The 72,089-nt window shown below is 41.6% G+C and overlaps 1 protein-coding gene and 4 long non-coding RNA genes across 5 annotated transcripts; 4 read left to right on the top strand and 1 right to left on the bottom strand.

The window, feature by feature from the left end:
• Positions 1 to 39,366: 39,366 nt before the first annotated feature.
• Positions 39,367 to 47,723, bottom strand: LOC122130172 (fatty acyl-CoA hydrolase precursor, medium chain-like). The gene is made up of 13 exons (XM_042704804.1): positions 47,640 to 47,723; positions 47,077 to 47,266; positions 45,780 to 45,918; positions 44,998 to 45,131; positions 44,425 to 44,578; positions 43,958 to 44,062; positions 43,698 to 43,796; positions 43,335 to 43,478; positions 43,084 to 43,161; positions 42,839 to 42,986; positions 40,381 to 40,530; positions 40,024 to 40,096; positions 39,367 to 39,606 (listed from the first exon to the last, which is right to left on the bottom strand). Exons 1-13 carry the CDS (start codon positions 47,707 to 47,709, stop codon positions 39,426 to 39,428), a joined length of 1,665 nt encoding a protein of 554 aa, XP_042560738.1. The 5' UTR covers positions 47,710 to 47,723; the 3' UTR covers positions 39,367 to 39,425.
• A 4,653-nt stretch (positions 47,724 to 52,376) lies between these two features.
• Positions 52,377 to 52,765, top strand: LOC116219372. The gene is made up of 3 exons (XR_006151836.1): positions 52,377 to 52,391; positions 52,513 to 52,638; positions 52,721 to 52,765. It is a non-coding gene; the product is annotated as an uncharacterized LOC116219372 (long non-coding RNA).
• Positions 52,766 to 53,184: 419 nt separating this feature from the next.
• On the top strand, positions 53,185 to 56,829 carry LOC122130171. Its single transcript, XR_006151837.1, has 3 exons — positions 53,185 to 53,196; positions 56,578 to 56,703; positions 56,786 to 56,829. It is a non-coding gene; the product is annotated as an uncharacterized LOC122130171 (long non-coding RNA).
• A 20-nt stretch (positions 56,830 to 56,849) lies between these two features.
• LOC122130169 lies at positions 56,850 to 60,500 on the top strand. Its single transcript, XR_006151834.1, has 3 exons — positions 56,850 to 56,861; positions 60,247 to 60,372; positions 60,456 to 60,500. It is a non-coding gene; the product is annotated as an uncharacterized LOC122130169 (long non-coding RNA).
• Positions 60,501 to 60,919: 419 nt separating this feature from the next.
• LOC122130170 lies at positions 60,920 to 64,527 on the top strand. Its single transcript, XR_006151835.1, has 3 exons — positions 60,920 to 60,931; positions 64,275 to 64,400; positions 64,483 to 64,527. It is a non-coding gene; the product is annotated as an uncharacterized LOC122130170 (long non-coding RNA).
• Positions 64,528 to 72,089: the final 7,562 nt, after the last annotated feature.

Raw genomic sequence — 72,089 nt, 5'->3', positions numbered from 1 at the left:
ACATTGGATTGGATTACAATACAGTACAGTAATGTGTCAGTGCTGATAGGACGCAATCAGTTGTGGAAATGTATATGACTTACTTGCAGTCATAGCATAATTGTTTGACTGTCGGAGTTTCTGTCAAAAGGCACCCTGTACACCTGCTTCATTCTCAAGGTGTTCCGCCTTAGAACATGGTCCACTGTGGCTAGGCTCACTGTATTGATGTTTAGGAATATGTCTTGGTCATCAATGGTTGCACTTTGTATTTGTTTAATTTTACAAATACAGTACAATGTAAAATACTCTAAATACAAGAATACTATGCTCTTGATAAGGCATTCAAACTAGTGTTTTCCTGTCATAGTAGTGTTTCTTACCTATTCTCTCTCCTGAATGTCTGAGAAGCAGCTTATATTTGGGTTGAACCCTCTAGCCAGCCTCCTGCATGGTCAAACCATGGTTGACCACATGGTTGACCACAGTGGCCCAAATCTCATCAGAGATAAAGGCTCTCCTTCTTGCTCTTCATCCTCTTCATCATCTTCATCATCGGCATCTTACCCTCACTCCTCTGCCTCTCTGATCTCTTCTACCTTCCATGTTGCCATCCATTGTTCTCCAAAACCAGGAGCTCACCTGTGGCCCTTATATTGCTAAAGCTTTGATTTCAAATTGCACAACAGCCTTGGAAATGGAAGTTTTGCCATTTGAATAGCAGTGTGTTCTATCTGAAAACAAGGAGGTTTTGGCATTGATGAAGTGTGCAAAGTAGCGAAGATTGTGTGTTGTGTTTTGAAGAAAGTGTGGTTTACAATTGAAATCTGTGTTTAAAGCAGATAATTGTGTGTTGTGTTTATAGCTAACAATTGAAATCTGTGTCTAAAGCCGAAACTTGTGCTTATAGTTTAGCAGATTTGGTTTAGGGAGTTGGCACATGAGTTACAGATTGTGGTCATTGTGTCAAGTTCCAGTTTTTGTGTGTAAACAATCGAGAAAAACTGTAGTAAATCTGACTCTGAAAGAGTCAGTGCCTCACCAGCTACGAACCTCACCGCACGTCACTGATATGCAGGTATATAACCACCATAATCTTACTCAGTAATGTATTGTTAATATTGCTAGCACAGAAATTACATCAAAATCTCACAATGTCATTGCTTTTAGACATTGCGCTTCCTAAATAACTCGGGCAGCTATACTGAGCGTCACCTGACATGTTCATGGGGGCAACAATTGAGTTAGTTTGCAAATCTGAAAATCTGGTCACTGAGTAAATAGTCTCTTTCACAAATGAAATTCGTAGCAATGTCAGATTAAAAACAATCCGTAATCGACAAAGAAATGCCATTCACATTTACCAAAGAAACAGCAAAGTTCCGCGTGTCTTCATTCCTACATGAAAAAGCATTTTACGAAATAGTAAAAGCGAACCTCCGCGAGATGAGAGACAGGCAACACATGCCAGCCAAGATTTTTAGTATAGTGACTAAAATAGACCAATAATTCATGGCATAGTCAGAGTATGCTTTTAGCATTAAAGTTCAAATCAGAGTCTCGTCGTTTCGGATAACCTACAATAAATAATGACTTATCCCATACACATTAAAACGATAAGAACACTTCCTTAAGCGTCATTGCCGACAGATGCCAAACAGTCTTTGACTGAAAATGAAGCCGAATTGATGGTGATAAACAGCTGCTTTGAAAGATAATAAGCGAAACCATGCCCTCATTAGGCTATAGATGCTTCGCTGTTGTGCAGAGACAACAGGCTCTCTCGCTAAACGATGCACACCTGTAACTCACGTGACCCTGATTATTATTGAAACGAGAACGAGGGCGTTGTGCCTTTATAAGACAGCGTTAATGGCGTTAATCTTTCCGTGGAGTTTTCCCTTCCGTTGTTGTTTATTGACTGTTAAACATGGCCTTCATTTGCAAAGGTGGTTGTGTGTGTCCTCATTGCTTGTGTCTGTATGGTAAGTTTTCCCCTCGTTTCTGTTAGTTGCGTTTTATCTTGAAATTCTGTCTGACATAGTCACTCGTTTTGTCTTCCTTTGAACAGCATTCTGTTTTCCGAAGAGAGATGTGAACTTTAAGGCCTCTGCAGTTGACCGCCAAAGTGATGATGTGGTTGTCACCACAACACCCGTTCCCCACAACCAGACCACATCTGCCCATACTGAAGCTGGTGGTGAGGTTTCCTTTTAACGATATTTATGGGTTCTGTTGAGTCTTGATTGTGTTGGTTAAATGTTGACTCTTGTATGTTTATCCTAAGGTGGTGCAAGTGAAGATGCTGTGGCTACTTCCCCAGCACCTAATCCACACAACCAGACAACTTCTGCACAAACTGAAGTTACTGGTAGGGTGTTTCTTTTTAGTTTTTGTGTGATTTCCTGCAAGTTTGGTTTTTGTATCCAAATGTGTAAGAGTCTCTTGGCTTCTCTCTGCCCCCCTCACTCATGTGGAATCCCAAGATGGAGCCAGTGAAGATGCTGTGGACCGCCAAAGTGATGATGTGGTTGTGGCCACAACACCCGATCCCCACAACCAGACCACATCTGCCCATACTGAAGCTGGTGAGGTTTACTTTTGCGAAATGTATGGGTTCTGTTGTCTTGTGTTGGCTAAATGTTGACTCTTGTATCTTTATCCTAAGGTGGTGCAAGTGAAGATGCTGTGGCTACTTCCCCAGCACCTAATCCACACAACCAGACAACTTCTGCACAAACTGAAGTTACTGGTAGGGTGTTTCTTTTTAGTTTTTGTGTGGTTTTCTGCAAGTTTGGTTTTTGTATACAATGTGTAAGTTTCCCTTGGCTTCTCTGGCCCCCTCACTCATGTGGAATCCCAAGATGGAGCCAGTGAAGATGCTGTGGACCGCCAAAGTGATGATGTGGTTGTGGCCACAACACCCGATCCCCACAACCAGACCACATCTGCCCATACTGAAGCTGGTGGTGAGGTTTCCTTTTAACGATATTTATGGGTTCTGTTGAGTCTTGATTGTGTTGGTTAAATGTTCACTTTTGTATGGTTATCCTAAGATGGAGCAAGTGAAGATGCTGTGGCTACCACCCCAACACCAAATCCCCCAACTACATCTGACCACACTGCAGCTACCGGTAAGGACATCAGTGACTGTCTGTTTTGATGGAACACTTTGAATGTTTGCGCCCCCTTTTGACAGTGTCGCTTTCTGTTTGTGTGTAATCGCAAGATGATGCAAGTGAGGGTGCTGTGGCTGCCCAAACTGGAACTACTGGTAAGAGTTATGATATTACAAGGAACCACTTGGATGGTTCAAACTGTTTGCTCTTAATGTATTAACAAGGAATCTGATGCAGTGCAAGGGTCTAGGAACTTTGAGTGTTGTGGTTCGGCGTGGTCACTCGTTAATGTTTGAAAATGCAGCCTGGCAGGTCTCTAACAAATCTATACCTGTAGTCACAAATGTTTGTTTGAAGTTGAACAGCTCTGTCTGGAGCAGTGGCATACTGTAGGCTTTCACCCAATAAATGTGCAATTAAAAAGGTTTTTGTTTCTTCTCCCTGTAGTATCGCATACGACTGAAGTCTGATTCGACTGCTCCTCTGGTCACAATGACCTGAGTCACTGTCTGGACTTTTTGCCTCTACATGTTGACTGCAATAAAGGACAGATTTGTTTTTTTTAATCAAATGTTGTCTTGCCTTTTTCAAATTGAGGCCTAGTCCTGTTTTGGTGGTGGAGATGACTGGCGCCTCTTTCCTAGCGTATTTCCTGTAGTGGTTTTACTATATGCTTCATGCAACAAGGCCTTTAACGACTCTACAATTTAAAAGCATCTAGTTGTGTCTGAATTTGTAAAATGGTTGAACTGGTAGTGATGCACTATAATGGTGAACTGCTTGTGGCATTTCAATAATCTACACCACACAAGTGGTTGTGATCACTTTGAACCCAAGACTGCTTTTTATTGGTGAGCTGATTTTGAGAAATTAAACTTAAATTGCAGCTAAAAGTTGTGTTTCCTGGTTGCTATGGTTATCCAGTTGCTACGCTAGCGAATTAGCTAGCTAAGGAAACTAAATAACCTTAAACGATTTAATTGGAAGAGTTCAATTTGCATGAAATGATAGCTGGTTATCTAGCTGATGTTAGTCTCCTCAATTTTAACTCTTAAAATTATAATGGGAAAAGGTAGTCAGTAGTTCGTATGAAAGAGTTCATATTCAGGAGTGCATATTAACACGAGTGAAAAACAACCAGTAGTCAATGTGCAAGCTGCCAATTGAATGGTGATTTTTAAGATACTCTATTGGGTTTATGTATTAGTTTTTCTCAATTGCTTACACAAATTTTTTGACATTTCTAAGCATCGATTGAACACTGATGTGCTCAATGGAAAACACTAATATGAAGGCCTTATCAGGAGCATTATGCCTGTTCATGTTCAGTGTTACTCTACGCTTACTCTTGTAGTAAAATATAACTATATAATGTTTTTGCTCAAATATAAAACACAAATATACAGTAACAATACAATTATTTCTTTATTTTTTCCAAAAGTGCTGTAGCCTATACATCGCAGCAAACACAACTGAATGTGTAAATGACTTGCACAGAACAAACAATAGGATATAGGCCGGTACAGTCAACAAAAAAAAGAAAAATGTAAAATAAAAAAGGACAAAAAAACTAGGCTGCATCCTGTTCTAGCTCAAGAACTCTGAAACAAACATGACAATATTGTATCAGAAATAGACCTACACAGTGTTGAAACACTTGAAAATAACATTGGATTGGATTACAATACAGTACAGTAATGTGTCAGTGCTGATAGGACGCAATCAGTTGTGGAAATGTATATGACTTACTATAGGACATAATTGTTTAACTGTCGGAGTTTCTGTCAAAAGGCACCCTGTACACCTGCTTCATTCTCAAGGTGTTCCGCCTTAGAACATGGTCCACTGTGGCTAGGCTCACTGTATTGATGTTTAGGAATATGTCTTGGTCATCAATGGTTGCACTTTGTATTTGTTTAATTTTACAAATACAGTACAATGTAAAATACTCTAAATACAAGAATACTATGCTCTTGATAAGGCATTCAAACTAGTGTTTTCCTGTCATAGTAGTGTTTCTTACCTATTCTCTCTCCTGAATGTCTGAGAAGCAGCTTATATTTGGTTGAACCCTCTAGCCAGCCTCCTGCATGGTCAAACCATGGTTGACCACATGGTTGACCACAGTGGCCCAAATCTCATCAGAGATAAAGGCTCTCCTTCTTGCTCTTCATCCTCTTCATCATCTTCATCATCGGCATCTTACCCTCACTCCTCTGCCTCTCTGATCTCTTCTACCTTCCATGTTGCCATCCATTGTTCTCCAAACCAGGAGCTCACCTGTGGCCCTTATATTGCTAAAGCTTTGATTTCAAATTGCACAACAGCCTTGGAAATGGAAGTTTTGCCATTTGAATAGCAGTGTGTTCTATCTGAAAACAAGGAGGTTTTGGCATTGATGAAGTGTGCAAAGTAGCGAAGATTGTGTGTTGTGTTTTGAAGAAAGTGTGGTTTACAATTGAAATCTGTGTTTAAAGCAGATAATTGTGTGTTGTGTTTATAGCTAACAATTGAAATCTGTGTCTAAAGCCGAAACTTGTGCTTATAGTTTAGCAGATTTGGTTTAGGGAGTTGGCACATGAGTTACAGATTGTGGTCATTGTGTCAAGTTCCAGTTTTTGTGTGTAAACAATCGAGAAAAACTGTAGTAAATCTGACTCTGAAAGAGTCAGTGCCTCACCAGCTACGAACCTCACCGCACGTCACTGATATGCAGGTATATAACCACCATAATCTTACTCAGTAATGTATTGTTAATATTGCTAGCACAGAAATTACATCAAAATCTCACAATGTCATTGCTTTTAGACATTGCGCTTCCTAAATAACTCGGGCAGCTATACTGAGCGTCACCTGACATGTTCATGGGGGCAACAATTGAGTTAGTTTGCAAATCTGAAAATCTGGTCACTGAGTAAATAGTCTCTTTCACAAATGAAATTCGTAGCAATGTCAGATTAAAAACAATCCGTAATCGACAAAGAAATGCCATTCACATTTACCAAAGAAACAGCAAAGTTCCGCGTGTCTTCATTCCTACATGAAAAAGCATTTTACGAAATAGTAAAAGCGAACCTCCGCGAGATGAGAGACAGGCAACACATGCCAGCCAAGATTTTTAGTATAGTGACTAAAATAGACCAATAATTCATGGCATAGTCAGAGTATGCTTTTAGCATTAAAGTTCAAATCAGAGTCTCGTCGTTTCGGATAACCTACAATAAATAATGACTTATCCCATACACATTAACGATAAGACACTTCTTAAGCGTCATTGCCGACAGATGCCAAACAGTCTTTGACTGAAAATGAAGCCGAATTGATGGTGATAAACAGCTGCTTTGAAAGATAATAAGCGAAACCATGCCCTCATTAGGCTATAGATGCTTCGCTGTTGTGCAGAGACAACAGGCTCTCTCGCTAAACGATGCACACCTGTAACTCACGTGACCCTGATTATTATTGAAACGAGAACGAGGGCGTTGTGCCTTTATAAGACAGCGTTAATGGCGTTAATCTTTCCGTGGAGTTTTCCCTTCCGTTGTTGTTTATTGACTGTTAAACATGGCTTCATTTGCAAAGGTGGTTGTGTGTGTCCTCATTGCTTGTGTCTGTAATGGTAAGTTTTCCCCTCGTTTCTGTTAGTTGCGTTTTATCTTGAAATTCTGTCTGACATAGTCACTCGTTTTGTCTTCCTTTGAACAGCATTCTGTTTTCCGAAGAGAGATGTGAACTTTAAGGCCTCTGCAGTTGACCGCCAAAGTGATGATGTGGTTGTCACCACAACACCCGTTCCCCACAACCAGACCACATCTGCCCATACTGAAGCTGGTGGTGAGGTTTCCTTTTAACGATATTTATGGGTTCTGTTGAGTCTTGATTGTGTTGGTTAAATGTTGACTCTTGTATGTTTATCCTAAGGTGGTGCAAGTGAAGATGCTGTGGCTACTTCCCCAGCACCTAATCCACACAACCAGACAACTTCTGCACAAACTGAAGTTACTGGTAGGGTGTTTCTTTTTAGTTTTTGTGTGATTTCCTGCAAGTTTGGTTTTTGTATCAAATGTGTAAGAGTCTCTTGGCTTCTCTCTGCCCCCTCACTCATGTGGAATCCCAAGATGGAGCCAGTGAAGATGCTGTGGACCGCCAAAGTGATGATGTGGTTGTGGCCACAACACCCGATCCCCACAACCAGACCACATCTGCCCATACTGAAGCTGGTGAGGTTTACTTTTGCGAAATGTATGGGTTCTGTTGTCTTGTGTTGGCTAAATGTTGACTCTTGTATCTTTATCCTAAGGTGGTGCAAGTGAAGATGCTGTGGCTACTTCCCCAGCACCTAATCCACACAACCAGACAACTTCTGCACAAACTGAAGTTACTGGTAGGGTGTTTCTTTTTAGTTTTTGTGTGATTTCCTGCAAGTTTGGTTTTTGTATCAAATGTGTAAGAGTCTCTTGGCTTCTCTCTGCCCCCCTCACTCATGTGGAATCCCAAGATGGAGCCAGTGAAGATGCTGTGGACCGCCAAAGTGATGATGTGGTTGTGGCCACAACACCCGATCCCCACAACCAGACCACATCTGCCCATACTGAAGCTGGTGAGGTTTACTTTTGCGAAATGTATGGGTTCTGTTGTCTTGTGTTGGCTAAATGTTGACTCTTGTATCTTTATCCTAAGGTGGTGCAAGTGAAGATGCTGTGGCTACTTCCCCAGCACCTAATCCACACAACCAGACAACTTCTGCACAAACTGAAGTTACTGGTAGGGTGTTTCTTTTTAGTTTTTGTGTGGTTTTCTGCAAGTTTGGTTTTTGTATACAATGTGTAAGTTTCCCTTGGCTTCTCTGGCCCCCTCACTCATGTGGAATCCCAAGATGGAGCCAGTGAAGATGCTGTGGACCGCCAAAGTGATGATGTGGTTGTCACCACAACACCCGATCCCCACAACCAGACCACATCTGCCCATACTGAAGCTGGTGGTGAGGTTTCCTTTTAACGATATTTATGGGTTCTGTTGAGTCTTGATTGTGTTGGTTAAATGTTCACTTTTGTATGGTTATCCTAAGATGGAGCAAGTGAAGATGCTGTGGCTACCACCCCAACACCAAATCCCCCAACTACATCTGACCACACTGCAGCTACCGGTAAGGACATCAGTGACTGTCTGTTTTGATGGAACACTTTGAATGTTTGCGCCCCCTTTTGACAGTGTCGCTTTCTGTTTGTGTGTAATCGCAAGATGATGCAAGTGAGGGTGCTGTGGCTGCCCAAACTGGAACTACTGGTAAGAGTTATGATATTACAAGGAACCACTTGGATGGTTCAAACTGTTTGCTCTTAATGTATTAACAAGGAATCTGATGCAGTGCAAGGGTCTAGGAACTTTGAGTGTTGTGGTTCGGCGTGGTCACTCGTTAATGTTTGAAAATGCAGCCTGGCAGGTCTCTAACAAATCTATACCTGTAGTCACAAATGTTTGTTTGAAGTTGAACAGCTCTGTCTGGAGCAGTGGCATACTGTAGGCTTTCACCCAATAAATGTGCAATTAAAAAGGTTTTTGTTTCTTCTCCCTGTAGTATCGCATACGACTGAAGTCTGATTCGACTGCTCCTCTGGTCACAATGACCTGAGTCACTGTCTGGACTTTTTGCCTCTACATGTTGACTGCAATAAAGGACAGATTTGTTTTTTTTAATCAAATGTTGTCTTGCCTTTTTCAAATTGAGGCCTAGTCCTGTTTTGGTGGTGGAGATGACTGGCGCCTCTTTCCTAGCGTATTTCCTGTAGTGGTTTTACTATATGCTTCATGCAACAAGGCCTTTAACGACTCTACAATTTAAAAGCATCTAGTTGTGTCTGAATTTGTAAAATGGTTGAACTGGTAGTGATGCACTATAATGGTGAACTGCTTGTGGCATTTCAATAATCTACACCACACAAGTGGTTGTGATCACTTTGAACCCAAGACTGCTTTTTATTGGTGAGCTGATTTTGAGAAATTAAACTTAAATTGCAGCTAAAAGTTGTGTTTCCTGGTTGCTATGGTTATCCAGTTGCTACGCTAGCGAATTAGCTAGCTAAGGAAACTAAATAACCTTAAACGATTTAATTGGAAGAGTTCAATTTGCATGAAATGATAGCTGGTTATCTAGCTGATGTTAGTCTCCTCAATTTTAACTCTTAAAATTATAATGGGAAAAGGTAGTCAGTAGTTCGTATGAAAGAGTTCATATTCAGGAGTGCATATTAACACGAGTGAAAAACAACCAGTAGTCAATGTGCAAGCTGCCAATTGAATGGTGATTTTTAAGATACTCTATTGGGTTTATGTATTAGTTTTTCTCAATTGCTTACACAAATTTTTTGACATTTCTAAGCATCGATTGAACACTGATGTGCTCAATGGAAAACACTAATATGAAGGCCTTATCAGGAGCATTATGCCTGTTCATGTTCAGTGTTACTCTACGCTTACTCTTGTAGTAAAATATAACTATATAATGTTTTTGCTCAAATATAAAACACAAATATACAGTAACAATACAATTATTTCTTTATTTTTTCCAAAAGTGCTGTAGCCTATACATCGCAGCAAACACAACTGAATGTGTAAATGACTTGCACAGAACAAACAATAGGATATAGGCCGGTACAGTCAACAAAAAAAAAGAAAAATGTAAAATAAAAAAGGACAAAAAAACTAGGCTGCATCCTGTTCTAGCTCAAGAACTCTCTGAAACAAACATGACAATATTGTATCAGAAATAGACCTACACAGTGTTGAAACACTTGAAAATAACATTGGATTGGATTACAATACAGTACAGTAATGTGTCAGTGCTGATAGGACGCAATCAGTTGTGGAAATGTATATGACTTACTTGCAGTCATAGCATAATTGTTTGACTGTCGGAGTTTCTGTCAAAAGGCACCCTGTACACCTGCTTCATTCTCAAGGTGTTCCGCCTTAGAACATGGTCCACTGTGGCTAGGCTCACTGTATTGATGTTTAGGAATATGTCTTGGTCATCAATGGTTGCACTTTGTATTTGTTTAATTTTACAAATACAGTACAATGGTAAATACTCTAAATACAAGAATACTATGCTCTTGATAAGGCATTCAAACTAGTGTTTTCCTGTCATAGTAGTGTTTCTTACCTATTCTCTCTCCTGAATGTCTGAGAAGCAGCTTATATTTGGTTGAACCCTCTAGCCAGCCTCCTGCATGGTCAAACCATGGTTGACCACATGGTTGACCACAGTGGCCCAAATCTCATCAGAGATAAAGGCTCTCCTTCTTGCTCTTCATCCTCTTCATCATCTTCATCATCGGCATCTTACCCTCACTCCTCTGCCTCTCTGATCTCTTCTACCTTCCATGTTGCCATCCATTGTTCTCCAAACCAGGAGCTCACCTGTGGCTCTTATATTGCTAAAGCTTTGATTTCAAATTGCACAACAGCCTTGGAAATGGAAGTTTTGCCATTTGAATAGCAGTGTGTTCTATCTGAAAACAAGGAGGTTTTGGCATTGATGAAGTGTGCAAAGTAGCGAAGATTGTGTGTTGTGTTTTGAAGAAAGTGTGGTTTACAATTGAAATCTGTGTTTAAAGCAGATAATTGTGTGTTGTGTTTATAGCTAACAATTGAAATCTGTGTCTAAAGCCGAAACTTGTGCTTATAGTTTAGCAGATTTGGTTTAGGGAGTTGGCACATGAGTTACAGATTGTGGTCATTGTGTCAAGTTCCAGTTTTTGTGTGTAAACAATCGAGAAAAACTGTAGTAAATCTGACTCTGAAAGAGTCAGTGCCTCACCAGCTACGAACCTCACCGCACGTCACTGATATGCAGGTATATAACCACCATAATCTTACTCAGTAATGTATTGTTAATATTGCTAGCACAGAAATTACATCAAAATCTCACAATGTCATTGCTTTTAGACATTGCGCTTCCTAAATAACTCGGGCAGCTATACTGAGCGTCACCTGACATGTTCATGGGGGCAACAATTGAGTTAGTTTGCAAATCTGAAAATCTGGTCACTGAGTAAATAGTCTCTTTCACAAATGAAATTCGTAGCAATGTCAGATTAAAAACAATCCGTAATCGACAAAGAAATGCCATTCACATTTACCAAAGAAACAGCAAAGTTCCGCGTGTCTTCATTCCTACATGAAAAAGCATTTTACGAAATAGTAAAAGCGAACCTCCGCGAGATGAGAGACAGGCAACACATGCCAGCCAAGATTTTTAGTATAGTGACTAAAATAGACCAATAATTCATGGCATAGTCAGAGTATGCTTTTAGCATTAAAGTTCAAATCAGAGTCTCGTCGTTTCGGATAACCTACAATAAATAATGACTTATCCCATACACATTAACGATAAGACACTTCTTAAGCGTCATTGCCGACAGATGCCAAACAGTCTTTGACTGAAAATGAAGCCGAATTGATGGTGATAAACAGCTGCTTTGAAAGATAATAAGCGAAACCATGCCCTCATTAGGCTATAGATGCTTCGCTGTTGTGCAGAGACAACAGGCTCTCTCGCTAAACGATGCACACCTGTAACTCACGTGACCCTGATTATTATTGAAACGAGAACGAGGGCGTTGTGCCTTTATAAGACAGCGTTAATGGCGTTAATCTTTCCGTGGAGTTTTCCCTTCCGTTGTTGTTTATTGACTGTTAAACATGGCTTCATTTGCAAAGGTGGTTGTGTGTGTCCTCATTGCTTGTGTCTGTAATGGTAAGTTTTCCCCTCGTTTCTGTTAGTTGCGTTTTATCTTGAAATTCTGTCTGACATAGTCACTCGTTTTGTCTTCCTTTGAAACAGCATTCTGTTTTCCGAAGAGAGATGTGAACTTTAAGGCCTCTGCAGTTGACCGCCAAAGTGATGATGTGGTTGTCACCACAACACCCGTTCCCCACAACCAGACCACATCTGCCCATACTGAAGCTGGTGGTGAGGTTCCTTTTAACGATATTTATGGGTTCTGTTGAGTCTTGATTGTGTTGGTTAAATGTTGACTCTTGTATGTTTATCCTAAGGTGGTGCAAGTGAAGATGCTGTGGCTACTTCCCCAGCACCTAATCCACACAACCAGACAACTTCTGCACAAACTGAAGTTACTGGTAGGGTGTTTCTTTTTAGTTTTTGTGTGATTTCCTGCAAGTTTGGTTTTTGTATCAAATGTGTAAGAGTCTCTTGGCTTCTCTCTGCCCCCCTCACTCATGTGGAATCCCAAGATGGAGCCAGTGAAGATGCTGTGGACCGCCAAAGTGATGATGTGGTTGTGGCCACAACACCCGATCCCCACAACCAGACCACATCTGCCCATACTGAAGCTGGTGAGGTTTACTTTTGCGAAATGTATGGGTTCTGTTGTCTTGTGTTGGCTAAATGTTGACTCTTGTATCTTTATCCTAAGGTGGTGCAAGTGAAGATGCTGTGGCTACTTCCCCAGCACCTAATCCACACAACCAGACAACTTCTGCACAAACTGAAGTTACTGGTAGGGTGTTTCTTTTTAGTTTTTGTGTGATTTCCTGCAAGTTTGGTTTTTGTATCAAATGTGTAAGAGTCTCTTGGCTTCTCTCTGCCCCCCTCACTCATGTGGAATCCCAAGATGGAGCCAGTGAAGATGCTGTGGACCGCCAAAGTGATGATGTGGTTGTGGCCACAACACCCGATCCCCACAACCAGACCACATCTGCCCATACTGAAGCTGGTGAGGTTTACTTTTGCGAAATGTATGGGTTCTGTTGTCTTGTGTTGGCTAAATGTTGACTCTTGTATCTTTATCCTAAGGTGGTGCAAGTGAAGATGCTGTGGCTACTTCCCCAGCACCTAATCCACACAACCAGACAACTTCTGCACAAACTGAAGTTACTGGTAGGGTGTTTCTTTTTAGTTTTTGTGTGGTTTTCTGCAAGTTTGGTTTTTGTATACAATGTGTAAGTTTCCCTTGGCTTCTCTGGCCCCCTCACTCATGTGGAATCCCAAGATGGAGCCAGTGAAGATGCTGTGGACCGCCAAAGTGATGATGTGGTTGTCACCACAACACCCGATCCCCACAACCAGACCACATCTGCCCATACTGAAGCTGGTGGTGAGGTTTCCTTTTAACGATATTTATGGGTTCTGTTGAGTCTTGATTGTGTTGGTTAAATGTTCACTTTTGTATGGTTATCCTAAGATGGAGCAAGTGAAGATGCTGTGGCTACCACCCCAACACCAAATCCCCCAACTACATCTGACCCACACTGCAGCTACCGGTAAGGACATCAGTGACTGTCTGTTTTGATGGAACACTTTGAATGTTTGCGCCCCCTTTTGACAGTGTCGCTTTCTGTTTGTGTGTAATCGCAAGATGATGCAAGTGAGGGTGCTGTGGCTGCCCAAACTGGAACTACTGGTAAGAGTTATGATATTACAAGGAACCACTTGGATGGTTCAAACTGTTTGCTCTTAATGTATTAACAAGGAATCTGATGCAGTGCAAGGGTCTAGGAACTTTGAGTGTTGTGGTTCGGCGTGGTCACTCGTTAATGTTTGAAAATGCAGCCTGGCAGGTCTCTAACAAATCTATACCTGTAGTCACAAATGTTTGTTTGAAGTTGAACAGCTCTGTCTGGAGCAGTGGCATACTGTAGGCTTTCACCCAATAAATGTGCAATTAAAAAGGTTTTTGTTTCTTCTCCCTGTAGTATCGCATACGACTGAAGTCTGATTCGACTGCTCCTCTGGTCACAATGACCTGAGTCACTGTCTGGACTTTTTGCCTCTACATGTTGACTGCAATTAAAGGACAGATTTGTTTTTTTTAATCAAATGTTGTCTTGCCTTTTTCAAATTGAGGCCTAGTCCTGTTTTGGTGGTGGAGATGACTGGCGCCTCTTTCCTAGCGTATTTCCTGTAGTGGTTTTACTATATGCTTCATGCAACAAGGCCTTTAACGACTCTACAATTTAAAAGCATCTAGTTGTGTCTGAATTTGTAAAATGGTTGAACTGGTAGTGATGCACTATAATGGTGAACTGCTTGTGGCATTTCAATAATCTACACCAACACAAGTGGTTGTGATCACTTTGAACCCAAGACTGCTTTTATTGGTGAGCTGATTTTGAGAAATTAAACTTAAATTGCAGCTAAAAGTTGTGTTTCCTGGTTGCTATGGTTATCCAGTTGCTACGCTAGCGAATTAGCTAGCTAAGGAAACTAAATAACCTTAAACGATTTAATTGGAAGAGTTCAATTTGCATGAAATGATAGCTGGTTATCTAGCTGATGTTAGTCTCCTCAATTTTAACTCTTAAAATTATAATGGGAAAAGGTAGTCAGTAGTTCGTATGAAAGAGTTCATATTCAGGAGTGCATATTAACACGAGTGAAAAACAACCAGTAGTCAATGTGCAAGCTGCCAATTGAATGGTGATTTTTTAAGATACTCTATTGGGTTTATGTATTAGTTTTTCTCAATTGCTTACACAAATTTTTTGACATTTCTAAGCATCGATTGAACACTGATGTGCTCAATGGAAAAACACTAATATGAAGGCCTTATCAGGAGCATTATGCCTGTTCATGTTCAGTGTTACTCTACGCTTACTCTTGTAGTAAAATATAACTATATAATGTTTTTGCTCAAATATAAAACACAAATATACAGTAACAATACAATTATTTCTTTATTTTTTCCAAAAGTGCTGTAGCCTATACATCGCAGCAAACACAACTGAATGTGTAAATGACTTGCACAGAACAAACAATAGGATATAGGCCGGTACAGTCAACAAAAAAAAAGAAAAATGTAAAATAAAAAAGGACAAAAAAACTAGGCTGCATCCTGTTCTAGCTCAAGAACTCTCTGAAACAAACATGACAATATTGTATCAGAAATAGACCTACACAGTGTTGAAACACTTGAAAATAACATTGGATTGGATTACAATACAGTACAGTAATGTGTCAGTGCTGATAGGACGCAATCAGTTGTGGAAATGTATATGACTTACTTGCAGTCATAGCATAATTGTTTGACTGTCGGAGTTTCTGTCAAAAGGCACCCTGTACACCTGCTTCATTCTCAAGGTGTTCCGCCTTAGAACATGGTCCACTGTGGCTAGGCTCACTGTATTGATGTTTAGGAATATGTCTTGGTCATCAATGGTTGCACTTTGTATTTGTTTAATTTTACAAATACAGTACAATGTAAAATACTCTAAATACAAGAATACTATGCTCTTGATAAGGCATTCAAACTAGTGTTTTCCCTGTCATAGTAGTGTTTCTTACCTATTCTCTCTCCTGAATGTCTGAGAAGCAGCTTATATTTGGTTGAACCCTCTAGCCAGCCTCCTGCATGGTCAAACCATGGTTGACCACATGGTTGACCACAGTGGCCCAAATCTCATCAGAGATAAAGGCTCTCCTTCTTGCTCTTCCTCATCTTCATCATCGGCATCTTACCCTCACTCCTCTGCCTCTCTGATCTCTTCTACCTTCCATGTTGCCATCCATTGTTCTCCAAACCAGGAGCTCACCTGTGGCCCTTATATTGCTAAAGCTTTGATTTCAAATTGCACAACAGCCTTGGAAATGGAAGTTTTGCCATTTGAATAGCAGTGTGTTCTATCTGAAAACAAGGAGGTTTTGGCATTGATGAAGTGTGCAAAGTAGCGAAGATTGTGTGTTGTGTTTTGAAGAAAGTGTGGTTTACAATTGAAATCTGTGTTTAAAGCAGATAATTGTGTGTTGTGTTTATAGCTAACAATTGAAATCTGTGTCTAAAGCCGAAACTTGTGCTTATAGTTTAGCAGATTTGGTTTAGGGAGTTGGCACATGAGTTACAGATTGTGGTCATTGTGTCAAGTTCCAGTTTTTGTGTGTAAACAATCGAGAAAAACTGTAGTAAATCTGACTCTGAAAGAGTCAGTGCCTCACCAGCTACGAACCTCACCGCACGTCACTGATATGCAGGTATATAACCACCATAATCTTACTCAGTAATGTATTGTTAATATTGCTAGCACAGAAATTACATCAAAATCTCACAATGTCATTGCTTTTAGACATTGCGCTTCCTAAATAACTCGGGCAGCTATACTGAGCGTCACCTGACATGTTCATGGGGGCAACAATTGAGTTAGTTTGCAAATCTGAAAATCTGGTCACTGAGTAAATAGTCTCTTTCACAAATGAAATTCGTAGCAATGTCAGATTAAAAACAATCCGTAATCGACAAAGAAATGCCATTCACATTTACCAAAGAAACAGCAAAGTTCCGCGTGTCTTCATTCCTACATGAAAAAGCATTTTACGAAATAGTAAAAGCGAACCTCCGCGAGATGAGAGACAGGCAACACATGCCAGCCAAGATTTTTAGTATAGTGACTAAAATAGACCAATAATTCATGGCATAGTCAGAGTATGCTTTTAGCATTAAAGTTCAAATCAGAGTCTCGTCGTTTCGGATAACCTACAATAAATAATGACTTATCCCATACACATTAACGATAAGACACTTCTTAAGCGTCATTGCCGACAGATGCCAAACAGTCTTTGACTGAAAATGAAGCCGAATTGATGGTGATAAACAGCTGCTTTGAAAGATAATAAGCGAAACCATGCCCTCATTAGGCTATAGATGCTTCGCTGTTGTGCAGAGACAACAGGCTCTCTCGCTAAACGATGCACACCTGTAACTCACGTGACCCTGATTATTATTGAAACGAGAACGAGGGCGTTGTGCCTTTATAAGACAGCGTTAATGGCGTTAATCTTTCCGTGGAGTTTTCCCTTCCGTTGTTGTTTATTGACTGTTAAACATGGCTTCATTTGCAAAGGTGGTTGTGTGTGTCCTCATTGCTTGTGTCTGTAATGGTAAGTTTTCCCCTCGTTTCTGTTAGTTGCGTTTTATCTTGAAATTCTGTCTGACATAGTCACTCGTTTTGTCTTCCTTTGAACAGCATTCTGTTTTCCGAAGAGAGATGTGAACTTTAAGGCCTCTGCAGTTGACCGCCAAAGTGATGATGTGGTTGTCACCACAACACCCGTTCCCCACAACCAGACCACATCTGCCCATACTGAAGCTGGTGGTGAGGTTTCCTTTTAACGATATTTATGGGTTCTGTTGAGTCTTGATTGTGTTGGTTAAATGTTGACTCTTGTATGTTTATCCTAAGGTGGTGCAAGTGAAGATGCTGTGGCTACTTCCCCCAGCACCTAATCCACACAACCAGACAACTTCTGCACAAACTGAAGTTACTGGTAGGGTGTTTCTTTTTAGTTTTTGTGTGATTTCCTGCAAGTTTGGTTTTTGTATCAAATGTGTAAGAGTCTCTTGGCTTCTCTCTGCCCCCCTCACTCATGTGGAATCCCAAGATGGAGCCAGTGAAGATGCTGTGGACCGCCAAAGTGATGATGTGGTTGTGGCCACAACACCCGATCCCCACAACCAGACCACATCTGCCCATACTGAAGCTGGTGAGGTTTACTTTTGCGAAATGTATGGGTTCTGTTGTCTTGTGTTGGCTAAATGTTGACTCTTGTATCTTTATCCTAAGGTGGTGCAAGTGAAGATGCTGTGGCTACTTCCCCAGCACCTAATCCACACAACCAGACAACTTCTGCACAAACTGAAGTTACTGGTAGGGTGTTTCTTTTTAGTTTTTGTGTGGTTTTCTGCAAGTTTGGTTTTTGTATACAATGTGTAAGTTTCCCTTGGCTTCTCTGGCCCCCTCACTCATGTGGAATCCCAAGATGGAGCCAGTGAAGATGCTGTGGACCGCCAAAGTGATGATGTGGTTGTCACCACAACACCCGATCCCCACAACCAGACCACATCTGCCCATACTGAAGCTGGTGGTGAGGTTTCCTTTTAACGATATTTATGGGTTCTGTTGAGTCTTGATTGTGTTGGTTAAATGTTCACTTTTGTATGGTTATCCTAAGATGGAGCAAGTGAAGATGCTGTGGCTACCACCCCAACACCAAATCCCCCAACTACATCTGACCACACTGCAGCTACCGGTAAGGACATCAGTGACTGTCTGTTTTGATGGAACACTTTGAATGTTTGCGCCCCCTTTTGACAGTGTCGCTTTCTGTTTGTGTGTAATCGCAAGATGATGCAAGTGAGGGTGCTGTGGCTGCCCAAACTGGAACTACTGGTAAGAGTTATGATATTACAAGGAACCACTTGGATGGTTCAAACTGTTTGCTCTTAATGTATTAACAAGGAATCTGATGCAGTGCAAGGGTCTAGGAACTTTGAGTGTTGTGGTTCGGCGTGGTCACTCGTTAATGTTTGAAAATGCAGCCTGGCAGGTCTCTAACAAATCTATACCTGTAGTCACAAATGTTTGTTTGAAGTTGAACAGCTCTGTCTGGAGCAGTGGCATACTGTAGGCTTTCACCCAATAAATGTGCAATTAAAAAGGTTTTTGTTTCTTCTCCCTGTAGTATCGCATACGACTGAAGTCTGATTCGACTGCTCCTCTGGTCACAATGACCTGAGTCACTGTCTGGACTTTTTGCCTCTACATGTTGACTGCAATAAAGGACAGATTTGTTTTTTTTAATCAAATGTTGTCTTGCCTTTTTCAAATTGAGGCCTAGTCCTGTTTTGGTGGTGGAGATGACTGGCGCCTCTTTCCTAGCGTATTTCCTGTAGTGGTTTTACTATATGCTTCATGCAACAAGGCCTTTAACGACTCTACAATTTAAAAGCATCTAGTTGTGTCTGAATTTGTAAAATGGTTGAACTGGTAGTGATGCACTATAATGGTGAACTGCTTGTGGCATTTCAATAATCTACACCACACAAGTGGTTGTGATCACTTTGAACCCAAGACTGCTTTTTATTGGTGAGCTGATTTTGAGAAATTAAACTTAAATTGCAGCTAAAAGTTGTGTTTCCTGGTTGCTATGGTTATCCAGTTGCTACGCTAGCGAATTAGCTAGCTAAGGAAACTAAATAACCTTAAACGATTTAATTGGAAGAGTTCAATTTGCATGAAATGATAGCTGGTTATCTAGCTGATGTTAGTCTCCTCAATTTTAACTCTTAAAATTATAATGGGAAAAGGTAGTCAGTAGTTCGTATGAAAGAGTTCATATTCAGGAGTGCATATTAACACGAGTGAAAAACAACCAGTAGTCAATGTGCAAGCTGCCAATTGAATGGTGATTTTTAAGATACTCTATTGGGTTTATGTATTAGTTTTTCTCAATTGCTTACACAAATTTTTTGACATTTCTAAGCATCGATTGAACACTGATGTGCTCAATGGAAAACACTAATATGAAGGCCTTATCAGGAGCATTATGCCTGTTCATGTTCAGTGTTACTCTACGCTTACTCTTGTAGTAAAATATAACTATATAATGTTTTTGCTCAAATATAAAACACAAATATACAGTAACAATACAATTATTTCTTTATTTTTTCCAAAAGTGCTGTAGCCTATACATCGCAGCAAACACAACTGAATGTGTAAATGACTTGCACAGAACAAACAATAGGATATAGGCCGGTACAGTCAACAAAAAAAAAGAAAAATGTAAAATAAAAAAGGACAAAAAAACTAGGCTGCATCCTGTTCTAGCTCAAGAACTCTCTGAAACAAACATGACAATATTGTATCAGAAATAGACCTACACAGTGTTGAAACACTTGAAAATAACATTGGATTGGATTACAATACAGTACAGTAATGTGTCAGTGCTGATAGGACGCAATCAGTTGTGGAAATGTATATGACTTACTTGCACAGTCATAGCATAATTGTTTGACTGTCGGAGTTTCTGTCAAAAGGCACCCTGTACACCTGCTTCATTCTCAAGGTGTTCCGCCTTAGAACATGGTCCACTGTGGCTAGGCTCACTGTATTGATGTTTAGGAATATGTCTTGGTCATCAATGGTTGCACTTTGTATTTGTTTAATTTTACAAATACAGTACAATGTAAAATACTCTAAATACAAGAATACTATGCTCTTGATAAGGCATTCAAACTAGTGTTTTCCTGTCATAGTAGTGTTTCTTACCTATTCTCTCTCCTGAATGTCTGAGAAGCAGCTTATATTTGGTTGAACCCTCTAGCCAGCCTCCTGCATGGTCAAACCATGGTTGACCACATGGTTGACCACAGTGGCCCAAATCTCATCAGAGATAAAGGCTCTCCTTCTTGCTCTTCCTCATCTTCATCATCGGCATCTTACCCTCACTCCTCTGCCTCTCTGATCTCTTCTACCTTCCATGTTGCCATCCATTGTTCTCCAAACCAGGAGCTCACCTGTGGCCCTTATATTGCTAAAGCTTTGATTTCAAATTGCACAACAGCCTTGGAAATGGAAGTTTTGCCATTTGAATAGCAGTGTGTTCTATCTGAAAACAAGGAGGTTTTGGCATTGATGAAGTGTGCAAAGTAGCGAAGATTGTGTGTTGTGTTTTGAAGAAAGTGTGGTTTACAATTGAAATCTGTGTTTAAAGCAGATAATTGTGTGTTGTGTTTATAGCTAACAATTGAAATCTGTGTCTAAAGCCGAAACTTGTGCTTATAGTTTAGCAGATTTGGTTTAGGGAGTTGGCACATGAGTTACAGATTGTGGTCATTGTGTCAAGTTCCAGTTTTTGTGTGTAAACAATCGAGAAAAACTGTAGTAAATCTGACTCTGAAAGAGTCAGTGCCTCACCAGCTACGAACCTCACCGCACGTCACTGATATGCAGGTATATAACCACCATAATCTTACTCAGTAATGTATTGTTAATATTGCTAGCACAGAAATTACATCAAAATCTCACAATGTCATTGCTTTTAGACATTGCGCTTCCTAAATAACTCGGGCAGCTATACTGAGCGTCACCTGACATGTTCATGGGGGCAACAATTGAGTTAGTTTGCAAATCTGAAAATCTGGTCACTGAGTAAATAGTCTCTTTCACAAATGAAATTCGTAGCAATGTCAGATTAAAAACAATCCGTAATCGACAAAGAAATGCCATTCACATTTACCAAAGAAACAGCAAAGTTCCGCGTGTCTTCATTCCTACATGAAAAAGCATTTTACGAAATAGTAAAAGCGAACCTCCGCGAGATGAGAGACAGGCAACACATGCCAGCCAAGATTTTTAGTATAGTGACTAAAATAGACCAATAATTCATGGCATAGTCAGAGTATGCTTTTAGCATTAAAGTTCAAGTCAGAGTCTCGTCGTTTCAGATAACCTACAATAAATAATGACTTATCCCATACACATTAACGATAAGACACTTCTTAAGCGTCATTGCCGACAGATGCCAAACAGTCTTTGACTGAAAATGAAGCCGAATTGATGGTGATAAACAGCTGCTTTGAAAGATAATAAGCGAAACCATGCCCTCATTAGGCTATAGATGCTTCGCTGTTGTGCAGAGACAACAGGCTGCCTCGCTAAACGATGCACACCTGTAACTCACGTGACCCTGATTATTATTGAAACGAGAACGAGGGCGTTGTGCCTTTATAAGACAGCGTTAATGGCGTTAATCTTTCCGTGGAGTTTTCCCTTCCGTTGTTGTTTATTGACTGTTAAACATGGCTTCATTTGCAAAGGTGGTTGTGTGTGTCCTCATTGCTTGTGTCTGTAATGGTAAGTTTTCCCCTCGTTTCTGTTAGTTGCGTTTTATCTTGAAATTCTGTCTGACATAGTCACTCGTTTTGTCTTCCTTTGAACAGCATTCTGTTTTCCGAAGAGAGATGTGAACTTTAAGGCCTCTGCAGTTGACCGCCAAAGTGATGATGTGGTTGTCACCACAACACCCGTTCCCCACAACCAGACCACATCTGCCCATACTGAAGCTGGTGGTGAGGTTTCCTTTTAACGATATTTATGGGTTCTGTTGAGTCTTGATTGTGTTGGTTAAATGTTGACTCTTGTATGTTTATCCTAAGGTGGTGCAAGTGAAGATGCTGTGGCTACTTCCCCAGCACCTAATCCACACAACCAGACAACTTCTGCACAAACTGAAGTTACTGGTAGGGTGTTTCTTTTTAGTTTTTGTGTGATTTCCTGCAAGTTTGGTTTTTGTATCAAATGTGTAAGAGTCTCTTGGCTTCTCTCTGCCCCCCTCACTCATGTGGAATCCCAAGATGGAGCCAGTGAAGATGCTCTGGACCGCCAAAGTGATGATGTGGTTGTGGCCACAACACCCGATCCCCACAACCAGACCACATCTGCCCATACTGAAGCTGGTGGTGAGGTTTCCTTTTAACGATATTTATGGGTTCTGTTGAGTCTTGATTGTGTTGGTTAAATGTTGACTTGTATGTTTATCCTAAGGTGGTGCAAGTGAAGATGCTGTGGCTACCACCCCAACACCAAATCCCCCAACTACATCTGACCACACTGCAGCTACCGGTAAGGACATCAGTGCATGTCTGTTTTGATGGAACACTTTGAATGTTTGCGCCCCCTTTTGACAGTGTCGCTTTCTATTTGTGTGTAATCGCAAGATGATGCAAGTGAGGTTGCTGTGGCTGCCCAAACTGGAACTACTGGTAAGAGTTATGATATTACAAGGAACCACTTGGATGGTTCAAACGGTTTGCTCTTAATGTATTAACAAGGAATCTGATGCAGTGCAAGGGTCTAGGAACTTTGAGTGTTGTGGTTTGGCATGGTCACTCGTTAATGTTTAAAAATGCAGCCTGGCAGGTGTAACACATCTATACCTGTAGTCACAAATGTTTGTTTGGTTGAAGTTGAACAGCTCTGCCTGGAGCAGTGGCATACCGTAGGATTTCAGCCAATAAATGTGCAATTAAAAAGGTTTTTGTTTCTTCTCCCTGTAGTATCCCATACGACTGAAGTCTGATTCGACTGCTCCTCTGGTCACAATGACCCGAGTCACTGTCTGGACTTTTTGCCTCTACATGTTGACTGCAATAAACGACAGATTTGTTTTTTAATCAAATGTTGTCTTGCCTTTTTCAAATTGAGGCCTTGTCCTGTTTTGGTGGTGGAGATGACTATGACGCCTCTTTCCTAAAGTATTTCCTGTAGTGGTTTTACTACATGTTTCATGCAACAAGGCCTTTAACGACTCTACAATTTAAAAGCATCTAGTTGTGTCTGAATTTGTTAAATGGTTGAACTGGTAGTGATGCAGTTCACCATTATAGTGCTTGTGGCATTTCAATAATCTCTACTGCACTGATTGACATGCACAGCTCAAGTGAATTTGCGTGGTAATTGGTAAACCGGTGTCCGTCCGTACTAAGGGAGTACTGGCCTTAGTAGGCTAACCCCCTGAAAGGCATTCAAACACTAACAGCCTAGTTGTGGCTGAGGGAACCTTGCCATTCTGTTAACTGGTGTCTCTTGGCAATACAGTTAGTTAAGACAGAATCAGAATTATTTTTAATGGCCAAGTATATTTACCCATACAAGGAAATTAACTTGGTGGTTGGTGCCTAGGACATACAACACAACATACCAACGAAATAGCAAAAACAAGACTAAGAGACAAATGTTTTAAAAGATAGCATATTTGGGCACGTGGCATGTCCTGTTCAAATAGACGGGAGAAAACAAGGGACGTGCGGTCAGGAGAGGCACCACATATTGTCTATGGGAGACAGGGGAGGCAGTGCCTCACCTAGGATTGCGCAATCGCGCCAAACTGGGTTTTGCGCATGCGTAGAACCTTTAAGCTGAGCTCAAAACGCATTGAAAAATCATGTAGGTGAGGCACACAGTACCTCTGCCCCAAAGAAGGGGACGTGCGAGAGTGCACCTGTCGGGGTTATGCTGGGGAACGTTGCTCTTGTTCTACACTTCTACTTGACCTTGACTGCGAAAATGGAAGATTGTATTGCTTAGCTGAAGCAGTTCTCAAAACTGGACTTTCAAACGTGAAATGATTAATAATGGGAGACCAAGGCCGGAGCTAAAAGGTATGCTTCAAGCGACGGGACAGAAGATAACTCGATCGACTTCTCACATTCAAAGCCAAATTGCTTTGAACATGTTTGGAACCTCAATAATAAATTTGGTTTTGAACTTACAGCGGCAGCTCCGTTGATTTCGCATTATTTCTCTTGGGATTGTTTTATGTCTATGTGAAGCCATTTAACATCACACAAGTGGTTGTGATCACTTTGAACCCAAGACTGCTTTTTATTGGTGAGCTGATTTTGAGAAATTAAACTTAAATTGTAGATAAGTTGTGTTTCCTGGTTGCAATGGTTATCCTGTTGCTACGTTAGCTAATTAGCTAGCTAAGGACACTTAATAACCTTACGAGTTAATCGGAAGAGTTCAATTTGCATGAAATGATAGCTGGTTATCTGGCTGATGTTATAGTCTCCTCGATTTAACTCTTAAAATTATAATGGGAAAAGGTAGAAACCCTCAGGGTGCTTGTGCAACTTCGTAAGAAAGAGTTCATATTCACGAGTTCATATTCATGAGTGCATAATATTTACACGAGTTCATCACAAGCTAGCAGCTGCCTACTGTATGCACCTTACGCAGGGTTGCCAGGTCTGTGTGACAAAACCAGCCCAATGGCCAATCAAAACCAGCCCAAAACCAGCCCAATGGCCAATCAAAACCAGCCCAAAAACCAGCCCAATATCAGAACTCAAAATATGCCCCTGCCAAACCATATACACTGCTTTTAAAGCCCAACAGCATTGCTATCATTGCCAAATGTATTGTAATATCTACAAAGTAACACCAAATGTTTAGTATGCCAGCATTAAAAGCAGTTTTCCCTAAACAGTTATTTCACCTGGGTCCTAAAATGGCCTTGTGTAATTAGATTGGGTTGGGTAGAGTTGGGATCGAGTGGCGGGAGACAGAGCATTTTAGGTGCGTGTGTGTATGTGGGCGTGTATCCATGTCCATGTGTGTACGTGCTGATCTGAAGTCAGTTTGGTAGGATTTGGGTATAAATGAATTATTTCATTTAAAATATGGATTTTTATTTAAAGATATTTATGTAATTTGCATGCAAAATAGGTCTACTCGAACCAGCGGACAAAAAATGCAACCCGCGGCAACACTTCAAAAGTAGCCCAATTCCGCGGGAAAACCGCGGACCTGGCAACACTGACCTTACCTATGTGTGTGTAAAGAATGCTGATATGAAAAACAACCAGTAGTCAATGTGAAAGCTGCCAATTGAATGGTGATCTTAGATACTCTATTGGGTTTATGTATTTGTAAATTTGACTCTGAAAGAGTCAGTGCCTCACCAGCCACTAACCTCACCGCACGTCACTGTAGCGTTATGTTATGCATGATTGATATGCAGGTATATAACCACCATAATCTTACTCAGTAATGTATTGTTAATATTGCTAGCACAGAAATTACATCAAAATCTCACAATGTCATTGCTTTTAGACATTGCGCTTCCTAAATAACTCGGGCAGCTATACTGGGTGTCACCTGACATGTTCATGGGGGCAACAATTGAGTTAGTTTGTAAATCTGAAAATCTGGTCACTGAGTAAATAGTCGCTTTCACAAAGGAAATCCGTAACAATGTCAGATTAAAAACAATCCGTAATCGATAAAGAAATGCCATTCACATTTGGCAAAGTCACAGCAAAGTTCCGCGTGTCTTCATTCCTACATGAAAAAGCATTTTACGAAATAGTAAAAGCGAACCTCCGCGAGATGAGAGACAGGCAACACATGCCAGCCAAGATTTTTAGTATAGTGACTAAAATAGACCAATAATTCACGGCATGGTCAGAGTAGGCTAAGTGAATGCTTTTAGCATTAAAGTTCAAATCAGAGTCTCGTCGTTTCGGATAACCTACAATAAATAATGACTTATCCCATACACATTTCAGGCAACAACGATGAGAAACCTCTTAAGCGTCATTGCCGACAGATGCCAAACAGTCTTTGACTGAAAATGAAGCCGAATTGATGGTGATAAACAGCTGATTTGAAAGATAATAAGCGACACCATGCCCACATTAGGCTATAGATGCTTAGCTTTTGTGCAGAGACAACAGGCTGCCTCGCTAAACGATGCACACCTGTAACTCACGTGACCCTGATTATTATTGAAACGAGAACGAGGGCGTTGTGCCTTTATAAGACTGCGTTATTGTTTCCGTGGAGTTATCCCTTCCGTTGTTGTTTATTGATTGTTAAACATGGCTTCATTTGCAAAGGTGGTTGTGTGTGTCCTCATTGCTTGTGTCTGTAATGGTAAGTTTTCCCCTCGTTTCTGTTAGTTGCGTTTTATCTTGAAATTCTGTCTGAAATAGTCACTCGTTTTGTCTTCCTTTGAACAGCATTCTGTTTTCCGAAGAGAGATGTGAACTTTAAGGCCTCTGCAGTTGACCGCCAAAGTGATGATGTGGTTGTCACCACAACACCTGATCCCCACAACCAGACCACATCTGCCCATACTGAAGCTGGTGGTGAGGTTTCCTTTTAACGATATTTATGGGTTCTGTTGAGTCTTGATTTGTGTTGGTTAAATGTTGACTTGTATGTTTATCCTAAGGTGGTGCAAGTGAAGATGCTGTGGCTACTTCCCCAGCACCTAATCCACACAACCAGACAACTTCTGCACAAACTGAAGTTACTGGTAGGGTGTTTCTTTTTAGTTTTTGTGTGGTTTCCTGCAAGTTTGGTTTTTGTATCAAATGTGTAAGAGTCTCTTGGCTTCTCTCTGCCCCCCTCACTCATGTGGAATGCCAAGATGGAGCCAATGAAGATGCTGTGGACCGCCAAAGTGATGATGTGGTTGTCACCACAACACCCGATCCCCACAACCAGACCACATCTGCCCATACTGAAGCTGGTGAGGTTTACTTTTGCGAAATGTATGGGTTCTGTTGAGTCTTGATTGTGTTGGTTAAATGTTCACTTTTGTATGGTTATCCTAAGATGGAGCAAGTGAAGATGCTGTGGCTACCACCCCAACACCAAATCCCCCAACTACATCTGACCACACTGCAGCTACCGGTAAGGACATCAGTGACTGTCTGTTTTGATGGAACACTTTGAATGTTTGCGCCCCCCTTTTGACAGTGTCCCTTTCTGTTTGTGTGTAATCGCAAGATGATGCAAGTGAGGGTGCTGTGGCTGCCCAAACTGGAACTACTGGTAAGGGAGTTATGATTATACAAGGAACCACTTGGATGGTTCAAACTGTTTGCTCTTAATGTATTAACAAGGAATCTGATGCAGTGCAAGGGTCTAGGAACTTTGAGTGTTGTGGTTTGGCATGGTCACTCGTTAATGTTTGAAAATGCAGCCTGGCAGGTCTCTAACAAATCTATACCTGTAGTCACAAATGTTTGTTTGAAGTTGAACAGCTCTGTCTGGAGCAGTGGCATACTGTAGGATTTCACCCAATAAATGTGCAATTAAAAAGGTTTTTGTTTCTTCTCCCTGTAGTATCCCATACGACTGTCTGATTCGACTGCTCCTCTGGTCACAATGACCTGAGTCACTGTCTGGACTTTTTGCCTCTACATGTTGACTGCAATAAACGACAGATTTGTTTTTTTTTAATCAAATGTTGTCTTGCCTTTTTCAAATTGAGGCCATGTCCTGTTTTGGTGGTGGAGATGACTGGCGCCTCTTTCCTAGCGTATTTCCTGTAGGGGTTTTACTATATGCTTCATGCAACAAGGCCTTTAACGACTCTACAATTTAAAAGCATCTAGTTGTGTCTGAATTTGTTAAATGGTTGAACTGCTAGTGATGCAGTTCACCATTACAGTGCGTGTGGCATTTCAATAATCTCTACTGCACTGATTGACATGTACAGCTCAAGTGAATTTGCGTGGTAATTGGTAAACCGGTGTCCGTCCGTACTAAGGGAGTACTGGCCTTAGTAGGCTAACCCCCTGAAAGGCATTCAAACACTAACAGCCTAGTTGTGGCTGAGGGAACCTTGCCATTGTGTTAACTGGTGTCTCTTGGCAATACAGTTAGTTAAGACAGAATCAGAATTATTTTTAATGGCCAAGTATATTTACCCATAGAAGGAAATTAACTTGGTGGTTGGTGCATAGGACATACAACACAACATACCAACGAAATAGCAAAAACAAGACTAAGAGACAAATGTTTTAAAAGATGGCATATTTGGGCACGTGGCATGTCCTGTTCAAATAGACGGGAGAAAACAAGGGACGTGCGGTCAGGAGAGGCACCACATATTGTCTATGGGAGACAGGGGAGGCAGTGCCTCACCTAGGATTGCGCAATCGCGCCAAACTGGGTTTTGCGCATGCGTAGAACCTTTAAGCTGAGCTCAAAACGCATTGAAAAATCATGTAGGTGAGACACACAGTACCTCTGCCCCAAAGAAGGGGACGTGCGAGAGCGCACCTGTCGGGGTTATGCTGGGGAACGTTGCTCTTGTTCTACACTTCTACTTGACCTTGACGGCGAAAATGGAAGATTTTATTGCTTAGCTGAAGCAGTTCTCAAAACTGGACTTTCAAACGTGAAATGATTAATAATGGGAGACCAATGCCGGAGCTATGCTTCAAGCAACGGGACAGAAGATAACTCGATCGACTTCTCACATTCAAAGCCAAATTGCTTTGAACATGTTTGGAACCTCAAGAATAAATTTGGTTTTGAACTTACAGCGGCAGCTCCGTTGATTTCGCATTATTTCTCTTGGGATTGTTTTATGTCTATGTGAAGCCATTTAACATCACACAAGTGGTTGTGATCACTTTGAACCCAAGACTGCTTTTTATTGGTGAGCTGATTTTGAGAAATTAAACTTAAATTGTAGATAAGTTGTGTTTCCTGGTTGCAATGGTTATCCTGTTGCTACGTTAGCTAATTAGCTAGCTAAGGACACTTAATAACCTTACGAGTTAATCGGAAGAGTTCAATTTGCATGAAATGATAGCTGGTTATCTGGCTGATGTTATAGTCTCCTCGATTTAACTCTTAAAATTATAATGGGAAAAGGTAGAAACCCTCAGGGTGCTTGTGCAACTTCGTAAGAAAGAGTTCATATTCATGAGTGCATAATATTTACACGAGTTCATCACAAGCTAGCAGCTGCCTACTGTATGCACCTTATCTATGTGTGTGTAAAGAATGCTGATATGAAAAACAACCAGTAGTCAATGTGAAAGCTGCCAATTGAATGGTGATCTTAGATACTCTATTGGGTTTATGTATTTGTAAATTTGACTCTGAAAGAGTCAGTGCCTCACCAGCCACTAACCTCACCGCACGTCACTGTAGCGTTATGTTATGCATGATTGATATGCAGGTATATAACCACCATAATCTTACTCAGTAATGTATTGTTAATATTGCTAGCACAGAAATTACATCAAAATCTCACAATGTCATTGCTTTTAGACATTGCGCTTCCTAAATAACTCGGGCAGCTATACTGGGCGTCACCTGACATGTTCATGGGGGCAACAATTGAGTTAGTTTGTAAATCTGAAAATCTGGTCACTGAGTAAATAGTCGCTTTCACAAAGGAAATCCGTAACAATGTCAGATTAAAAACAATCCGTAATCGATAAAGAAATGCCATTCACATTTGGCAAAGTCACAGCAAAGTTCCGCGTGTCTTCATTCCTACATGAAAAAGCATTTTACGAAATAGTAAAAGCGAACCTCCGCGAGATGAGAGACAGGCAACACATGCCAGCCAAGATTTTTAGTATAGTGACTAAAATAGACCAATAATTCATGGCATGGTCATAGTCAGAGTAGGCTAAGTGAATGCTTTTAGCATTAAAGTTCAAATCAGAGTCTCGTCGTTTCGGATAACCTACAATAAATAATGACTTATCCCATACACATTTCAGGCAACAACGATGAGAAACCTCTTAAGCGTCATTGCCGACAGATGCCAAACAGTCTTTGACTGAAAATGAAGCCGAATTGATGGTGATAAACAGCTGATTTGAAAGATAATAAGCGACACCATGCCCACATTAGGCTATAGATGCTTAGCTTTTGTGCAGAGACAACAGGCTGCCTCGCTAAACGAGGCACACCTGTAACTCACGTGACCCTGATTATTATTGAAACGAGAACGAGGGCGTTGTGCCTTTATAAGACAGCGTTAATGGCATTAATCTTTCTGTGGAGTTTTCCCTTCCGTTGTTGTTTATTGATAATTAAACATGGCTTCATTTGCAAAGGTGGTTGTGTGTGTCCTGATCGCTTGTGTCTGTAATGGTAAGTTTTCCCCTTGTTTCTGTTAGTTGCTTTTTATCTTGAAATTCTGTCTGAAATAGTCACTCGTTTTGTCTTCCTTTGAACAGCATTCTGTTTTCCGAAGAGAGATGTGAACTTTAAGGCCTCTGCAGTTGACCGCCAAAGTGATGATGTGGTTGTCACCACAACACCCGTTCCCCACAACCAGACCACATCTGCCCATACTGAAGCTGGTGGTGAGGTTTCCTTTTAACGATATTTATGGGTTCTGTTGAGTCTTGATTGTGTTGGTTAAATGTTGACTCGTATGTTTATCCTAAGGTGGTGCAAGTGAAGATGCTGTGGCTACTACCCCACCACCTAATCCACACAACCAGACAACTTCTGCACAAACTGAAGTTACAGGTAGGGTGCTTCTTTTTAGTTCTTGTGTGGTTTTCTGCAAGTTTGGTTTTTGTATCAAATGTGTAAGTGTGTCCCTTGGCTTCTCTCTGCCCCCCTCACTCATGTGGAATCCCAAGATGGAGCCAGTGAAGATGCTGTGGACCGCCAAAGTGATGATGTGGTTGTGGCCACAACACCCGATCCCCACAACCAGACCACATCTGCCCATACTGAAGCTGGTGAGGTTTACTTTTGCGAAATGTATGGGTTCTGTTGTCTTGTGTTGGCTAAATGTTGACTCTTGTATGTTTATCCTAAGGCGGTGCAAGTGAAGATGCTGTCGCTACTACCCCAGCACCTAATCCACACAACCAGACAACTTCTGCACAAACTGAAGTTACTGGTAGGGTGTTTCTTTTTAGTTTTTGTGTGATTTCCTGCAAGTTTGGTTTTTGTATCAAATGTGTAAGAGTCTCTTGGCTTCTCTCTGCCCCCCTCACTCATGTGGAATCCCAAGATGGAGCCAGTGAAGATGCTGTGGACCGCCAAAGTGATGATGTGGTTGTCACCACAACACCCGATCCCCACAACCAGACCACATCTGCCCATACTGAAGCTGGTGGTGAGGTTTCCTTTTAACTATATTTATGGGTTCTGTTGAGTCTTGATTGTGTTGGTTAAATGTTCACTTTTGTATGGTTATCCTAAGATGGAGCAAGTGAAGATGCTGTGGCTACCACCCCAACACCAAATCCCCCAACTACATCTGACCACACTGCAGCTACCGGTAAGGACATCAGTGACTGTCTGTTTTGATGGAACACTTTGAATGTTTGCGCCCCCTTTTGACAGTGTCGCTTTCTGTTTGTGTGTAATCGCAAGATGATGCAAGTGAGGGTGCTGTGGCTGCCCAAACTGGAACTACTGGTAAGAGTTATGATATTACAAGGAACCACTTGGATGGTTCAAACTGTTTGCTCTTAATGTATTAACAAGGAATCTGATGCAGTGCAAGGGTCTAGGAACTTTGAGTGTTGTGGTTCGGCGTGGTCACTCGTTAATGTTTGAAAATGCAGCCTGGCAGGTCTCTAACAAATCTATACCTGTAGTCACAAATGTTTGTTTGAAGTTGAACAGCTCTGTCTGGAGCAGTGGCATACTGTAGGATTTCACCCAATAAATGTGCAATTAAAAAGGTTTTTGTTTCTTCTCCCTGTAGTATCCCATACGACTGTCTGATTCGACTGCTCCTCTGGTCACAATGACCTGAGTCACTGTCTGGACTTTTTGCCTCTACATGTTGACTGCAATAAAGGACAGATTTGTTTTTTTTTAATCAAATGTTGTCTTGCCTTTTTCAAATTGAGGCCTAGTCCTGTTTTGGTGGTGGAGATGACTGGCGCCTCTTTCCTAGCGTATTTCCTGTAGTGGTTTTACTATATGCTTCATGCAACAAGGCCTTTAACGACTCTACAATTTAAAAGCATCTAGTTGTGTCTGAATTTGTAAAATGGTTGAACTGGTAGTGATGCACTATAATGGCGAACTGCTTGTGGCATTTCAAAAATCTCTACTGTACTGTTTGACATGAAGGAGGGGGAACAGTGTGATGGAGGGCGAACAGTGTGATGGAGGGGGACCAGGGAGATTTGGCTCGTTTGGTCTATATTTCACACTCAGCAGCATCCATCTGGTCACTCAGCGAGACATTGAAAACGTACAGCTCACTGGAGCAAGTGACCTGGGGGGTATTCGTCGTAGCTCGCTAAGCGGTTTAGCGAGCTAATTTTCAGGCTAAGATAAAACGTCCCTCTTTTTGGTTCGTGGAAGCAACTTTCGATAAATCACCATAGTAACATATCAATTAGCACTAACCTGCTCGAGCGCAGGCTAACTTAAGTGTAGCTGGATAAGCTTGCCACAACCCCGAAAAAAGGAGGCATCCCATTGACCAAGGAGCCATATTAGATAGTTAGATTAGCGTAGGGAGAGACTACTTTGCGATCTCCAAGATCCATTATTCCATCATGAGTTCTTGTATGAGCGCTACCGATTCAGCCGACAAGGAATAATTAATTTGCAAGACCTTCTCGAGTAATTTATTGCAAACACCACAGTCGAACATTGACTGTCTTGCGCTTTTTTGCGAGTGGTACATCTTTGTAGTGTCGGCGATGCGGAGAACAAAGCACTCATAATTATATGACGGTGTTATTAGTACACCATAGCATATCATTATTGTAGAAAATGATTAAGGTGGACTCATGTTAAGAATAGAGAGAAATGCACACAATTTATTCATACTGCTTCAATTTATTGCATTTGTTATTAATACATTTACATTGTCATTTAACAGACGCTTTTATTCAAAGCGACTTACAAGGAAATGTAAAACTACACCAAGGTGGGAGGACTCGAACTAGCAATCTTGTAGTTAATAATCGAAAGCGGTATCCTCTGTACCAGTCCATCTTGCTGTCATGTTTTCATACATAGATACCATCCTATAAACCTCCCAACACACCCGCCTCTTGTCTTGCTCTCACAGCGGTGGCGGTGTTGAATTTTCTCATGATTATGGTCTTGTATTCTTCATAAGCTTTCATGTTCATCTCCTGCTCGCCAGCGGAGAAAAAAAGAGCCCTTTTCTTTGAGTTTAGAACCATTATACCGTTAGAAAATCATTGTTTTGGTGATCAACCTTTCCTAACTTTTGAAGTAGGACGTGCACGCGCAATTGCCCCGATAAGTTTAGCCTGGTTGAAATTAACCACATGATTTGGAGGTGGATGAGCTGTTGACGAACCGATATTTGCTGTTCTCAATCAGCTCGTTAATGTTAACGGGCTAAAAGGACAATTGATTAACTTAGCTTCAGCCCTTACGATGAACGGGGCGCAGGCTGCCTCGCTAAACGATGCACACCTGTAACTCACGTGACCCTGATTATTATTGAAACGAGAACGAGGGCGTCTTGCCTTTATAAAACTGCGTTAATGTTTCCGTGGAGTTATCCCTTCCCTTGTTGTTTATTGATTGTTAAACATGGCTTCATTTACAAAGGTGGTTGTGTGTGTCCTCATTGCTTGTGTCTGTAATGGTAAGTTTTCCCCTTGTTTCTGTTAGTTGCTTTTTATCTTGAAATTCTGTCTGAAATAGTCACTCGTTTTGTCTTCCTTTGAACAGCATTCTGTTTTCCGAAGAGAGATGTGAACTTTAAGGCCTCTGCAGTTGACCGCCAAAGTGATGATGTGGTTGTCACCACAACACCCGTTCCCCACAACCAGACCACATCTGCCCATACTGAAGCTGGTGGTGAGGTTTTCTTTTGCGAAATGTATGGGTTCTGTTGAGTCTTGTGTTGGTTAAAATGTTGACTCTTGTATGTTTATCCTAAGGTGGTGCAAGTGAAGATGCTGTGGCTACTACCCCAGCACCTAATCCACACAACCTGACAACTTCTGCACAAACTGAAGTTACAGGTAGGGTGCTTCTTTTTAGTTTTTGTGTGGTTTTCTGCAAGTTTGGTTTTTGTATCAAATGTGTAAGTGTGTCCCTTGGCTTCTCTCTGCCCCCCTCACTCATGTGGAATCCCAAGATGGAGCCAGTGAAGATGCTGTGGACCGCCAAAGTGATGATGTGGTTGTGGCCACAACACCCGATCCCCACAACCAGACCACATCTGCCCATACTGAAGCTGGTGAGGTTTACTTTTGCGAAATGTATGGGTTCTGTTGTCTTGTGTTGGCTAAATGTTGACTCTTGTATGTTTATCCTAAGGTGGTGCAAGTGAAGATGCTGTGGCTACTTCCCCAGCACCTAATCCACACAACCAGACAACTTCTGCACAAACTGAAGTTACAGGTAGGGTGCTTCTTTTTAGTTTTTGTGTGGTTTTCTGCAAGTTTGTTTTTTGTATTAAGTGTGTCCCTTGGCTTCTCTCTGCCCCCCTCACTCATGTGGAATCCCAAGATGGAGCCAGTGAAGATGCTGTGGACCGCCAAAGTGATGATGTGGTTGTGGCCACAACACCCGATCCCCACAACCAGACCACATCTGCCCATACTGAAGCTGGTGGTGAGGTTTCCTTTTAACGATATTTATGGGTTCTGTTGAGTCTTGATTGTGTTGGTTAAATGTTCACTTTTGTATGGTTATGCTAAGATGGAGCAAGTGAAGATGCTGTGGCTACCACCCCAACACCAAATCCCCCAACTACATCTGACCACACTGCAGCTACCGGTAAGGACATCAGTGCCTGTCTGTTTTGATGGAACACTTTGAATGTTTGCGCCCCCCTTTTGACAGTGTCGCTTTCTGTTTGTGTGTAATCGCAAGATGATGCAAGTGAGGGTGCTGTGGCTGCCCAAACTGGAACTACTGGTAAGAGTTATGATATTACAAGGAACCACTTGGATGGTTCAAACGGTTTGCTCTTAATGTATTAACAAGGAATCTGATGCAGTGCAAGGGTCTAGGAACTTTGAGTGTTGTGGTTTGGCATGGTCACTCGTTAATGTTTGAAAATGCAGCCTGGCAGGTCTCTAACAAATCTATACCTGTTGTCACAAATGTTTGTTTGAAGTTGAACAGCTCTGTCTGGAGCAGTGGCATACTGTAGGATTTCACCCAATAAATGTGCAATTAAAAAGGTTTTTGTTTCTTCTCCCTGTAGTATCCCATACGACTGAAGTCTGATTCGACTGCTCCTCTGGTCACAATGACCTGAGTCACTGTCTGGACTTTTTGCCTCTACATGTTGACTGCAATAAAGGACAGATTTATTTTTTTAATCAAATGTTGTCTTGCCTTTTTCAAATTGAGGCCTAGTCCTGTTTTGGTGGTGGAGATGACTGGCGCCTCTTTCCTAGCGTATTTCCTGTAGTGGTTTTACTATATGCTTCATGCAACAAGGCCTTTAACGACTCTACAATTTAAAAGCATCTAGTTGTGTCTGAATTTGTAAAATGGTTAAACTGGTAGTGTTGAAGTTCACCATTATAGTGCTTGTGGCATTTCAATAATCTCTACTGTACGGTTTGACATGTACATCTCAAGTGAATTTGCGTGGTAATTGGTAAACCGATATCCGTCCCTACTAAGGGAGTACTGGCCTTAGTAGGCTAACCCCCTGAAAGGCATTCAAACACTAACAGCCTAGTTGTGGCTGAGGGAACCTTGCCATTGTGTTAACTGGTGTCTCTTGGCAATACAGTTAGTTAAAACAGAATCAGATTTTTTTTTTTTGGCCAAGTATATTTACACACAAGGAAATTAACTTGGTGGTTGGTGCATAGGACATAAAACACACCAACAAAATAGCATATTTGGGCACGCGCAGGGCTAAGATGCAGTGATTTGGAATTAGCAAACCCAGAGTCCGTGTGATGCGGGGGTCTTGTTTGTGAGCCCCACTACCGTGGGGAAAAACTGTTCAGGTGGCGTGAGATTTTGGTCTTTATAGCCCGGAACCTTCTGCCGGAAGGGAGTCTCTAAATAGGTGGTGACCGGGATGGGAAGGATCAGCGATGATCTTGCATGCTCTCATGCTGGACCTGGAGTGGAACAGGTCTAGGAGAGACGGCAGGTCACAGCCGTTACATGTTGCATTATGTGCTTCACCCATAGTTAAGACAGCCGTTACATGTTAACATTATGTGCTTCACCCATAGTTAAGACGGCCGTTACATGTTAACATTATGTGCTTCACCCATAGTTAAGACGGCCGTTACATGTTAACATTATGTGCTTCACCCATAGTTAAGATGGCCGTTACATGTTAACATTATGTGCTTCACCCATAGTTAAGATGGCCGTTACATGTTAACATTATGTGCTTCACCCATAGTTAAGATGGCCGTTACATGTTACATTATTAGTGGTCTCATTTGGGGGCACTTTCATCGTGTGTGTTCCACTGTGGCAGCAACATAGAGTGCACCTTCACTATTCGATTTACCTCAGGGGGTATATGTTTACATTTTTTTTTCTATTACATGCTGATAGATTTGTGTAAATGACTCAAATGCATCATATGATCAATGTTCCACTGAAGAGAATATTCCAGTCCTTCTTGTGTTCATCCACCATGTCTTTTGCCCTTTTTTTCAGGTCAGAGCAATGTCCTTGTCCCTGCACTTCAGGAAGCTTGTTGTTTTCTATGTTCTGTGAAAAAGTTGATAAAAGTTGTACAATCATTATCAGAATACAACGTGTTATATTTAAATTATTTCATCAAATATTGGGAGAGGTCGGCTGGAGACAATTGTAACATGCATTACAACCGTTTAGCTAGCGAGTGAAATGACTGTAGAAACAATAATTGTCTACAGTTTATTTACAGTTACTAAGGTAAACAAGCACAGATCTATCTCTGTAAAGATCCTTTCCGTGTTGTCGGACACTTATAATAACATTATAAGCCTGCCAGTGGTGAAAACCATTTTCACCAAGTCTTATTCAGGTACTAAACCTGCGGATTACATACAACACATTTCATATTTTAACATGATCTCGAAAAAACACAAAAAGAGTGCAAATTTTAATTCAGTTCAGAAAACTTCTATATATATATCAGTCAGCTTTGTATGGGCAGACTCAATGTCAGCAAAAGGGGAACCACATTTTTTTTAAATTTAATTTCTAATAACCAACCATATAAATTGTGACCTTATTAGCATGAAGATGTTGCAAATCAAGGTTTAATGAATATAGACAGTAGTCTAAGCAATGAATGACCTTGGATGTTTTACCCCTATCAATACACACTCTTTTACTCAAGGTCACATTAAAATGATGCAAGAAAGATTGTTAAAGCAGACTGTGTAATATAATGATCTTATCATTAAATGATGTTGTGCCAGGAACAACAAAAACCCAAGGGGATCAGAAAGTGTAATGAACAACACTGTTCCACCCATAGCCCTAAGTGATTCTCATGTTGTGAATGAATGAAAGCACAAATGCAAAGTGAAAAGCATTGAGTCATGATGAGTCACAGGTAGGCCTATTCTCTTTTTAAATAATAATAATAAAAAAGTAGGCTACATCCACATCAGGAACACATTATTGACAGAAATAATTGTGAATCACTGTTATCAAAGAATGTATTAATCAATGACTTTGTATTAATTAATACCTTTGTACGAATCATATGCCTCTGTGCACTGGAACAAGGCTTTTCTTGTGTTCCTAGGTGCAACCTAGATTCTTGAGTGCTGGCGCCTCTTAGTCTGTACAAGTGTGTAAAACAACTTGCACAAAGAAAGGGACCTTCAATGCATGCGCATGTGTGGATAGGGCCGGAGGTGATGTCAAGGGTCAAACGGCCCCTCTCTTGCCATACCTGGCTTACGTGTGTGCATGACAGAATGCCCCACAGAGACGACACAGAGAGGCCTCTGACCTCCAACCTAATAGTCAGATAAAACGTAACCCTGTGCAATGTTTGTGAAATTGCTTCACTCTCATCCTCGAGTATGAGTCAGCCCGACAACTGTTGTTGAATAAATATAAATAATATAAACTCCGGAGTCCTGAGGTAATTTGAGTGAATTTTCACCTAACAATTATGACAACAAACAGAAGCACATGATACAAAACACTGAACTTACTGTACTGATGGCAACTAAAATTCAATATACATAAAATATTACAATGAAAAAAAAGAAGTGTAAGGAGAAAAGTCTGTCACATGTTGAGTGACAGAAATGATGGTCAACGTATTTATCACTTCTTTATTTTCAGTCCATTTCAAACTTTTGTGACATGTCAAGTCTGTCTTTTAAAAAATGAACACAAGTGAGGCGTGCAGTTGGAAAATCATTTGTGATGTATAAAACTTTTACCACATGAAATAAAATGAAAAATTAGATGTATCCCACAGACTGACATGTAGCCTATTTTTATGAAAACAAATAACAACAAAAGGTTTGCCTATTCTTATGAAAACAAATAACAATAAAAGGTTTGGCACATTTTACTTGGCTTGAGGAGGTGACATCTCAAAACAGAAAAGATGATCACCCATTGAAGTATTCACAGTTTGTTCAATACCTTAATAACTGTCACTGGTTTTGCAGGGCTAAGTTGAACCCAATCGCTGCACAACTATGCATCTACAGTACTATTCTTATTGTTGGGGGTTTGAATAAGCACAATTTGTGGAATTGTGTCACTTGGTTAACTTTTTAGTTACTTAGTTTACTTATTTTAACCTCTTCAAATAGGGCTGAACGATTAATTGCATTTGCGATTTAATCGCGATATGATAGAACGCGATTTTGTAACCGCAACGTTAACGATTAAAGAACGTGGTATAAAAAAAAAAAATTTAAAAATTTTTTTTTTTTTTAAGATGGTACATTTTGCACACAGTGTTTAAAAAGTGCATGCCTAGTGTTTATACTTAAAATTACTTTTTTTAAATTACTTAAATGCACAGTGGCAAAGTCACCAATTTGTTGTTCTTGTTTCTGTAATGAGCAGTTAAATAAAAATGTAAAATGTGGGAAAGAATATTTGACACTAAATGTATCTAATATTGTGTTGGTCATATTTAAATCATTCATTACGTTTTGTTGGGGAAAAAAAGAGGATACAAAAAAAAAATCGCATATTAAATCGCAATCGCAATATTTTGGTAAAAAATCGCAATTAGATTATTTTCCCAAATCGTTCAGCCCTATCTTCAAACAATAAAAATGGTTTCACTGATGAATTATCACACTACATCATTTATGAATCAGCCGTCTACAGCTCATCACTGCGCTGCTGCTTCTTCTCCTGGATCTTCTTGGGAAGAGTCTCTGTCCAGAAGGTGAAGCGGTCGGCCCTTAGATGGTTTCCCACCTGCTGCTTTAGCCCAATCTCCAAGAACTCTCCCCCAGCACCGTACATAGGCCAGTGGGTTAACCCAGCACCATTGGGAGATCTGAAATAATGACACACACACACACACACACACACCAGAATGAGCAAAACACCCGCACACACACATACACACCTAGGATGCAACCTTCAGCTTGACAAGCGATCATACAGTGTGCTCAGTGAGATCAGGGAAATGTCCTGGCAGCACCAGACGAGGATAAGGAAGACAGCTTCTCCGTTATGGATGCTGTGAGTAATATATCAGTCAGAGCTCTAAGAGGGCTTAACTATGTTATTGCTACTGTTAAATGTTCTGATGTTTTGTGTTCTGTCCTTTAATGTGCCTTCCTTATTTTCTGTTTTTTTGTCTTCTGATGTACACCAAAATCTTCTCATCACTTGGTCATCAAGTGTTATTCCTTCTTAATACACATTTGATTAAAAATAAAAGTGCACTGTTCACAATAATGTAAATTACCCAGTGCGAGCGAAGTTGCCCCAGTATGACATCACTGTTCTACAAAGCTCGTCTTCCTCCTCTGTGACGGTTCCTGATAGAGAACAAAGAGATAGGCTGTGTGTTAGAATATCAGTCTTAGAATAAAACCACCAACCATGTAGCTAAAGCAGTCGACGAAGCTAGAATGTGAATGCAGTTTTTTAAATGTAAAAGTAGTGTAGAATACTGTATGTGACTATAATTTTTATCTCAAATGTATTTGAGGAAGAGTGAAAAGTATTCTGCATTAAATGTATTCCTATGAGTACAATTCATTATTATTAAGTACATGTACAAGTAAACAAGTGTGACTACCCACCTCTGCATAAACCTTACCATTTATATTGACATGGCCTTTCGTGAAGCAGTCTCCAAACACAAATAGAAGTTCGTCTCCGTGATCTGCCTTCACAAAGCTTGGGCGCTTGGGCAAGAGTATGCTTGGAGGATGCTGGAACTCATACATGTAAACAGGTGCACCAGAATCTGTGGAAATTAGTGAGGACTTAAAGGGTTTGTTTATGTGTGTGTGTGTGTGTGTGTGTGATAGGCATCCTGCAGTGGACAGGGATCGAACTTGGGTCGTCCACTTAGAGGGCGGTGTGTGTATGTATTTTGCTACCACATTTGCTACCACGTCAACTCATTGAAAGAATCCCGAATGGAGATGTTTCTGTCATATCCTCAAGCAAGACACTCCTGGGGCCACTAGATGGTGCCAATGAGCTGTCACTACTGAAAGTCTGGTCTTTTCCAGCTTTGACCCAAACACCACAGCTAACCTGGAAACCTTTATCTAGCCAACGAGTATTTAACATGGTGGGCTGTATCTCACAGGGCCCTGCCCTTGTAGTCTTATTTATAAGAGGAATCATGCCCAGTGTGTCATTCACAGTAAGTGCTCAAAACGAAATATGACAGTGCTTGTAGTTTGAGAACTTTTTTGAGAGAAGCACAGACTCTGGACTCACACCTAGCCCTGTGCATGGGAGGCTAGCATGCTAACTAAAACCCGGTAGTGCTAGCGCCAGTCGTTAGCAGCCCGTCTCTTATGACAATGTGTTAGGCAAAGCATCTGGAACCCTGCTCCATGCGTGACTTGGTTATGTTACAAACTATAGTTCGCTCACAGCCTCATATTCCCATCACACACTCAGACACGCCAATGTATCACACACAACCAATAAACATAACGATGCGCATACCGACCACGCGACCGCAGTAATTCACTACCAACAGTAGGCTAGCAGACTGGCATTAATATAGCCATCCTAGTAGTCAACTTTTCATAATTAAGAGTTGTCATTATCCAACGTCACACAACACAGAATATAGTTATCATCTTGCTGTCTCCGCAGCGGGAGAAAAAAAAGCTGTTTGAATGCAGCTACGCCACGGGATGATGCCCAATGCGGCTGAACCATCTCGCCGTTGCACCTTCTCCTTGTCTGTGTCAGAGGGCTTTCTCATTTAATTTTCTTTTCATTGTCCCTGTCTTAAACCATCAATCCATGACCTTGTTAATAGATTAGGCAACTCTTTAATAGATTAGGCTACTACTGACTGTGTTCTCTTCGTTCTGAGTTGTATGTTAGAAATGTTGCAATAATTTAGGCCGTCGCGGACCATTACGGGGCACTGGTGGACAGACCACAGGTCAGGTAATAGCCGAGTGACAGCTGATTTTCTTTCTGATTTGACAGTACTTCTGTGTGTTTTAAGCAAATAAAATGTGTAATGTTTACGAAGGGGCACCTGCTATCGTGAATTATACAGTAAATAAGTTGCGAAATGAAAGAAAAACACATCACAGTTAAAGTTGTAATAATATTGATTGATTCACATCGATATGCATGGATGACATTACTAACAAGTGGTGGAAAATGATTATGAAAGTACTGAAGTCAACGTGTCTGCTTCACATGATGTAGTTCATTTTTGAGAATAAAATAACTTCACATTTAGGATAACAGTGGCGGGACTTTGTTTATGTGACAACGCGATTACAGGCTGCAAATGCATCATGAAGCAAGTTAAAAAGAAACTGTCATCTGGAGAGTTTAAAACGATACTTAACGACGGGAAATGAACTGTATGGAGATATTTCTGTCGGATGGCATCATAGTCGATGCGGATTCTAATGAGGCTGTTGGATATGTCCAATGAAAAAAGTGTGAAGTTTTATTGAAATATGATTGATGCCATCGCTTTCTCCACAACAACATAGATTAAACCTTGATGGTTGGACTATGTAGATTTTAGTTTTATTTCATTCCGTTCTTGCAATGTGAATAATTTAATTTCAATATGCTTATCTCCCTCTTGTGCGCGCCTGTGCGTTTAACAGGGCTTGTTTGTGTGAGTGAGTGCATGTATCTGTTAATGCTTGAGTTTAATAAAGGCAGGCTATTCATAAAAAGCGGACTAATCACAGCCAAGGGGGTATCCGTTGTTATCCGTCGCTATCCGAAAAGTTAGAAAAATCGAGAGGTGCACGTCGGTGTCCGTCCAGCTCTCCGAGGGGCTCGGATGGGCTTTCCACCTCGGGGAAGGTGTTGCCAAGGCGTGCCTATGTGTCCGTTCAAACGCACGACCATAAATTGGGCATTAGTATGTGAAGTTAACCCAGCACACACCTAAGTATGTAAAGTTAACCAAGCACACAGCTTAGTATGTGAATTTAACCCAGCACACGGCTAATTATGTAAAGTTAACCCAGCACACAGCTTAGTATGTTAAGTTAACCCAGCACACAGCTTAGTATGGGCTGGCCTAACTTACACTGTTCTCTTACCTCGGTGAGCATTTGATAACTTGATGGCAGGAATATTGAACATGATATCCCCAATCAGCTCTCTGAATCCATCCCTGTTTTTTACCCCGTCCTCTCCTGTCCCCAGATACTCCTCCAAAATCAGGTCAATGATCCTACTGTCTTCTACCTAAAAGCATAAATTTGCATTTGTTGCTGTTGATATAAAAAACCTTCATGCCATGACACTTGGCCAACTACGCAGATTACTTGATGCAGAACCTTACATTTGGGAAGCAGAAGGCGACAGACTGTTTGATGGTCTCAGGATCCATCCCATCTACCCAGCCTGGTGGTGCAAGAAACTAAAAAAACACACATCATCCCAAGACCCAAGACCAATTAAGCTTAATTAGCAATACACTGAATGATGATTATGGTTCAATCATGTTTTCTTATGTAAATGGAAAATCTGATTTACCACACAATCTCCAAGGCATACTCAATGCTTGTGCATACAATTTTACACTCTACTCACCGCAGGCAGTAACCATCCACATTCATCATTGTTGATGCCATTAATTAAGGGTACTTTGTTGAACTCATGGGACTTTATAAGGTCTTGCGCAGGTTTGGGTAAAAAATGTTCGTCGGCCGTTATCCCAAACATCAAGACAGGATTCTGTGAAATCAGGGACATTGTAAAAATAGATGAGAAACATCAACTCATTACACAAGTGGCCATGGCTTTAGGTAATTACGCTCATACTATATAACCCTAGACCCATTTTCAGACAGGATTATACACACGCAGGAGATTAAGCATCTTTAAACAGACGAACATCTTTCTTCTGGGAGCTCCATTTTTCTCCTCTAGAAGTTAAGGACCATAACGTCTCACCTCTGCAATCTTTAAAACATCCTCGGTCGACATCTGCATCACACAGTCCACTATCTCATGTGGTTTTGTGCCAGCACAGTCTGATGCATTGGCCACCATCTAAGGGAACAGTGAAAAGCATCTAAGGAAAATGGGCTATGATCTGAGGTCCCCACCCAACACTTCAGCATCACAATGCAAAACAAGGCACAGATAGTGAAAGGTCATCACCATAGCTACGGCCAATGGAAAACAAGGTACAGATAGTGAAAGGTGATCACCATAGCTACGGCCAATGGCTGTGCGTTGATGAGGAAATCCATGGCTGCGGTACCACTTTCAGCAATGCCCCGGTGGAACAGACCAGAGCTCAAGGGTGAAAGAACCTACAAGAAGTATTTCAATAAACATAATTAATGCCAAGGTAATTGACCAGTGCATACCTGTATGTGTAACTTGAGTTTCATGTGTAAATTGAGATGAATGTCACGGCATCACAAGTCTTTCAAATTATTTTGTAAATAAGCAAATATACTACACACAAATACATTGGCAAAATACTGTAGGTGTGGTGCACTGACAAACAAACATAAATATTGCACCACTTTTAACTAAATGACAAAACAAAAACGCTGAACTCCAGTTTCAATATGTAGCCTAGAATGTATGATCTTTCTTTTTAAAGCTTCTTAAAAAACGAGAATCATGTTTTCATGGCAAACATCAAGCACCTAAGCACAGAACCCACCTGCAGTGACACGCTCACTCCCCCTGCTGACTCTCCGAATATGGTGACAGAGGAGGGATCCCCTCCAAAGCTCTGGATGTTCTCCTGGACCCACTGCAGTGCAGCCACCTGGTCCAAGAGGCCCATGTTTCCCGGGGCGTTATCATCCCCTGTGCTGGTAGGAGAGAAAATAAAAAGCATGCTTTGACTCTGCCTGTGTGATCTGGACACACAGAAACATGCTCAGACTGAAGCGGTTTATCAACAAAAAAAAAGCCAACGTAATAAATCAATAAATAAATCAATAAAAAACAGGGTTGTTGTAGAATGTAGAAAAGTTTAGTTCATAATACAGGAAGGCTGCAACCTAATTAAGAAAATCTTTCACTTAGGGGTTGATATCAATTAAATGCAGGAAGAAAATAAACATGACACTTTAGGACTGGTGTAAAGAAGTATCCTACACACACGTTCATAAATGACCACACTGATATTAGTGACCATGGGCATGTGTCTCATTGGCACTTTCTGTCTACTGACTGACTAAGAGTGTAAAGGACCATGTCTCTTCCAGGACACTGACTACAATCTCACCTGAAAAAGCCCAGCATTCCAAGTCTGTACTGAATCAGCACCACAACCACGTTCTGATAGGCTGCCAGGACAGATCCGTCATAAAAGGAGGCGGAGCCAATAGCAAACCCTCCTCCATGGATCCACACCATGACCTGAAGGACAGCAGCACATTACCTCAGACAGACACTGACAATCAGGATCACATTACCTCAGACAGACACTGACAATCAGGATCACATTACCTCAGATAGACACTGACAATCAGGATCACATTACCTCAGACAGACACTGACAATCAGGATCAGACACATATCAGCACATTACCTCAGACAGACACTGACAATCAGGATCGCATTACCTCAGACAGACACTGACAATCAGGATCAGACACATATCAGCACATTACCTCAGACAGACACTGACAATCAGGATCACATTACCTCAGACAGACACTCTGATGACTATGATCAGACACATATCAGCACATTACCTCAGACAGACACTGACAATCAGGATCACATTACCTCAGACAGACACTGACAATCAGGATCGCATTACCTCAGACAGACACTGACAATCAGGATCAGACACATATCAGCACATTACCTCAGACAGACACTGACAATCAGGATCACATTACCTCAGACAGACACTGACAATCAGGGTCAGACACATAGCATTTGTCATTACATTTAAGAACCTACATACATTTAGCAATTCATTGGAAGGGGATCTGGACATAATTTCAAAGACCCAGATCAAAGCTATGGCCTGTGCTGTCATTTTATGGTTGAACTCACAGGTAACTTGGCATCCTCAGCCGATCTGGCAGGAGTGTAAACATTGAGGTAGAGGCAGTCCTCAGATACCTCAGGAATCTCCACATCCATGCCGAGGCTTTCTAACAAGTTGAGAGATATCTGTCGGTTTTGTACACACCTAAAACACATCAGAAAAGAGACCACCCTTGCTCTTAATGGGTGATTGTGGACACACAACACGGTTTGTGTATTTCAGTTATAAGTGCGAAACCCAAACAATACCTAATGTTTTAGTTTTAAATGTTTTAGCTTTCTACTAGGAGCACAACTGCAGAATTTGACCTTCACCATGTTACAATAATTACTATATATACATGTGAGGGATATAACAATTGTGCTATCTTTAAAACATTTGATTTGGGTGTTTATAAACGTGTGTGCTAGTCTGACTGGAGCCTGAGCTGACTTTATCTGTGCCCTATATCTGCCCTATATCTGTGCCCCATATGTGCCCTATATCTGCCCTATCTGTGCCCTATATCTGCCCTATCTGTGCCCCCTCTGTGCCCTATATGTGCCCCCTCTGTGCCCTATATGTGCCCCATTTGTGCTCCATCTGTGCCCTTAATTATAATAATAATAAATACGAGAATATTTGTATCATAAACAATTACGTTTCACATTTATAGTCATGATTCTACGAGGCATCATGATGTCCTAACATAAATAAAAGCACTACACGAACACTGCAAATGGCATTGAATAAATAAATAAGCACTAAACTCAATTGCGTGGATATAGCCATGGTGGAATAGAATGGACACATCTACATTCTGTAACAGTACCTCCACCTCTGCACCGGTGAAGTTAGGTTACATGTTGAAAGTCACTCCAGTAAAAATCAAGCAAAACCCACGCTGACCGTGTGAGAGTAGTATTTTAAAATGCACTACACGACATAACAGACAGGTGTTCGCTTTCCACTTTGGCAAGTTGCAAAGGAGCGTATGGGAGAGAGAGAGGGAGATAGGGCCAGACAGCAATCCCCCCCCCCCCAGGAATTACTCTCTGAAAATGTTACTATTTATTGTCCCCCCCAACAATGAAATGGGATCTCCGCCCCTGTGTTTGGCACTTCATATACATCTACTAGATTCTGTTTACTGTTCTTCCTCAGGTTTGAAAAGAAAATACACTGATGATCGTTAAATGAAAGGACACGTTTTATGGCAAACCTTCACAGTCTTAACATAACAATCAATCAAGTAGTAAAGGATGATTGTAGTGAAAACAATGGCCCCTCATAAATATTGAGAGTATGACCTCATTAACTTACATATATGGCTGCTTGGTGGCATCCCTGACCCCCTCCCATCCCTGCACAGGTTGGGGACGGGCCAACCTGAGGGGTCCCACAGGTGGTTTAGCGAAGGGCAGGCCCAGGTATGAGTGGACCACTGTTGTCTTTCCCCTCACGCGCAAGTATTCACCTCTAAGGGCTCCCAGCTTGGTGTGGATCAGTGGTCCTGTAGTTATTCAGACAACAACACCATGCAGTGAATTATGTTTACTCTGCAGAATCTTAATACTATGGACGAAAATCCGTTATTAGAGAGAATACAAGTCAATTCACTATTAAATGCTGTTTCATTGAGCCTTATAGAGGTCTTCACGTTTAATTACGTCAATATGTTAACTTTACGGCATCCATATTAGGTAAGACTATAGCTTATGAATTATGCAGCTAAACATTCAGAGTTTAAGGCCATATAAAGACGTGCTTTGTAATATAAATTGTATTTGTATTTCTTACAATATTTACAAATCTTTCCACTTATGCAAAGAAGGGACAAGGTGTTTTACAACAATAATGTTTTACAACAGTTCAGCTAAACTTACCATCATGCGCCGTAGACGAAGTTACATATGCAACACCTGCTACCAAAAGGAGCTGAATCAAGAGTTTCATTGTTGCCAGAGTCCGTTGTGAAATGAGAATGAGCTTCATCGCGACTTGCGACTCATAAACTTTGCTCTGAAGTAGTGTTGATCACTCTGTACCTTCCACGCCCATACCCTTCGCCCCAGAAAGCAATTGAGCCCGAGGCGTGTTGTAAAAGGGGAGGGAGGAGCACAGTGCGAAATGTCATGCATGACAGCCTCGTGGAGTTTCTGCACCTTACTCCACGTGAAGGGAAATTGGGGGTCCACAGCCAACTAGTCAAATATGACCAGTGAGCAAAACCAGATTAAGAACACCAAGGGCCCTGTATAAACATGATTCATCTGGTTAAACTTATTTATCTACTTGCTACAGTAAATCAAATACTATAAGACACTTTGTCTTTGAGACCTGTTTCCTGAAAATGTATGGTTGCGCAAATAAACAATATGCCTCTTAATCCTTCATCAACATTAAAACCTCTTTCCTAGACTGACAGCCCATTTCACTAATGTGGTCTTTAAAATCCAGCATGCTTCTTGATGATGTTTATAAATGGGGTGGATCCGAGTTTTTTTTTTATTAATTCAGGTAGCCAATAAAAGAGCTTCATTGTCATTATTCCTGAATTTGACCAAGCCCCTTTAAACACATCTAAATTTAGAAATCCACTAGGCGCCCCTTTAAACACATCTGAATTTAGATATTCACTAGGCGCTCCTTTAAACACATCTGAATTTAGATATCCACCTTTTCACAAACTTTTTCACAAGTTCAGTGGGTACATTTTCCAAAATAATGCTTTAATTCTGAAAAATAAAGTTGGTCCCACACAAAACTCACTCAATGTCTTTTAATATTATTTCTTAGATATGTAGGCTACATAGAAAATGCATGAATATTAACTGAGATACCCCATTATGTTGTGAACAGTAGGCCTACGGGTGCTGTTGGCAAAATCTATGTCTATGTCTGACCTGGGCTGGCACATGTTCAGGATAAAAAGCGTGTGCGTGCACAAGCATTACGGTCACGCGCAAAGTGTCCCAGTTTTAGGTCCGGGAAATCTGGTCAACCTAGGCTAAGCACCTCTCAGACAGACACCCCGAACTTTTCAGAGAGTTCTCAGAACGACAGGTTAGCAAATGTGATTATAAACATGAACACCCCCAAGGTCACCCATATACAGCCTTACGGTGGGTGTCCACGGCACAAATTACATGCGTTAAATCGCATGCGTAAAGTCGCCTGGGGGGCGTGGACAGAAAAATCACTGGCTGTAGCAAAGTTCAAGAAGCAAGTTCAGGTGCAGTGCTGCGCTAATGTAGCACATTAGCTTGTGCACTCCCCAAAAAATAAGGATAGATGTTGCGGCAGTCAGTCATGGGCTGATTCCTTGATTCATAATTTGTTAATTTATTCTATCTAATTCATAAATAGCAGCCAGTTAAATCATGAAAACGTAGGGTGACCAGATTTGAGTTTGTGAAAAAGAGGACACTTCGTCGTGGGGGGAGGGTGGGGGGTCCAGCATGCTATACACTAGCCTACCCTGCCTCCTCCCCCGCGACGAAGTGTCCTCTTTTTCACAAACTCAAATCTGGTCACCCTATATAACACGCTTGGACATTGATGCTAGGTTTACGTCCTCTTTTTTGTCCGGGTAAAAGAGGACGTGTCCGGGTAAAAGAGGACGTCTGGTCACCCTAGTTATATGTAACTTATTTAGCAGCTAACTAGCTAGCGACTATGTGTTTCCAATGGGTTTTCGGTTAAAGTGTTAGCGGCAAGCTAACAGTAATAGTCGAGAGCTTCAGTTCAAGACTTACAATATTCTGTTTGACCTCACAGCATTCGTGTAGCATATAAACAACAAACCGAGTCGATTAGACATATAAAAAGTCGTGTAGATAACCTTTATTCACATAAAATATTTCCCAGTAAAATAGTCCCGAGACTCCGCCATCTTGTTTCGATATTTTTGATTACTCCCGCCCCTATGAACTACGTTGGCCTCCAAATCACACACACGCCGAACTGATTGGCTCTCAGCATGCAGCAAATCGCTCTCATTTGCATAAAGTTAAAGAATGCCCAACTTTCTGCAGGCAGCAAACACGTATGCAGCAAATCGCATCCATTCTATCCCAATGAGAGCAGCACGATAACGCGTGCCGTGGACACCCACCGTAACACGAGTAGCCTTAGCCTAGTTTAGCGACAATCGATTTCCCCCATCACATAATTTTGACGATGCGTAGTACAATGATCATTATGCAGTGTGGTTAACGTAACTAAACCGCATTTCTCACGCTAGTAATGTTAACTGCCATAATCTGAAAGTGATGCATTTAATCTTCCATCAGTACGGGTCGTGTTTATCGTTGCAGAAGGCCCTTTTTTTAAAGATATCGGATGGTCCTATTGCATGTATTCTCGTTTAAGACGTTGATCTAGCTTTCAATTTGGCTGCAAGAACGTAGCCCAGTTCATTGTCAAAATTAAACTCTAGAAAGAAAACGCTATACGTGTATAATCAATGCTATGATGTCACCATGTAGTTTTCATTAATATCTTGCTGGAGGCTAATACTAATATGAATGCCATTTGTTAAGTGTTCGTGACAACCCTAATACAGACAAGTGCTCATCACATCAGCCATAAAACAACAGCAGATATCTGGCTTCCAAAGGTTGCCATCGTTCAGTGACAACAAGACAAACTGGACAAACTGGACTGGACAAACTATGTGCTGAGAAACTTTGAGAACCCCTGCTCTAGCCAGCCTCCTGCATGGTCAAATCATGGTTGACCACATGGTTGACCACAGTGGCCTGAATCTCATCAGAGATAAAGGCTCTCCTTCTTGCTCTTCCTCTTCCTCATCGTCATCTTACCCTCACTCCTCTGCCTCTCTGATCTCTTCTACCTTCCATGTTGCCATCCATTGTTCTCCAAACCAGGAGCTCACCTGTGGCCCATATTGCTAAAGCTTTGATTTCAAATTGCACAACAGCCTTGGAAATGGAAGTTTTGCCATTTGAATAGCAGTGTGTTCTGTCTGAAAACAAGGAGGTTTTGGCATTGATGAAGTGTGCAAAGTAGAGAAGATTGTGTGTTGTGTTTTGAAGAAAGTGTGGTTTACAATTGAAATCTGTGTTTAAAGCAGATAATTGTGTGTTGTGTTTTGAAGAAAGTGTAGCTAACAATTGAAATCTGTGTCTAAAGCAGATACTTGTGCTTATAGTTTAGCAGATTTGGTTTAGGGAGTTGGCACATGAGTTAGAGATTGTGGTCATTGTGTCAAGTTCCAGTTTTTGTGTGTAAACAATCGAGAAAAACTGTAGTAAATCTGACTCTGAAAGAGTCAGTGCCTCACCAGCTACGAACCTCACCGCACGTCACTGATATGCAGGTATATAACCACCATAATCTTACTCAGTAATGTATTGTTAATATTGCTAGCACAGAAATTACATCAAAATCTCACAATGTCATTGCTTTTAGACATTGCGCTTCCTAAATAACTCGGGCAGCTATACTGAGCGTCACCTGACATGTTCATGGGGGCAACAATTGAGTTACTTTGCAAATCTGAAAATCTGGTCACTGAGTAAATAGTCTCTTTCACAAATGAAATTCGTAGCAATGTCAGATTAAAAACAATCCGTAATCGACAAAGAAATGCCATTCACATTTGGCAAAGAAACAGCAAAGTTCCGCGTGTCTTCATTCCTACATGAAAAAGCATTTTACGAAATAGTTAAAGCGAACCTCCGCGAGATGAGAGACAGGCAACACATGCCAGCCAAGATTTTTAGTATAGTGACTAAAATAGACCAATAATTCATGGCATAGTCAGAGTATGCTTTTAGCATTAAAGTTCAAGTCAGAGTCTCGTCGTTTCGGATAACCTACAATAAATAATGACTTATCCAATACACATTTCAGGCAACAACGATGAGAAACCTCCTAAGCCTCATTGCCGACAGATGCCAAACAGTCTTTGACTGAAAATGAAGCCGAATTGATGGTGATAAACAGCTGCTTTGAAAGATAATAAGCGAAACCATGCCCTCATTAGGCTATAGATGCTACGCTGTTGTGCAGAGACAACAGGCTGCCTCGCTAAACGAGGCACACCTGTAACTCACGTGACCCTGATTATTATTGAAACGAGAACGAGGGCGTTGTGCCTTTATAAGACAGCGTTAATGGCATTAATCTTTCCGTGGAGTTTTCCCTTCCGTTGTTGTTTATTGATTGTTAAACATGCCTTCATTTGCAAAGGTGGTTGTGTGTGTCCTCATTGCTTGTGTCTGTAATGGTAAGTTTTCCCCTTGTTTCTGTTAGTTGCTTTTTATCTTGAAATTCTGTCTGAAATAGTCACTCGTTTTGTCTTCCTTTGAACAGCATTCTGTTTTCCGAAGAGAGATGTGAACTTTAAGGCCTCTGCAGTTGACCGCCAAAGTGATGATGTGGTTGTCACCACAACACCCGTTCCCCACAACCAGACCACATCTGCCCATACTGAAGCTGGTGGTGAGGTTTTCTTTTGCGAAATGTATGGGTTCTGTTGAGTCTTGTGTTGGTTAAAATGTTGACTCTTGTATGTTTATCCTAAGGTGGTGCAAGTGAAGATGCTGTGGCTACTACCCCAGCACCTAATCCACACAACCAGACAACATCTGCACAAACTGAAGTTACTGGTAGGGTGTTTTCTTTTTAGTTTTGGTGTGGTTTTCTGCCAGTTTGTTTTTTGTATAAAATGTGTAAGTGTGTCCCTTGGCTTCTCTTTGGCTGGCTCCCTCACTCATGTGGAATCCCAAGATGGAGCCAGTGAAGATGCTGTGGACCGCCAAAGTGATGATGTGGTTGTAGCCACAACACCCGATCACCACAACCAGACACAACAATCAATCCAGACACAACAATCTGCCCATACTTCAGCTGGTGGTGAGGTTTTCTTTTGAGAAATGTATGGGTTCTGTTGAGTCTTGTGTTGGTTAAATGTTGACTCTTGAATGTTTATCCTAAGGTGGTGCAAGTGAAGATGCTGTGGCTACTACCCCACCACCTAATCCACACAACCAGACAACTTCTGCACAAACTGAAGTTACAGGTAGGGTGCTTCTTTTTAGTTTTTGTGTGGTTTTCTGCAAGTTTGGTTTTTGTATCAAATGTGTAAGTGTGTCCCTTGGCTTCTCTCTGCCCCCCTCACTCATGTGGAATCCCAAGATGGAGCCAGTGAAGATGCTGTGGACCGCCAAAGTGATGATGTGGTTGTCACCACAACACCCAATCCCCACAACCAGACCACATCTGCCCATACTGAAGCTGGTGGTGAGGTTTCCTTTTAACGCTATTTATGGGTTCTGTTGAGTCTTGATTGTGTTGGTTAAATGTTGACTCTTGTATGTTTATCCTAAGGTGGAGCAAGTGAAGATGCTGTGGCTACTACCCCAGCACCCAATCCAGACAACCAGACAACTTCTGCACAAGCTGAAGTTACTGGTAGGCTGTTTCTTTTTAGTTTTTGTGTGGTTTTCTGCAAGTTTGGTTTTTGTATCAAATGTGTAAGTGTGTCCCTTGGCTTCTCTCTGCCCCCCTCACTCATGTGGAATCCCAAGATGGAGCCAGTGAAGATGCTGTGGACCGCCAAAGTGATGATGTGGTTGTCACCACAACACCCAATCCCCACAACCAGACCACATCTGCCCATACTGAAGCTGGTGGTGAGGTTTCCTTTTAACGATATTTATGGGTTCTGTTGAGTCTTGATTGTGTTGGTTAAATGTTCACTTTTGTATGGTTATCCTAAGATGGAGCAAGTGAAGATGCTGTGGCTACCACCCCAACACCAAATCCCCCCAACTACATCTGACCACACTGCAGCTACCGGTAAGGACATCAGTGCATGTCTGTTTTGATGGAACACTTTGAATGTTTGCGCCCCCCTTTTGACAGTGTCGCTTTCTATTTGTGTGTAATCGCAAGATGACCCAAGTGAGGGTGCTGTGGCTGCCCAAACTGGAACTACTGGTAAGGGAGTTATGATATTACAAGGAACCACTTGGATGGTTCAAACTGTTTGCTCTTAAAAATGTATTAACAAGGAATCTGATTCAGTGCAAGGGTCTAGGAACTTTGAGTGTTGTGGTTTGGCATGGTCACTCGTTAATGTTTAAAAATGCAGCCTGGCAGGTCTCTAACAAATCTATACCTGTAGTCACAAATGTTTGTTTGGTTGAAGTTGAACAGCTCTGCCTGGAGCAGTGGCATACCGTAGGATTTCACCCAATAAATGTGCAATTAAAATGTTTTGTTTCTTCTCCCTGTAGTATCCCATACGACTGTCTGATTCGACTGCTCCTCTGGTCACAATGACCTGAGTCACTGTCTGGACTTTTTGCCTCTACATGTTGACTGCAATAAAGGACAGATTTATTTTTAGAATCAAATGTTGTCTTGCCTTTTTTCAAATTGAGGCCTTGTCCTGTTTTGGTGGTGGAGATGACTGAAGCCTCTTTCCTAACGTATTTCCTGTAGTGGTTTTACTATATGCTTCATGCAACAAGGCCTTTAACGACTCTACAATTTAAAAGCATCTAGTTGTGTCTGAATTTGTAAAATGGTTGAACTGGTAGTGATGCACTATAATGGCGAACTGCTTGTGGCATTTCAAAAATCTCTACTGTACTGTTTGACATGAAGGAGGGGGAACAGTGTGATGGAGGGGGACATCAGTGCATGTCTGTTTTGATGGAACACTTTGAATGTTTGCGCCCCCCTTTTGACAGTGTCGCTTTCTATTTGTGTGTAATCGCAAGATGATGTGAGGGTGCTGTGGCTGCCCAAACTGGAACTACTGGTAAGGGGACCAGTGTGATGGAGGGCGAACAGTGTGATGGAGGGGGACCAGGGAGATTTGGCTCATTTGGTCTATATTTCACACTCAGCAGCATCCATCTGGTCACTCAGCGAGACATTGAAAACGTACAGCTCACTGGAGCAAGTGACCTGGGGGGTATTCGTCGTAGCTCGCTAAGCGGTTTAGCGAGCTAATTTTCAGGCTAAGATAAAACGTCCCTCTTTTTGGTTCGTGGAAGCAACTTTCGATAAATCACCATAGTAACATATCAATTAGCACTAACCTGCTCGAGCGTAGGCTAACTTAAGTGTAGCTGGATAAGCTTGCCACAACCCCGAAAAAAGGAGGGATCCCATTGACCAAGGAGTCATATTAGATAGTTAGATTAGCGTAGGGAGAGAGTTCTTTGCGATCGCCAAGATCCATTATTCCATCATGATGAGTTCTTGTATGAGCGCTACCGATTCAGCCGACAAGGAATAATTAATTTACAAGACCTTCTCGAGTCATTTATTGCAAACACCACAGTCGAACATTGACTGTCTTGCGCTTTTTTGCGAGTGGTACATCTTTTTAGTGTCGGCGATGCGGAGAACAAAGCACTCATAATTATATGACAGTGTTATTAGTACACCATAGCATATCATTATTGTAGAAAATGATTAAGGTGGACTCATGATAAGAATAGAGAGAAATACACACAATTTATTTATACTGCTTCAATTTATTGCATTTGTTATTAATACATTTACATTTAGTCATTTAACAGTCGCTTTTATTCAAAGCGACTTACAAGGAAATGTAAAACTACACCAAGGTAGGAGGTGAGGGGACTCGAACTAGCAATCTTGTAGTTAATAATCGAAAGCGGTATCCTCTGTACCAGTCCATCTTGCTGTCATGTTTTCATACATAGATACCATCCTATAAACTTCCCAACACACCCGCCTCTTGTCTTGCTCTCACAGCGGTGGCGGTGTTGAATTTTGCCATGATTATGGTCTTGTATTCTTCATAAGCGTTCGTGTTCATCTCCTGCTCGCCAGCGGAGAAAAAAAGAGCCCTTTTCTTTGAGTTTAGAACCATTATACCGTTAGAAAATCATTGTTTTGGTGATCAACCTTTCCTAACTTTTGAAGTAGGACGTGCACGCGCAATTGCCCCGATAAGTTTAGCCTGGTTGAAATTAACCACATGATTTGGAGGCGGATGAGCTGTTGACGAACCGATATTTGCTGTTCTCAATCAGCTCGTTAATGTTAACGGGCTAAAAGGACAATTGATTAACTTAGCTTCAGCCCTTTCGATGAACGGGGCGCAGGCTGCCTCGCTAAACGATGCACACCTGTAACTCACGTGACCCTGATTATTATTGAAACGAGAACGAGGGCGTCTTGCCTTTATAAAACTGCGTTAATGTTTCCGTGGAGTTATCCCTTCCCTTGTTGTTTATTGATTGTTAAACATGCCTTCATTTGCAAAGGTGGTTGTGTGTGTGTCCTCATTGCTTGTGTCTGTAATGGTAAGTTTTCCCCTTGTTTCTGTTAGTTGCTTTTTATCTTGAAATTCTGTCTGAAATAGTCACTCGTTTTGTCTTCCTTTGAACAGCATTCTGTTTTCCGAAGAGAGATGTGAACTTTAAGGCCTCTGCAGTTGACCGCCAAAGTGATGATGTGGTTGTCACCACAACACCCGTTCCCCACAACCAGACCACATCTGCCCATACTGAAGCTGGTGGTGAGGTTTTCTTTTGCGAAATGTATGGGTTCTGTTGAGTCTTGTGTTGGTTAAAATGTTGACTCTTGTATGTTTATCCTAAGGTGGTGCAAGTGAAGATGCTGTGGCTACTACCCCAGCACCTAATCCACACAACCAGACACATCTGCACAAACTGAAGTTACTGGTAGGGTGTTTTCTTTTTAGTTTTGGTGTGGTTTTCTGCCAGTTTGTTTTTTGTATAAAATGTGTAAGTGTGTCCCTTGGCTTCTCTTTGGCTGGCTCCCTCACTCATGTGGAATCCCAAGATGGAGCCAGTGAAGATGCTGTGGACCGCCAAAGTGATGATGTGGTTGTAGCCACAACACCCGATCACCACAACCAGACACAACAATCAATCCAGACACAACAATCTGCCCATACTTCAGCTGGTGGTGAGGTTTTCTTTTGAGAAATGTATGGGTTCTGTTGAGTATTGTGTTGGTTAAATGTTGACTCTTGTATGTTTATCCTAAGGTGGAGCAAGTGAAGATGCTGTGGCTACTACCCCAGCACCTAATCCAGACAACTTCTGCACAAGCTGAAGTTACTGGTAGGCTGTTTCTTTTTAGTTTTTGTGTGGTTTTCTGCAAGTTTGGTTTTTGTATCAAATGTGTAAGTGTGTCCCTTGGCTTCTCTCTGGCCCCCTCACTCATGTGGAATCCCAAGATGGAGCCAGTGAAGATGCTCTGGACCGCCAAAGTGATGATGTGGTTGTCACCACAACACCCCATCCCCACAACCAGACCACATCTGCCCATACTGAAGCTGGTGGTGAGGTTTCCTTTTAACGATATTTATGGGTTCTGTTGAGTCTTGATTGTGTTGGTTAAATGTTCCACTTTTGTATGGTTATCCTAAGATGGAGCAAGTGAAGATGCTGTGGCTACCACCCCAACACCAAATCCCCCAACTACATCTGACCACACTGCAGCTACCGGTAAGGACATCAGTGCATGTCTGTTTTGATGGAACACTTTGAATGTTTGCGCCCCCCTTTTGACAGTGTCGCTTTCTATTTGTGTGTAATCGCAAGATGACCCAAGTGAGGGTGCTGTGGCTGCCCAAACTGGAACTACTGGTAAGGGAGTTATGATATTACAAGGAACCACTTGGATGGTTCAAAACTGTTTGCTCTTAAAAATGTATTAACAAGGAATCTGATTCAGTGCAAGGGTCTAGGAACTTTGAGTGTTGTGGTTTGGCATGGTCACTCGTTAATGTTTAAAAAATGCAGCCTGGCAGGTCTCTAACAAATCTATACCTGTAGTCACAAATGTTTTGTTTGGTTGAAGTTGAACAGCTCTGCCTGGAGCAGTGGCATACCGTAGGATTTCACCCAATAAATGTGCAATTAAAATGTTTTGTTTCTTCTCCCTGTAGTATCCCATACGACTGTCTGATTCGACTGCTCCTCTGGTCACAATGACCTGAGTCACTGTCTGGACTTTTTCCTCTACATGTTGACTGCAATAAAGGACAGATTTATTTTTAGAATCAAATGTTGTCTTGCCTTTTTTCAAATTGAGGCCTTGTCCTGTTTTGGTGGTGGAGATGACTGAAGCCTCTTTCCTAACGTATTTCCTGTAGTGGTTTTACTATATGCTTCATGCAACAAGGCCTTTAACGACTCTACAATTTAAAAGCATCTAGTTGTGTCTGAATTTGTAAAATGGTTGAACTGGTAGTGATGCACTATAATGGCGAACTGCTTGTGGCATTTCAAAAATCTCTACTGTACTGTTTGACATGAAGGAGGGGGAACAGTGTGATGGAGGGGACATCAGTGCATGTCTGTTTTGATGGAACACTTTGAATGTTTTGCGCCCCCCTTTTGACAGTGTCGCTTTCTATTTGTGTGTAATCGCAAGATGATGTGAAGGGTGCTGTGGCTGCCCAAACTGGAACTACTGGTAAGGGGACCAGTGTGATGGAGGGCGAACAGTGTGATGGAGGGGGACCAGGGAGATTTTGCTCATTTGGTCTATATTTCACACTCAGCAGCATCCATCTGGTCACTCAGCGAGACATTGAAAACGTACAGCTCACTGGAGCAAGTGACCTGGGGGGTATTCGTCGTAGCTCGCTAAGCGGTTTAGCGAGCTAATTTTCAGGCTAAGATAAAACGTCCCTCTTTTTGGTTTCGTGGAAGCAACTTTCGATAAATCACCATAGTAACATATCAATTAGCACTAACCTGCTCGAGCGTAGGCTAACTTAAGTGTAGCTGGATAAGCTTGCCACAACCCCGAAAAAAAGGAGGGATCCCATTGACCAAGGAGTCATATTAGATAGTTAGATTAGCGTAGGGAGAGAGTTCTTTGCGATCGCCAAGATCCATTATTCCATCATGATGAGTTCTTGTATGAGCGCTACCGATTCAGCCGACAAGGAATAATTATTTACAAGACCTTCTCGAGTCATTTATTGCAAACACCACAGTCGAACATTGACTGTCTTGCGCTTTTTTGCGAGTGGTACATCTTTTTTAGTGTCGGCGATGCGGAGAACAAAGCACTCATAATTATATGACAGTGTTATTAGTACACCATAGCATATCATTATTGTAGAAAATGATTAAGGTGGACTCATGATAAGAATAGAGAGAAATACACACAATTTATTTATACTGCTTCAATTTATTGCATTTGTTATTAATACATTTACATTTAGTCATTTAACAGACGCTTTTATTCAAAGCGACTTACAAGGAAATGTAAAACTACACCAAGGTAGGAGGTGAGGGGACTCGAACTAGCAATCTTGTAGTTAATAATCGAAAGCGGTATCCTCTGTACCAGTCCATCTTGCTGTCATGTTTTCATACATAGATACCATCCTATAAACTTCCCAACACACCCGCCTCTTGTCTTGCTCTCACAGCGGTGGCGGTGTTGAATTTTGCCATGATTATGGTCTTGTATTCTTCATAAGCGTTCATGTTCATCTCCTGCTCGCCAGCGGAGAAAAAAAGAGCCCTTTTCTTTGAGTTTAGAACCATTATACCGTTAGAAAATCATTGTTTTGGTGATCAACCTTTCCTAACTTTTGAAGTAGGACGTGCACGCGCAATTGCCCGATAAGTTTAGCCTGGTTGAAATTAACCACATGATTTGGAGGCGGATGAGCTGTTGACGAACCGATATTTGCTGTTCTCAATCAGCTCGTTAATGTTAACGGGCTAAAAGGACAATTGATTAACTTAGCTTCAGCCCTTTCGATGAACGGGGCGCAGGCTGCTCGCTAAACGATGCACACCTGTAACTCACGTGACCCTGATTATTATTGAAACGAGAACGAGGGCGTCTTGCCTTTATAAAACTGCGTTAATGTTTCCGTGGAGTTATCCTTCCCTTGTTGTTTATTGATTGTTAAACCATGCCTTCATTTGCAAAGGTGGTTGTGTGTGTGTCCTCATTGCTTGTGTCTGTAATGGTAAGTTTTCCCCTTGTTTCTGTTAGTTGCTTTTTATCTTGAAATTCTGTCTGAAATAGTCACTCGTTTTGTCTTCCTTTGAACAGCATTCTGTTTTCCGAAGAGAGATGTGAACTTTAAGGCCTCTGCAGTTGACCGCCAAAGTGATGATGTGGTTGTCACCACAACACCCGTTCCCCACAACCAGACCACATCTGCCCATACTGAAGCTGGTGGTGAGGTTTTCTTTTGCGAAATGTATGGGTTCTGTTGAGTCTTGTGTTGGTTAAAATGTTGACTCTTGTATTTTATCCTAAGGTGGTGCAAGTGAAGATGCTGTGGCTACTACCCCAGCACCTAATCCACACAACCAGACAACATCTGCACAAACTGAAGTTACTGGTAGGGTGTTTTCTTTTTAGTTTTGGTGTGGTTTTCTGCCAGTTTTGTTTTTTGTATAAAATGTGTAAGTGTGTCCCTTGGCTTCTCTTTGGCTGGCTCCCTCACTCATGTGGAATCCCAAGATGGAGCCAGTGAAGATGCTGTGGACCGCCAAAGTGATGATGTGGTTGTAGCCACAACACCCGATCACCACAACCAGACACAACAATCAATCCAGACACAACAATCTGCCCATACTTCAGCTGGTGGTGAGGTTTTCTTTTGAGAAATGTATGGGTTCTGTTGAGTCTTGTGTTGGTTAAATGTTGACTCTTGTAATGTTTATCCTAAGGTGGTGCAAGTGAAGATGCTGTGGCTACTACCCCACCACCTAATCCACACAACCAGACAACTTCTGCACAAACTGAAGTTACAGGTAGGGTGCTTCTTTTAGTTTTTGTGTGGTTTTTCTGCAAGTTTGGTTTTTGTATCAAATGTGTAAGTGTGTCCCTTGGCTTCTCTCTGCCCCCCTCACTCATGTGGAATCCCAAGATGGAGCCAGTGAAGATGCTGTGGACCGCCAAAGTGATGATGTGGTTGTCACCACAACACCCAATCCCCACAACCAGACCACATCTGCCCATACTGAAGCTGGTGGTGAGGTTTCCTTTTAACGCTATTTATGGGTTCTGTTGAGTCTTGATTGTGTTGGTTAAATGTTGACTCTTGTATGTTTATCCTAAGGTGGAGCAAGTGAAGATGCTGTGGCTACTACCCCAGCACCCAATCCAGACAACCAGACAACTTCTGCACAAGCTGAAGTTACTGGTAGGCTGTTTCTTTTTAGTTTTTTGTGTGGTTTTCTGCAAGTTTGGTTTTTGTATCAAATGTGTTAAGTGTGTCCCTTGGCTTCTCTCTGCCCCCTCACTCATGTGGAATCCCAAGATGGAGCCAGTGAAGATGCTGTGGACCGCCAAAGTGATGATGTGGTTGTCACCACAACACCCAATCCCCACAACCAGACCACATCTGCCCATACTGAAGCTGGTGGTGAGGTTTCCTTTTAACGATATTTATGGGTTCTGTTGAGTCTTGATTGTGTTGGTTAAATGTTCACTTTTGTATGGTTATCCTAAGATGGAGCAAGTGAAGATGCTGTGGCTACCACCCCAACACCAAATCCCCCAACTACATCTGACCACACTGCAGCTACCGGTAAGGACATCAGTGCATGTCTGTTTGATGGAACACTTTGAATGTTTGCGCCCCCCTTTTGACAGTGTCGCTTTCTATTTGTGTGTAATCGCAAGATGACCCAAGTGAGGGTGCTGTGGCTGCCCAAACTGGAACTACTGGTAAGGGAGTTATGATATTACAAGGAACCACTTGGATGGTTCAAACTGTTTGCTCTTAAAAATGTATTAACAAGGAATCTGATTCAGTGCAAGGGTCTAGGAACTTTGAGTGTTGTGGTTTGGCATGGTCACTCGTTAATGTTTAAAAATGCAGCCTGGCAGGTCTCTAACAAATCTATACCTGTAGTCACAAATGTTTGTTTGGTTGAAGTTGAACAGCTCTGCCTGGAGCAGTGGCATACCGTAGGATTTCACCCAATAAATGTGCAATTAAAATGTTTTGTTTCTTCTCCCTGTAGTATCCCATACGACTGTCTGATTCGACTGCTCCTCTGGTCACAATGACCTGAGTCACTGTCTGGACTTTTTGCCTCTAGATGTTGACTGCAATAAAGGACAGATTTATTTTTAGAATCAAATGTTGTCTTGCCTTTTTTCAAATTGAGGCCTTGTCCTGTTTTGGTGGTGGAGATGACTGAAGCCTCTTTCCTAACGTATTTCCTGTAGTGGTTTTACTATATGCTTCATGCAACAAGGCCTTTAACGACTCTACAATTTAAAAGCATCTAGTTGTGTCTGAATTTGTAAAATGGTTGAACTGGTAGTGATGCACAATAATGGCGAACTGCTTGTGGCATTTCAAAAATCTCTACTGTACTGTTTGACATGAAGGAGGGGGAACAGTGTGATGGAGGGGGACATCAGTGCATGTCTGTTTTGATGGAACACTTTGAATGTTTGCGCCCCCTTTTGACAGTGTCGCTTTCTATTTGTGTGTAATCGCAAGATGATGTGAGGGTGCTGTGGCTGCCCAAACTGGAACTACTGGTAAGGGGACCAGTGTGATGGAGGGCGAACAGTGTGATGGAGGGGGACCAGGGAGATTTGGCTCATTTGGTCTATATTTCACACTCAGCAGCATCCATCTGGTCACTCAGCGAGACATTGAAAACGTACAGCTCACTGGAGCAAGTGACCTGGGGGGTATTCGTCGTAGCTCGCTAAGCGGTTTAGCGAGCTAATTTTCAGGCTAAGATAAAAAACGCCCCTCTTTTTGGTTCGTGGAAGCAACTTTGATAAATCACCATAGTACATATCGATTAGCACTAACCTGCTCCAGCAGGCTAACTTAAGTGTAGCTGGATAAGCTTGCCACACCCCGGAAAAAGGAGGGATTGACCAAGGAGATATTAGATAGTTAGATTAGCGAGGGAGAGAGTTCTTTGCGATCGCCAAGCATTATCATCATGATATTCTTGTATGAGCGCTACCGATTCAGCCGACAAGGAATAATTAATTTACAAGACCTTCTCGAGTCATTTATTGCAAACACCACAGTCGAACATTGACTGTCTTGCGCTTTTTTGCGAGTGGTACATTTTTGTAGTGTCGGTGATGCGGAGAACAAAGCACTCATAATTATATGAGTGTTATTAGTACACCATAGCATATCATTATTGTAGAAAATGATTAAGGTGGACTCATGATAAGAATAGAGAGAAATACAGACAATTTATTTTCACTGCTTCAATTTATTGCATTTGTTATTAATACATACATTTAGTCATTTAACAGACGCTTTTATTCAAAGCGACTTACAAGGAAATGTAAAACTACATCGAGGAAGGAGGTGAGGGGATTTCGAACTAGCAACCTTGCAGTTATAACCGGAAAGCGGTATCCTCTGTACCAGTGACACTTGCCGTCAGGTTTCATACATAGATATCACCTATAAACATCCCAACACACCTTGCTCTCACAGCGGTGGCGGTGTTGAATTTTGCCATGATTATGGTCTTGTATTCTTCATAAGCGTTCATGTTCATCTCCTGCTCGCCAGCGGAGAAAAAAAGAGCCCTTTTCTTTGAGTTTAGAACCATTATACCGTTAGAAAATCATTGTTTTGGTGATCGACCTTTCCTGCCTTTTGAAGTAGGACGTGCACGCGCAATGCCCGATAAGTTTAGCCTGGTTGAAATTAACCACATGATTTGGAGGCGGATGAGCGTTGACGAACCGATATTTGCTGTTCTCAATCAGCTCGTTAATGTTAACGGGCTAAAAGGACAATTGATTAACTTAGCTTCAGCCCTTTCGATGAACGGGGCCGCAGGCTGCTCGCTAAACGATGCACACCTGTAACTCACGTGACCCTGATTATTATTGAAACGAGAAACGAGGGCGTCTTGCCTTTATAAAACTGCGTTAATGTTTCCGTGGAGTTATCCTCCCCCCTTGTTGTTTATTGATTGTTAAACATGCCTTCATTTGCAAAGGTGGTTGTGTGTGTCCTCATTGCTTTGTGTCTGTAATGGTAAGTTTTCCCCTTGTTTCTGTTAGTTTGCTTTTTATCTTGAAATTCTGTCTGAAATAGTCACTCGTTTTGTCTTCCTTTGAACAGCATTCTGTTTTCCGAAGAGAGATGTGAACTTTAAGGCCTCTGCAGTTGACCGCCAAAGTGATGATGTGGTTGTCACCACAACACCCGTTCCCCACAACCAGACCACATCTGCCCATACTGAAGCTGGTGTGAGGTTTTCTTTTGCGAAATGTATGGGTTCTGTTAGTCTTGTGTTGGTTAAAATGTTGACTCTTGTATGTTTATCCTAAGGTGGTGCAAGTGAAGATGCTGTGGCTACTACCCCAGCACCTAATCCATACAACCAGACAACATCTGCACAAACTGAAGTTACTGGTAGGGTGTTTTCTTTTTAGTTTTTGTGTGGTTTTCTGCCAGTTTGTTTTTTGTATAAAATGTGTAAGTGTGTCCCTTGGCTTCTCTTTGGCTGGCTCCCTCACTCATGTGGAATCCCAAGATGGAGCCAGTGAAGATGCTGTGGACCGCCAAAGTGATGATGTGGTTGTAGCCACAACACCCGATCACCACAACCAGACACAACAATCAATCCAGACACAACAATCTGCCCATACTTCAGCTGGTGGTGAGGTTTTCTTTTGAGAAATGTATGGGTTCTGTTGAGTCTTGTGTTGGTTAAATGTTGACTCTTGAATGTTTATCCTAAGGTGGTGCAAGTGAAGATGCTGTGGCTACTACCCCACCACCTAATCCACACAACCAGACAACTTCTGCACAAACTGAAGTTACAGGTAGGGTGCTTCTTTTTAGTTTTTGTGTGGTTTTCTGCAAGTTTGGTTTTTGTATCAAATGTGTAAGTGTGTCCCTTGGCTTCTCTCTGCCCCCTCACTCATGTGGAATCCCAAGATGGAGCCAGTGGAAGATGCTGTGGACCGCCAAAGTGATGATGTGGTTGTCACCCACAACACCCAATCCCCACAACCAGACCACATCTGCCCATACTGAAGCTGGTGGTGAGGTTTCCTTTTAACGATATTTATGGGTTCTGTTGAGTCTTGATTGTGTTGGTTAAATGTTGACTCTTGTATGTTTATCCTAAGGTGGAGCAAGTGAAGATGCTGTGGCTACTACCCCAGCACCTAATCCAGACAACCAGACAACTTCTGCACAAGCTGAAGTTACTGGTAGGCTGTTTCTTTTTAGTTTTTGTGTGGTTTTCTGCAAGTTTGGTTTTTGTATCAAATGTGTAAGTGTGTCCCTTGGCTTCTCTCTGGCCCCCTCACTCATGTGGAATCCCAAGATGGAGCCAGTGAAGATGCTCTGGACCGCCAAAGTGATGATGTGGTTGTCACCACAACACCCAATCCCACAACCAGACCACATCTGCCCATACTGAAAGCTGGTGGTGAGGTTTCCTTTTAACGATATTTATGGGTTCTGTTGAGTCTTGATTGTGTTGGTTAAATGTTCACTTTTGTATGGTTATCCTAAGATGGAGCAAGTGAAGATGCTGTGGCTACCACCCCAACACCAAATCCCCCAACTACATCTGACCACACTGCAGCTACCGGTAAGGACATCAGTGCATGTCTGTTTTGATGGAACACTTTGAATGTTTGCGCCCCCCTTTTGACAGTGTCGCTTTCTATTTGTGTGTAATCGCAAGATGACCCAAGTGAGGGTGCTGTGGCTGCCCAAACTGGAACTACTGGTAAGGGAGTTATGATATTACAAGGAACCACTTGGATGGTTCAAACTGTTTGCTCTTAAAAATGTATTAACAAGGAATCTGATTCAGTGCAAGGGTCTAGGAACTTTGAGTGTTGTGGTTTGGCATGGTCACTCGTTAATGTTTAAAAATGCAGCCTGGCAGGTCTCTAACAAATCTATACCTGTAGTCACAAATGTTTGTTTGGTTGAAGTTGAACAGCTCTGCCTGGAGCAGTGGCATACCGTAGGATTTCACCCAATAAATGTGCAATTAAAATGTTTTGTTTCTCTCCCTGTAGTATCCCATACGACTGTCTGATTCGACTGCTCCTCTGGTCACAATGACCTGAGTCACTGTCTGGACTTTTTGCCTCTAGATGTTGACTGCAATAAAGGACAGATTTATTTTTAGAATCAAATGTTGTCTTGCCTTTTTTCAAATTGAGGCCTTGTCCTGTTTTGGTGGTGGAGATGACTGAAGCCTCTTTCCTAACGTATTTCCTGTAGTGGTTTTACTATATGCTTCATGCAACAAGGCCTTTAACGACTCTACAATTTAAAAGCATCTAGTTGTGTCTGAATTTGTAAAATGGTTGAACTGGTAGTGATGCACAATAATGGCGAACTGCTTGTGGCATTTCAAAAATCTCTACTGTACTGTTTGACATGAAGGAGGGGGAACAGTGTGATGGAGGGGGACATCAGTGCATGTCTGTTTTGATGGAACACTTTGAATGTTTGCGCCCCCCTTTTGACAGTGTCGCTTTCTATTTGTGTGTAATCGCAAGATGATGTGAGGGTGCTGTGGCTGCCCAAACTGGAACTACTGGTAAGGGGACCAGTGTGATGGAGGGCGAACAGTGTGATGGAGGGGGACCAGGGAGATTTGGCTCATTTGGTCTATATTTCACACTCAGCAGCATCCATCTGGTCACTCAGCGAGACATTGAAAACGTACAGCTCACTGGAGCAAGTGACCTGGGGGGTATTCGTCGTAGCTCGCTAAGCGGTTTAGCGAGCTAATTTTCAGGCTAAGATAAAACGTCCCTCTTTTTGGTTCGTGGAAGCAACTTTCGATAAATCACCATAGTAACATATCAATTAGCACTAACCTGCTCGAGCGTAGGCTAACTTAAGTGTAGCTGGATAAGCTTGCCAACCCCGAAAAAGGAGGGATCCCATTGACCAAGGAGTCATATTAGATAGTTAGATTAGCGTAGGGAGAGAGTTCTTTGCGATCGCCAAGATCCATTATTCCATCATGATGAGTTCTTGTATGAGCGCTACCGATTCAGCCGACAAGGAATAATTAATTTACAAGACCTTCTCGAGTCATTTATTGCAAACACCACAGTCGAACATTGACTGTCTTGCGCTTTTTTGCGAGTGGTACATCTTTTTAGTGTCGGCGATGCGGAGAACAAAGCACTCATAATTATATGACAGTGTTATTAGTACACCATAGCATATCATTATTGTAGAAAATGATTAAGGTGGACTCATGATAAGAATAGAGAGAAATACACACAATTTATTTATACTGCTTCAATTTATTGCATTTGTTATTAATACATTTACATTTAGTCATTTAACAGACGCTTTTATTCAAAGCGACTTACAAGGAAATGTAAAACTACACCAAGGTAGGAGGTGAGGGGACTCGAACTAGCAATCTTGTAGTTAATAATCGAAAGCGGTATCCTCTGTACCAGTCCATCTTGCTGTCATGTTTTCATACATAGATACCATCCTATAAACTTCCCAACACACCCGCCTCTTGTCTTGCTCTCACAGCGGTGGCGGTGTTGAATTTTGCCATGATTATGGTCTTGTATTCTTCATAAGCGTTCATGTTCATCTCCTGCTCGCCAGCGGAAAAAAAGAGCCCTTTTCTTTGAGTTTAGAACCATTATACCGTTAGAAAATCATTGTTTTGGTGATCAACCTTTCCTAACTTTTGAAGTAGGACGTGCACGCGCAATTGCCCGATAAGTTTAGCCTGGTTGAAATTAACCACATGATTTGGAGGCGGATGAGCTGTTGACGAACCGATATTTGCTGTTCTCAATCAGCTCGTTAATGTTAACGGGCTAAAAGGACAATTGATTAACTTAGCTTCAGCCCTTTCGATGAACGGGGCGCAGGCTGCCTCGCTAAACGATGCACACCTGTAACTCACGTGACCCTGATTATTATTGAAACGAGAACGAGGGCGTCTTGCCTTTATAAAACTGCGTTAATGTTTCCGTGGAGTTATCCCTTCCCTTGTTGTTTATTGATTGTTAAACATGCCTTCATTTGCAAAGGTGGTTGTGTGTGTCCTCATTGCTTGTGTCTGTAATGGTAAGTTTTCCCCTTGTTTCTGTTAGTTGCTTTTTATCTTGAAATTCTGTCTGAAATAGTCACTCGTTTTGTCTTCCTTTGAACAGCATTCTGTTTTCCGAAGAGAGATGTGAACTTTAAGGCCTCTGCAGTTGACCGCCAAAGTGATGATGTGGTTGTCACCACAACACCCGTTCCCCACAACCAGACCACATCTGCCCATACTGAAGCTGGTGGTGAGGTTTTCTTTTGCGAAATGTATGGGTTCTGTTGAGTCTTGTGTTGGTTAAAATGTTGACTCTTGTATGTTTATCCTAAGGTGGTGCAAGTGAAGATGCTGTGGCTACTACCCCACCACCTAATCCACACAACCAGACAACTTCTGCACAAACTGAAGTTACAGGTAGGGTGCTTCTTTTTAGTTTTTGTGTGGTTTTCTGCAAGTTTGGTTTTTGTATCAAATGTGTAAGTGTGTCCCTTGGCTTCTCTCTGCCCCCTCACTCATGTGGAATCCCAAGATGGAGCCAGTGAAGATGCTGTGGACCGCCAAAGTGATGATGTGGTTGTCACCACAACACCCAATCCCCACAACCAGACCACATCTGCCCATACTGAAGCTGGTGGTGAGGTTTCCTTTTAACGATATTTATGGGTTCTGTTGAGTCTTGATTGTGTTGGTTAAATGTTGACTCTTGTATGTTTATCCTAAGGTGGAGCAAGTGAAGATGCTGTGGCTACTACCCAGCACCTAATCCAGAAACCAGACAACTTCTGCACAAGCTGAAGTTACTGGTAGGCTGTTTCTTTTTAGTTTTTGTGTGGTTTTCTGCAAGTTTGGTTTTTGTATCAAATGTGTAAGTGTGTCCCTTGGCTTCTCTCTGGCCCCTCACTCATGTGGAATCCCAAGATGGAGCCAGTGAAGATGCTCTGGACCGCCAAAGTGATGATGTGGTTGTCACCACAACACCCAATCCCCACAACCAGACCACATCTGCCCATACTGAAGCTGGTGGTGAGGTTTCCTTTTAACGATATTTATGGGTTCTGTTGAGTCTTGATTGTGTTGGTTAAATGTTCACTTTTGTATGGTTATCCTAAGATGGAGCAAGTGAAGATGCTGTGGCTACCACCCCAACACCAAATCCCCAACTACATCTGACCACACTGCAGCTACCGGTAAGGACATCAGTGCATGTCTGTTTTGATGGAACACTTTGAATGTTTGCGCCCCCCTTTTGACAGTGTCGCTTTCTATTTGTGTGTAATCGCAAGATGACCCAAGTGAGGGTGCTGTGGCTGCCCAAACTGGAACTACTGGTAAGGGAGTTATGATATTACAAGGAACCACTTGGATGGTTCAAACTGTTTGCTCTTAAAAATGTATTAACAAGGAATCTGATTCAGTGCAAGGGTCTAGGAACTTTGAGTGTTGTGGTTTGGCATGGTCACTCGTTAATGTTTAAAAATGCAGCCTGGCAGGTCTCTAACAAATCTATACCTGTAGTCACAAATGTTTGTTTGGTTGAAGTTGAACAGCTCTGCCTGGAGCAGTGGCATACCGTAGGATTTCACCCAATAAATGTGCAATTAAAATGTTTTGTTTCTTCTCCCTGTAGTATCCCATACGACTGTCTGATTCGACTGCTCCTCTGGTCACAATGACCTGAGTCACTGTCTGGACTTTTTGCCTCTACATGTTGACTGCAATAAAGGACAGATTTATTTTTAGAATCAAATGTTGTCTTGCCTTTTTTCAAATTGAGGCCTTGTCCTGTTTTGGTGGTGGAGATGACTGAAGCCTCTTTCCTAATGTATTTCCTGTAGTGGTTTTACTATATGCTTCATGCAACAAGGCCTTTAACGACTCTACAATTTAAAAGCATCTAGTTGTGTCTGAATTTGTAAAATGGTTGAACTGGTAGTGATGCACAATAATGGCGAACTGCTTGTGGCATTTCAAAAATCTCTACTGTACTGTTTGACATGAAGGAGGGGGAACAGTGTGATGGAGGGGGACATCAGTGCATGTCTGTTTTGATGGAACACTTTGAATGTTTGCGCCCCCTTTTGACAGTGTCGCTTTCTATTTGTGTGTAATCGCAAGATGACCCAAGTGAGGGTGCTGTGGCTGCCCAAACTGGAACTACTGGTAAGGGAGTTATGATATTACAAGGAACCACTTGGATGGTTCAAACTGTTTGCTCTTAAAAATGTATTAACAAGGAATCTGATTCAGTGCAAGGGTCTAGGAACTTTGAGTGTTGTGGTTTGGCATGGTCACTCGTTAATGTTTAAAAATGCAGCCTGGCAGGTCTCTAACAAATCTATACCTGTAGTCACAAATGTTTGTTTGGTTGAAGTTGAACAGCTCTGCCTGGAGCAGTGGCATACCGTAGGATTTCACCCAATAAATGTGCAATTAAAATGTTTTGTTTCTTCTCCCTGTAGTATCCCATACGACTGTCTGATTCGACTGCTCCTCTGGTCACAATGACCTGAGTCACTGTCTGGACTTTTTGCCTCTACATGTTGACTGCAATAAAGGACAGATTTATTTTTAGAATCAAATGTTGTCTTGCCTTTTTTCAAATTGAGGCCTTGTCCTGTTTTGGTGGTGGAGATGACTGAAGCCTCTTTCCTAATGTATTTCCTGTAGTGGTTTTACTATATGCTTCATGCAACAAGGCCTTTAACGACTCTACAATTTAAAAGCATCTAGTTGTGTCTGAATTTGTAAAATGGTTGAACTGGTAGTGATGCACAATAATGGCGAACTGCTTGTGGCATTTCAAAAATCTCTACTGTACTGTTTGACATGAAGGAGGGGGAACAGTGTGATGGAGGGGGACATCAGTGCATGTCTGTTTTGATGGAACACTTTGAATGTTTGCGCCCCCCTTTTGACAGTGTCGCTTTCTATTTGTGTGTAATCGCAAGATGATGTGAGGGTGCTGTGGCTGCCCAAACTGGAACTACTGGTAAGGGGACCAGTGTGATGGAGGGCGAACAGTGTGATGGAGGGGGACCAGGGAGATTTGGCTCATTTGGTCTATATTTCACACTCAGCAGCATCCATCTGGTCACTCAGCGAGACATTGAAAACGTACAGCTCACTGGAGCAAGTGACCTGGGGGGTATTCGTCGTAGCTCGCTAAGCGGTTTAGCGAGCTAATTTTCAGGCTAAGATAAAACGTCCCTCTTTTTGGTTCGTGGAAGCAACTTTCGATAAATCACCATAGTAACATATCAATTAGCACTAACCTGCTCGAGCGTAGGCTAACTTAAGTGTAGCTGGATAAGCTTGCCACAACCCCGAAAAAGGAGGGATCCCATTGACCAAGGAGTCATATTAGATAGTTAGATTAGCGTAGGGAGAGAGTTCTTTGCGATCGCCAAGATCCATTATTCCATCATGATGAGTTCTTGTATGAGCGCTACCGATTCAGCCGACAAGGAATAATTAATTTACAAGACCTTCTCGAGTCATTTATTGCAAACACCACAGTCGAACATTGACTGTCTTGCGCTTTTTTGCGAGTGGTACATTTTTTAGTGTCGGCGATGCGGAGAACAAAGCACTCATAATTATATGAGTGTTATTAGTACACCATAGCATATCATTATTGTAGAAAATGATTAAGGTGGACTCATGATAAGAATAGAGAGAAATACACACAATTTATTTATACTGCTTCAATTTATTGCATTTGTTATTAATACATTTACATTTAGTCATTTAACAGACGCTTTTATTCAAAGCGACTTACAAGGAAATGTAAAACTACACCAAGGTAGGAGGTGAGGGGACTCGAACTAGCAATCTTGTAGTTAATAATCGAAAGCGGTATCCTCTGTACCAGTCCATCTTGCTGTCATGTTTTCATACATAGATACCATCCTATAAACTTCCCAACCCGCCTCTTGTCTTGCTCTCACAGCGGTGGCGGTGTTGAATTTTGCCATGATTATGGTCTTGTATTCTTCATAAGCGTTCATGTTCATCTCCTGCTCGCCAGCGGAGAAAAAAAGAGCCCTTTTCTTTGAGTTTAGAACCATTATACCGTTAGAAAATCATTGTTTTGGTGATCAACCTTTCCTAACTTTTGAAGTAGGACGTGCACGCGCAATTGCCCGATAAGTTTAGCCTGGTTGAAATTAACCACATGATTTGGAGGCGGATGAGCTGTTGACGAACCGATATTTGCTGTTCTCAATCAGCTCGTTAATGTTAACGGGCTAAAAGGACAATTGATTAACTTAGCTTCAGCCCTTTCGATGAACG

The sequence above is a fragment of the Clupea harengus genome, unplaced genomic scaffold, assembly GCF_900700415.2.
Source record: "Clupea harengus unplaced genomic scaffold, Ch_v2.0.2, whole genome shotgun sequence".
NCBI classification, from domain to species: domain Eukaryota; kingdom Metazoa; phylum Chordata; class Actinopteri; order Clupeiformes; family Clupeidae; genus Clupea; species Clupea harengus.
Note: the sequence above shows the minus strand (reverse complement) of the source record. Positions and strands in the feature narration are given on the sequence as shown.

Excerpts from the sequence above, each read along its gene's own strand:
- LOC122130172 (XM_042704804.1), bottom strand. The coding sequence starts at position 47,709 with ATGAAACTCTTGATTCAGCTCCTTTTGGTAGCAGGTGTTGCATATGTA. Across the intron at positions 43,797-43,957 it reads AGCCATTGGCCGTAGCTATG|ATGGTGGCCAATGCATCAGA; the intron begins GTGATCACCTTT and ends CTGTTCCCTTAG. Across the intron at positions 39,607-40,023 it reads GGCAACTTCGCTCGCACTGG|ATCTCCCAATGGTGCTGGGT; the intron begins GTAATTTACATT and ends TCATTATTTCAG.